Raw genomic sequence first — 72,089 nt, 5'->3', positions numbered from 1 at the left:
TTACCTTTTATTATTTTTTACTTTAGTTTATTTTGTAAATATTTTAACTCTTCTTAAACTGCACTGTTGGTTAAGGGCTTGTAAGTAAGCATTTCACGGTAAGGTCTACACTTGTTGTATTCGGCGCATGRGAGAAATAAAGTTTGATTTTATTTGAAAACTGTATAAATGTTTTGATGATGACGGGGAGAGTAAAGGAATTACTTTGGCTTGATGACTCATATTAGTCTTAAGTAACTATACCTGTGTATTGTGCCTAGCTAGCTAGCTAACGTAATGTCTAAGAGATGTCTCATATTCTACACCATGCTTCTACAGTAGGAATACAGACAGTACATAATGATTGGCCATGAATGTGTAATGCTTTTTCGTCTTTCTCTCACAGACAATACCACTTGGATACAAAGAAGTTGATGACTCTCGGAGATGTGGAATGTCCCATAACAACACTCTTCCCTTGTATGAAAGTGACTCCTAACACCTCACTGCACCACCCAAACACACCATGTGCAACTATTCCTTTTGTAGAACTGTAGTATTTATTATAAGCTTTAGTATATTTTTCTTCTACTTTATATATTTCATACATTGCCATAACTGTTCCTGCATACTGCTGTGTAAACTCACCACGGTCTCCAGAGAAAATCAACTTTGTCTTGAATACAACAATGTCTACTAACTTAACCTAACGAAGCTAATGTTTGCTTGCAAAGATACAAATCACATTGCCAGATAGCAGCAGGCTAATTACATTGATATGCTTTAAAATGTCTAGCCAGCGTATTATGAAAGCTGGCTAAATAGATTTTGGTTTAGATAAATGTAGTTTGTTAGCTAGGTAGTTAGCCAGGTAACATTAGCTACCTTACCTCAGCTTGTCCTCTTTTCTGCTGCGCTGATGTAGGCTGATCAAATGCCTTCCTCTTTGAAGTGAAGGGGAAAATAGATGGAATAGCATCACATTTCAATGTTCAATGATATGGAATCAACATCAGTTGAGACTTCAGTTCCGTTTAGAAATCCTCCGTCTGAAAGTGCTGGCTACAAACACAGACATTTTGATATTTCTCACATCAGTTGGATACACCTCCACGAGGCAGTCCTCCATGTCCTGAAATCGCTATGAGTCCTGGATATTGTGGTTTGCTTACAACCAGGAAATGTAGCTCGTCCGTATCTACCGGTGAGATGCAGAAATTCTCGTATTTGCGTGTAGTGAGGAAATTCAGAAGTTTTTAATACACATATATTATATGTTATAACATATTAGTGGACATATATATATATATAGGTAGGTAAATTGGGTGGGCTATATACCGATGGACTATGTACAGCTGCAGTGATCGGTTAGCTGCTCGGATAGCAGATGTTTAAAGTTGTTGAGGGAGATAAAAGTCTCCAACTTCAGAGATTTTTGCAATTCGTTCCAGTCGCAGGCAGCAGAGAACTGGAAGGAAAGGCGTCCAATTGAGGTTTTGTTTTAGGGATGATCAGTGAGATACACCTGCTGGAGCGCGTGCTACGGGTGGGTGTAGCCATGGACCAGTGAACTGAATAAGGCGGCACTTTACCTAGCATAGCCTTGTAGATGACTGGAGCCAGTGGGTCTGACGACGAACATGTAGCGAGGGCCAGCCGACTAGGGCATACAGGTCGCAGTGGTGGGTGGTATAAGGTGCTTTAGTAACAAAACGGATGGCACTGTGATAAACTGCATCCAGTTGCTGAGTAGAGTATTGGAAGCTATTTGTAGTATGACATCGCCGAAGTCGAGGATCGGTAGGATAGTCAGTTTTACTAGGGTAAGTTTGGCGGCGTGAGTGAAGGAGGCTTTGTTGCGAAATAGAAAGCCGACTCTAGATTTGATTTTGGATTGGAGATGTTTGATATGAGTCTGGAAGGAGAGTTTGCAGTCTAGCCAGACACCTAGGTACTTATAGATGTCCACATATTCTAGGTCGGAACCGTCCAGGGTGGTGATGCTAGTCGGGCGTGCGGGTGCAGGCAGCGACGCGTTGAAAAGCATGCATTTGGTTTTACTAGCGTTTAAGAGCAGTTGGAGGCCACGGAAGGAGTGTTGTATGGCATTGAAGCTCGTTTGGAGGTTAGATAGCACAGTGTCAAGAAGGGCCAGAAGTATACAGAATGGTGTCGTCTGCGTAGAGGTGGATCAGGGAATCGCCCAGCAAGAGCAACATCATTGATATATAAGAGAAAAGAGTCGGCCGCCGAGAATTGAACCCTGAGGTACCCATAGAGACTGCAGAGGACCGACAGCATGCCCGATTGGACACACTGAACTCTGTCTGCAAAGTATTGGTGAACCAGGCAAGGCAGTCATTAGAAAACGAGGCACTGAGTCTGCCGATAAGAATATGGTGATTGACAGAGTCGAAAGCCTTGGCCAGGTCGATGAAGACGGCTGCACAGTACTGTCTTTTATCGATGGCGGTTATGATATCGTTTAGTACCTTGAGCGTGGCTGAGGTGCACCCGTGACCGGCTCGGAAACCGGATTGCACAGCGGAGAAGGTACGTGGGGATTCGGATGGTCAGTGATCTGTTTGTTGACTTGGCATTCGAAGACCTTAGATAGGCAGGGCAGGATGATATAGGTCTGTAACAGTTTGGGTCCAGGGTGTCTCCCTTTGAAGAGGGGGATGACCGCGGCAGCTTTCCAATCCTTGGGGATCTCAGATGATACGAAGGAGAGTTGAACAGGCTGGTAATAGGTGGTGCGACAATGGCGGCGGACAGTTTCAGAAATAGGGAGTCCAGATTGTCAAGCCAACTGATTGGTATGGGTCAAGGTTTTCCAGCTCTTTCAGAACATCTGCTATCTGGATTGGGTAAAGGAGAAGCTGGGGAGGCTTGGGCGAGTAGCAGCGGGGGGGGGGGGGGGGCGGGGCTGTTGGCCAAGGTTGGAGTCGCCAGGAGGAAGGCATGGCCAGCCGTTGGAGAATGCTTGTTGAAGTTTCAAATTATCACGGATTATCGGGTGGGTGCCGTGTTACGCTAGCTCAGTCAGTGTGGTGGGTGGTATGCCGTGCGGGAGGGGTGCTCTTGTTCTCCATGGATTTTACAGTATCCCAGAAGTGTTTTAGGGAGCGTTTGCCAGTGATGAGGGGTGGTCATTTGACCGCGGACCGTAGCGGATACAGGCAATGAGGCAGTGATCGCTGAGATCTTGATTGAAAGCAGCAGGGTGTATTTGGAGGGCAAGTTGGTCAGGATAATGTCTATTAGGGTGCCCATGTTTACGGATTTAGGGTTGTAACTGGTGGGTTCCTGTATGATTTGTGTGAGATTGAGGGCATCTAGTAGATTGTAGACTGCCGGGGTGTTAAGCATATCCCAGTTTAGGTCACCTAACAGAACAAACTCTGAAGCTAGATGGGGAGCGATCAATTCACAGATGGTGCCAGGGCACAGCTGGAGCTGAGGGGGGTCGGTAGCAGGCGGCAACAGTGAGAGACTTATTTCTGGAGAGATTAATTTTTTTAATTAAGTTCGAACTGTTGGGCATAGACCTGAAAGTATGACAGAATGTTTTGCAGGCTATTTTTGCAGGCTATCTCTGCAGTAGATTGCAACTCCTCCCCCTTTGGCAGTTCTATCTGACGAAAGTGTTATGTTGGGTATGGCAATCTCAGAATTTTTGGTGGCCTTCCTAAGCAGGATTCAGACACGGCAAGGACATCAGGGTTAGCAGAGTGTGCTAAAGCGGTGAGTAAGACAACTTAGGGAGGAGGCTTCTAATGTTGACATGCATGAGGCCAAGGCTTTTTCGATCACAGAAGTAACAAATGAGGGTGCCTGGGGACATGCAGGGCCTGGGTTTACCTCCACATCACCCGAGGAACAGAGGAGTAGTAGGATGAGGGTGCGGCTAAAGGCTATCAAAACTGGTCGCCTAGAGCGTTGGGACAGGAATAAAAGGAGCAGATTTATGGGGGGGTAGAATAGATTCTGGGCATAATGTGGCAGACAGGGGTATGGTGGGGCACGGGTACAGCGGAGGCAAGCCCAGGCACTGGGTGATGATAAGAGAGGTTGTATCTCTGGACATGCTGGTCTCAATGGGTGAGGTCACCGCATGTGTGGGAAGTGGGACAAAGGAGGTATCAGAGGTACGGAGAGTGGAACTACGGGGTCCATTGCAAACCAAAACAATGATAACTAGCCTGAACAACAGTATACAAGGCATATTGATATTTGAGAGAGACATACAGTAAGGCATAAAGTGATTGCAGGTCTTGATTGGGAGAGCTAGCTAAAACAACAGGTGAGATAACAGCAGCTAGTCAGCTAACACAGCAACAGCAGGTAAAAATGGCGACGACTAGGCAGAGAGGGTCGGATTAACTACACACAGAGCCTGAGTTAAAACACAGAGCCGACAGATAAAACACAAATAAACAGAATGGAGTACCGTGAATTAATGGACAGTCCGGCAGGCATCAGCTATGTAGCCAAGTGATCATAGTGTCCAGGGGGCAGCCGTAGATGGAGCAGGGAAGCCGCCACTACGCTAGCACGCAGCGTTTAAAGTTAGTAGCCCGGGGGGTGGTCTGCTCAGACGGAGGCCGGTTGAGGGCACAGCGGATGGGGTATTCGTCTGCAGACCAGACATGGTCGTGTCGACAGAGAATCCAAGCCGGATGGCGATGGCGAAAGAGGTATTGTAGAATCTAACGAATGTTCTGGGAACTTTCACAGAATCTATTTTGGTTTGCTGGGAAAACATTGCTGATACATTGTGTTACTACATTACCTGAAAACCTAATGAGAACTTTTGGGGAATGTTGTGTGGTGGTRGTTACAGATGTTGTGCACAGCATTATGGTGAATGTTAGGAGAACATTCCAAGGATATTACATTTAAAAACAAGTAAATAAATAAAGATTTGAATGTTTTTGGAATGTTATCATTCTAATGTTAGATAAAACCCTAACTATAACTTAATGGGATTCTTAGTTGAAGTTGTGAGAATGTTTCCAATTTGCTGGGATGACTAACAATGCATATTGATGTAGTTTGTGGACAGCTTGTTGCAGCTACAGTTGTCAAAATAAATTTTTACCCATGTATGGATTCTACTCTCAGAACATCAGTTTGACCAATACACACCAGACTAACATGCGTAGCACTACCTTAATTGAAAATAAGACTGAATGAAGAGCTCAAACAACTAAAATCCTGAGAGGAATAATTGAATGTACCTAAAGTAAGGGTCAAGTTGGAAGTCAAGTTTTTTGGCCTGTAGAGAGCAGACTACAGAGAGTCATTATTTGTGGAGAGTTTAGGGCCCTGGGGATGAGGGAGTGGGCGGGAGAGGCAGAAGGTGCGCTGAAACGGAAAGCACGCCAGTCCCGCTCACCATTGATGCTCAGTGAATCTGAAAGGTCATGTCATGTTTTCTGGCAATTGACTCGATGGTTTTGGATTCTGCAGCATAAGGCCGGGACATTGTTATGTGTTTTTTTTCTACTCTGCACGTTTACTGGGAAATATGCCCCTGGGTTATTTTTCTCATTGACCTTATTACCCTGCACGGTGACGAGCCTGCCACACTACTTGCTATCTCTCAATATTTCTCTTTCACAGATGTACACATCCATGTAGCCTACAACAATTTATTTCCTTTCCCCCCCATCTAAAACCTCTATGCTCAGTCATTATTAGGAAAGAGACTGTTTTATTTATTTAACCCTAATTTTACCAGGTAAGTTGATGGAGACATTCTCATTTACATCAACAACCTGGGGAATAGTTACAAGGGAGAGGAGGGGGGATGAACTTTATCTTGAATGTATCATTTTAAGTGTATACGATATATGATATCATGGACCTACACTTAATCGTCAATTTCCATCTCAGAGGGGCATTGTTATTTGAATATCTAAATGGATCTTATCTGAAAGCATTTGTATCCTTCTGGTTATAGGGATCACAGTTTCTGCTATAATGTTATAGAGAGGTGGGTGTGCATCTGCCTGTCCCCATCCCTCTAAAAGGAGACAAACACTCAGGGTTAGGACAATATTAGCACATTTAATTAAGGCCAGGCACCTTTTCCCCCTTAATCACATCACAATCAACTTTTGCCAGATGAAGGAAGACACAAATATAATACTTTTTTGTATAAAAAAATCCCTGAAATATTGACTTGCAATATGCAAATAAAGACATTTTTGGCAATTTGTTTTGAAAATGTTATCTATAATAAAAATGTGACAACATATCAACAATTCCCTTCGTAAAAGTCTGAAGAATATATCTAAGATTACCACACAAAAGTTTGTGAATGCAGATGCTTCTGAAGTTGAGAAAAATTTGTTGGCATGTGGGAAGAGTATGAATTGAGAAATGGCAGTTAAAGACAACTACTTAAAAAAAAAATGAAAACAAAGTAACCTTTATTTAACTAGGCAAGTCAGTTAAGAACAAATTCTTATTTACAATGATGGCCTACACTGGCCACACCCTAACCCGGACGATGCTGGGCCAATTGCGTACCGCCCTTTGGGACTCCCAATCACGGCCGGTTGTGATACAGCCTAGGATCAAACCAGGATCTGTAGTGACCTCTCTAGCACTGAGATGCAGTGGCTTAGACCGCTGCGCCACTCTGGAGCAAACACTACATTTAGACTACCAAATGTCTATTTAGACCCAATAGCCATCTATTCAAAGTAAGTTACTACATATTTTCCAGTTTGTAGCATTCTCCATGAAATGAGCTTTTAAATTGTGGGGGATTCAATATAGTAAGCTTTTATTTTATATACAGTGGGGAGAACAAGTATTTCGATTTTGCAGGTTTTGCAGGTTTTCCTACTTACAAAGCATGTAGAGGTCTGTAATTTTTATCATAGGTACACTTCAACTGTGAGAGACGGAATCTAAAACAAAAATCCCGAAAATCACATTGTATGATTTTTAAGTAATTCATTTGCATTTTATTGCATGACATAAGTATTTGATCACCTACCAACCAGTAAGAATTCCGGCTCTCACAGACCTTGTTATTTTCCTTTAAGAAGCCCTCCTGTTCTCCACTCATTACCTGTATTAACTGCACCTGTTTGAACTCGTTACCTGTATAAAAGACACCTGTCCACACACTCAATCAAACAGACTCCAACCTCTCCACAATGGCCAAGACCAGAGAGCTGTGTAAGGACATCAGGGATAAAATTGTAGACCTGCACAAGGCTGGGATGGGCTACAGGACAATAGGCAAGCAGCTTGGTGAGAAGGCAACAACTGTTGGCGCAATTATTCGAAATAAGAAAAATAGAAGAAGTTCAAGATGATGGTCAATCACCCCGGTCTGGGGCTCCATGCAAGATCTCACCTCGTGGGGCATCAATGATCATGAGGAAGGTGAGGATCAGCCCAGAACTACACGGCAGGACCTGGTCAATGACCTGAAGAGAGCTGGGACCACAGCCTCAAAGAAAACCATTAGTAACACACTACGCCGTCATGGATTAAAATCCTGCAGCGCACACAAGGTCCCCCTGCTCAAGCAGGCGCATGTCCAGGCCCGTCTGAAGTTTGCCAATGACCATCTGGATGATCCAGAGGAGGAATGGGAGAAGGTCATGTGGTCTGATGATTAAAAAATAGAGCTTTTTGGTCTAAACTCCACTCGCCGTGTTTGGAGGAAGAAGAAGGATGAGTACAACCCAAGAAACACATCCCAACCGTGAAGCATGGAGGTGGAAACGTCATTCTTTGGGGATGCTTTTCTGCAAAGGGGACAGGACGACTGCACCGTATTGAGGGAGGATGGACGGCCATGTATTGCGAGATCTTAGCCAACAACCTCCTTCCCTCAGTAAGAGCATTGATGATGGGTCGTGGCTGGGTCTTCCAGCATGACAACGACCCGAAACACACAGCCAGGGCAACTAAGGAGTGGCTCCGTAAGAAGCATCTCAAGGTCCTGGAGTGGCCTAGCCAGTCTCCAGACCTGAACCCAATAGAAAATCTTTGGAGGGAGCTGAAAGTCCGTTTTGCCCAGCGACAGCCCCGAAACCTGAAGGATCTGGAGAAGGTCTGTATGYAGGAGTGGGCCAAAATCCCTGCTGCAGTGTGTGCAAACCTGGTCAAGAACTACAGGAAACGTATGATCTCTGTAATTGCAAACAAAGGATTCTGTACCAAATATTAAGTTCTGCTTTTCTGATGTATCAAATACTTATGTCATGCAATAAAATGRGAATTAATTACTTAAAAATCATACAATGTGATTTTCGGGATTTTTGTTTTAGATTCCGTCTCTCACAGTTGAAGTGTACCTATGATAAAAATTACAGACCTCTACATGCTTTGTAAGTAGGAAAATCGGCAAAATCGGCAGTGTATCAAATACTTGTTCTCCCCCACTGTATGTACTTTATGCCCATTTTAACAGTGGTTAAGTATGATAAACTAAAGAAATTACACATTTTCATCAAATTGTTGCCATGTTTGCTTTTTCAGAATACTAATAGCAATGGACCAAAATACCATGAAAACTCAAAATTGAGAAGTAGATGCAAAAATGTCATTTCAGGCTGTGGCGCCTGGCCATAAGGCTTGTATCCATCATCAAACACAGACAGCTTACATCCAGAAGGCAGGCTAGTCATACAGTACTGTATGTCCAGGGCTGCAGTCATTTAGGATTTATTCACTGATTTACAGTCAGGTCCAAAATTATTGGCACCCTTGATAAAGATTATCAAACAAGACTGTAAAAAATAGGTAATACAAATACTGAGCAATATTATATGCAAAAAATGGAAAGTGATATTATTTTATACTAACACAATTGCTTTTTTAAAGTTTTTTTCCACTCAATTCTCTGGCACCCTCCCCTTGCGAGGATAACGTCACTGAGCCTTTATGTAAAATATGGTGGTGGATCGTCGATGTTATGGGGCTATTTTGCTTCCACTGGTCCTGGGGCCCTTGACTCGACCAAGTACCAGGACATTTTAGACAAAAAATTGGTTGCCTCTGCCAGGAGGCCGCAAGTGGATCTTCCAGCAAGACCATAACCCCAAGCCCACAAAGAAATGGTTAATTGACCACAAAATCAAGAATTTGCATTGGCCATCTCAGTCCACGGACTTGAACCCCATTGAAAACCTGTGGTTTGAATTGAAGATGGCAGTCCATAAACACAGAACAAAGGACATCAAGTATCTGGAAATATTCTGTATGGAGGAATGGTCTAAGATCCCTCCTAATGTGTTCTCCGATCTCATGAAATATTTTACAGTAGGTATGAGGTTATGTTATGCATATGCATCCTTCAACGCCAATCCCACCACTGGTTTGCGTGTCATCTGACCATAGCACCTGTTCCAATCCAAGTGCCAATGCCGTTTAGCAAACTCCAGATGTTTACATTTGTTGGTTGCTCTCAATGAAGGCTTTTTTTCTGTCAGACCTTCTAAAGAGCCTATTAGCATTGAGGTGGCGTCTAATTGTAGATTTGGAGACCCAAAGATGCTACCAAGTTCTGTAATTCTCCAACTTTGGTGCTTGGATTTTTCTTTGCCTCCCTAACCATCTTCGTCACTGTGCGTGGGGACAAGATACACTTGTGTCCAATACCAGGCAAGTTTACCACTGTTRCAGTGGCTTTAAACTTCTTAATTGTTGCCTTAATAGATAGTGGTATATATTTTTTTTTTACCCTTTGCCTGATTTATGAAGGTCAACAACCATTTTTCTCTTTTGTTTGTGAATTCTTTGCCTTTTCCCATGTTTTTTTATTTAACCTTTATTTAACTAGGGAAATCAGTTAAGAACAAATTCATATTTATAATGACGGCCTACACCAGCCAAACCCAAACAATGCTGGGCCAGTTGTGCGCCGCCCTATGGGACTCCCAATCACAGCCGGTTGTGATATAGGCTGGATTCAAACCAGGGTCTGTAGTGACGCCTCTAGATGCAGTGGCTTAGACTGCTGCGCCACTCGGGAGCTGTCCATGGTGATGGATGACAAAAGTTTGACATGTTTACCTCAACAGGAAGCCATGGAAGGCCACAATACATTCCAATACATTCCTAAGATTAATCATTTAAAAAGTAAAATGTTAATGCTAAACAATCTTTAGGGGTGTCAGTAATGGGGTGTCACCTATCTTTTTTGAGAAAAATGAAATACTTGTTAAACAAGAACTCTTTCTCAGAACAATTGTATTAGTATAAAATACAACATTTCCCCCTTTTTTCATACAATATTGCTCAGTATTTGTATTATTTATTTTATACAGTCTTTTTTTGCATCTTTATTAATTAAGGGTGCCAATAAGTTTTGACCTGACTGTAGCTTTCTGCCTGGGGGGCATTCTCTGAGAGTAATTTACCGGAACAATGTTATCTTAACCGCTCCCCTTTATTCATCATCTGGGACTTAAGGTAATCCAGATCTCAATAAAAAATGTTTCCACTTCAGGAATAATGTGAACATTAGAGCAGTTTCACATGCTTGTGTATCTTTGTCTATACAGACCATCACATATGTTAACCTATTCTTCTATATACCCATCTCTGTATCTTTCTTCAGTGCATTGTTTACACAAAACAATATATGATTTCTGAAGGTGCGAGAACATACATACAGTAGTGAGAACAATTATGAAATAAGTTGTCGTCCTCAAGGCAGTAGCACACTACAGAGATGCACTCTGACCACATACACTCTTTATCAGCCCTCTCTTTCCTGCCTTTGCTGCTGTGGATTTGTGCTCTCCAGTGGATCGGTGGCTGAGCTCCAGAATCACTTAGATCATTTTACCCGGGGCAGAGAGGAGCCAGTGACCCTGCGCTCGTCGGGCAGGGCTTTATGCCTCGCTGGCTTCCCTGGTGTGACATTTCTCCTGTATTTGCCCCCTCCCAACGCCTCCCTATGTAACCGCCACTGCAGTGCAGAAAAAAGAGCATTGTCTGTACAAATATCAATCAAATGAACAGCAGCTGGGGTCAATCTGCTGTCAGAGCCTTCCCCCTTTGCTGCTCCAGCTCTCATGTAAAATGACAATAATGACAGAATGTCAGAAATGCTATCAAATGTAGTCAGTTTTTATGAGAAGGAGAGACATTTGGTTCTATACAAGGATCTTGTATCTGTCCACTTTCCATCCCTCATTACCTGACCCTAAGCCACTCTGCACCTCTCTCAACATGATGTGTGTGGCCTGGAAGGCCCTCCCCCRGTGAAGACAAATACAGCCCCTGCTATGGGTCATACAATGGTCATGACATTATTTAAAAGATCAATTGTGCCTTAAAACACTGCATCTCCACCATGGGGTATGGTTGGAACAGATGGGGCTTATGCAGAGTGGCTTTATATGTAAAGAGGTTTACAGACATTGATCTAATGAAACATTTACATTTTGTTCCTATGGGTTTGAATCAGCTTGGACTAAAACAATCCTGAAGGGTCTGGTGGATGCCATCCTGTTGACTACATACACATTTCTAAMAAGATGATGCCCTCAGTACTACTGAGTCAGAACAGCCTACAATTAAAGATACAACTAAATCTCTCTTTTTTTCTCTGGGAGGGGTAGCCAAAGCCATTGATACTGTCATTTTCATATTTGTTTGTTCACAGACAAACATTTTGTTATTATTGCTTTTTCTGCAATCATCTGAATGGAATGAATATGATAGTTGCCAGTCATTTATAGACACAGCTAAAGTGAATGTTATAAGCTAGGTAGCTAAGTAATGCTGGCAAAAACCTATTTCGTGAAGTGTTTAGTTGGGCTCCTGGGATGGTAGTGTAGTGTTGAGTGCATGTGTTGTGGACATTTGAGAGGCTGTTCCAGGGTTGAAAGGCCTGCATTTGCCTCATATTCTATAAAGCATCTGTCAGGGGAGTTGAGAGGAAAGGAGGGGGGTAGGGAGGTAAAAGCCAGGACACGCTGTGCTGGGATCAACACGTGTCTGCAAAAGCCTGGAGGTTCCACAACAATCTGTTCCACTTGGTTTACTCCTGCGCTGTGACCTCGATTTTTGACTGTTGTTGGAGCTTCCTTGCACTCCGCGTTGACACAAGCACAGCACAGACAGCTACCCGGCCACCCGCCCGCCCAGCCAGCCAGCCAGCCAGCCAGCCAGCCAGCCAGCCAGCCAGCCAGCCAGCCAGCCAGCCATGCAGGATTGGGTCTGGGTGTCTGTGTGGAGGAGGGACAGAGTGGAGGAGCAGCTCAGCTCTGAGACAATAGAGAAGAAGAGCTCCTGAGCTGCAGGAGCTGTGTCTGCATTAGTGTCCCTCTGCCCTGGGTTCCATAGTATATCAGTAGAACTTGGCACTCCTGAAAAAAGACACTTGGACCTCTGCCTCTGYATTTCAGATAGCAGCTCTGTGTAGGGGTCATTACAGACTGAAGGAATAATTGGTAATTGAGTAACAGGCTTCCCTAGCGCAGGCAGGCAGAGCAACAGAACACTGCAGCAACACTAGGGGTCAGTGGCCATCCATGTAAACATGTTGTGGGGGTGTAGAACACTGTTCCTATATGCTCCAAATTAAGAACAAAGTTACAGTATGAGGACAGTTGTTCCAATACTACGAGACACAGCTCATCTACTGAATTACAGTCCATCGCATTTCTAACTGTATTTATTAAAGATAATGATGATGATGACCATGATGATCAAATATGTTTAAAAATATATATACATATATATGATTTATTATCACAAATAGCTGTAGCATATCTATTTGTACATAGGGAACTCCCATACAATTAGTCACATCCTTCACATCCATCTTTCCTTTACCCTCACACATTTGGTACCAAAAGACTTATAGTAGTATTCTCAGAGCAGGTCTGTTGCTTTCTCTTTTACCCACTAAAGTGGTAGAGCAAAACAGTGGTGACATGGTGGTCTAGTAATTATCTAATTGTTTGAGCCATGTCTTTCTTTGATTTATGGTGTTGTATCAGTGGCTGACCTGATTTATAATGAGGTCTCCCCACTTGTGAAAATATGAACCTTAACTATGTGGCACCAGCCCAATTATTTCTTTGTGAGGCTCAGGCTCCTGTCGACATTGATGGTGTGCATCGCAAATAGCTGCCATCCAAGCTTTCACCTAATAACAATAATATGATCCATCATTTTAGATTGGCGCAATCGCACCTCCCACCCTACACTCTTTTTTATTTACTGTGGAGATCCATGTAATATAGATGCACCCTCATTTGTTAAGATTCTAATCAGACATTATCACTAATGGACCATATTTGTATGTAGATGTTGTTTGCTAGAGGGGAGGGAGATCCCTTGTATGTTCTACCTGCCCATTGTTCGCTGGTGGTGACTGCATAGTGTGTCTGAAAACCACAGGAGCAGCTGGGAAACAAAGGGACACCCCCTTTCATAAATCCTGCATGCCTCCCATTATCAAGTTCAGGCCACAAAGTCAAAGAACTGGGCCCTAAGTGGAGCAAGTTGCTTGGCACAAGGACAAAGCTGACAGAAAACATAAGGCCCCCACACTCTGTCTGGACAGCAGGAGACCAGGAGCGCTGCGTTTGAAGAATAGACTGGGCCGCAAACACATCCACTATACAGATGTGCTGCCCCCTTCAAATTAGCACTGAGCAGGGTGACTGCTGCTGGTGGCTGATGAAGATAGGCACGGCTGCCACTATTTGTGCCGTTAAGGAATTCATCAAATTAATTACTGGTGCGTCCAACCACCTATCTGATACCTCCTTTATTTTGAGGCCTGTAAATAGGGACTCAGACTAGGCCTGGCAGAAGGGCCTAATACACCCAGAGTCCCTCCATGCACATCATTCATTGAAAACTTTGCCGGCTTGACAAATTGGAATGATGAATCTATCTTCTATGAATAGCTTAGGAAAAAATGCATAATCAGTCAAAAACATAGACACAACATCTCTCTCTGGCTTTGCAGCGTATTGCGATCCATTAGGGTGAGAAGGCCTGGCTTTGGGAAAAGACTTCCCTTCGCTCTTCCAGCTCGATTGATAACTTTGGCTTCTGGATTTAATAGAGTGGTCAAGGTGGAGCTGTTCCTTTGTATAGTTCAGGAGGAATAAAACAGGTAGCATCATAAATCAAACTGTTGTTCTTTGCCATAGAATATAGATGGACTGGAGTCTATAATCTCTCTCATATCATACCAATACTCATAGTCAATGCTCATACACTCTATTTTATGCTTAACAAAATGAGTATCAAACAGGACAATTAAATAGCTTCTGTACTTCATGTGGAATTACAAAAATGATTAAAATGTTGGAACACAAGCTTCTTCTTTATTCTCAGAGGAAAGCACATGTCTTTGGTTAATATGGTTGCAGTAAATATGAAGTAGTTATATACTATTGCATGACATGAGAGGAGGGGTGTTTAAAGCTATTCTGAGAGAGAACATTATGCATCACATGATTAATTATATAGTTTCCTTAACATTTTAAAATTATGGTTTTCCCTTGAGTTTCATCTTGATGCCTTATTACAGTAGCTCCCCTTACTGAAGTTMAACTTCTCTGATCTACGGATACCGGATGCGGGTTTAAATTCGACAACATACGGTGATCGCCACAAATAGTCATATTAAACATTCCTGAAAATACAAGTGTCTCACATGCTTCAAAAGCCTAGAATCTTGCTAATCCAACTGCGTTGTCAGATTTAAAAAAGGWTTTACTGCGAAAGAATACGATGCGATTATCTGAGCACAGAGTCCCATACCAAAATACTTTTTCAACCAGCACAGGCGTAACAAAATCACAGATTGCAATGAAATAAATCGTTTACCTTTGAAGATCTTGCTCTGTTTGCAATCCCAAGGCTCATTGTTACCCAATGAATGGTCTTTTGTTCGGTTAAATCCATTTTTATAGCCTAACACGAAACATTTTGTGAACGCTTATCTCGTTGAATTTCGTGTCATTCAATTTTCGACTAAATATTCGACGTAAATACACAGACTAAACCTGACTTTATCCAGTCATGTTTGGTTTCCTTGCAATAAACTGTTTGTTTGTAACACAACCAAACTTGATGGGTCATTTCGCGGGACGTATTGACCCAAAGAAACCGATTGGAAGACAACAAGTAACGACCTCATTGTGCACCAATTATATGACCGCTGTTTCGTTGATTGACTGTATTTTAACCCAATGAAAACTGATCATCTTGAAATCTAGCTGGGTAGATAGCCAATGAGCAGAGGTAAACGGCAATATCTAATGGTTCTGCGTTGAAAGACCAACCCATATAGTAAACTCCGGCGTAAAGACGGTCTTTCACCGTTGCATTTTCATACTGGAAGGAGCGAAGCTTGTTACGCACAGCTTTATTTCGCTAACTCGCATCTTCAGCTGTTTATATATCTAACATCATGGCGAATAAGTCAGGGAAAGCTAAATCTAAGACTAGATATACGAATGTAGACAAAATTATAGAGGAAATTGATAGTGAAAGTGAAACATATGCTTTTGGAAGACGACTCAGTTAGCGACCATGACTCAAATGGAAGCATATTTTTTGAACGGAGAGGACATTGTTTTGGACTGGTAAGTTCTTCTCATGCTAATGCCGTTGTTTGAAATTAATAATATAAAATATTATTTGTGATTGTTTTTACATTTTATTTGCAATATATAAAATGTAATGAAATGTGTAAAGTACACATTGGCTATACTTCCTCCAGCGGCATGCTTCCTCAACTCAGTCTACATATTATGGATTAGAGGGAGCATGGTCGAGATGCGTGTGTCTGCCGCCAACGTGTCCATCCCCCTCCGAAGCTGGTTCATCCAGCTGGACCCCTGCTGTCTCTGGCTCCACACCTCCCGGGCCATCTAGAGGTAAACTGTTCATATTTACTCTTGAGGGCTATATAAATATATTTGATTTGATAGAGGACTGAGGGTCTTCCAAATATTGAAAGTGTGTAAATAGTTACCCATGTTATTTTGTAAATGTATATWTTTTTTTTCTTCAWATTTTTTTTTCAATCTTTTTTCTTCCATTTTTTCCCCTCCATTTTTTGGGGGGGTGTGTTAGAATACCATTTTGGTATTTTGTATATAGTTATTTGTTTCAAAATGTATACCTTCACCAATTTGGCCACTTGGGTACATTTGGGCTACTTGTGTGGGACACCTGGGTGACTTCATGATAAATGTCATGTAGCACACTCACTTTGGAAGTTATCATTCTGAAACTTTGCACAAGTACTGTTGCCCTCTTATGTTTTTCACTGAAATTGTCCCCATATTCATTTCTGAATGTTTGTTTTATCTTGTTCATTTTAAAGATGATGATACAATAATTAAAAAGAAAAAACGTATGTTTTTTTCATTGTATTATCTAAACCAGATCTATTGTGTTATATTCGCCTACATTCAATTCACATTTACACAAACTTCAGAGTGTTTTATTTCAAATGGTACCAAGAATATGCATATCCTTGCTCCTGGGCCTGAGCTAGAGGCAGTTAGATTTGGGTATGTCTTCAGGCGGAAATTGAAAAAAGGGGGGGTAGCTGTAAGAGGTTTTAATAGGCCCTATATGCTACTCCTTCTGGAGGTATACAAAATAACAAAGGGTTCTTCTGTGTGTGGTTTGATTTAGAGTGCATTTATTGATAGATACTTAGCAGTAGCAGATCACAAGGCCAAAACCACAATTTTCTTTTTTTTTGCGGATATACACATCATATATCATTTCCCCCTCCAAATGCCTATCATATTTGACTTACTAGGCCAGCAAGATTACTGTATTTTTCATCAGAAACAGTTTGCATACAGAATAAGCGAGCTGTGGGGATGCGTGACCAGAGCCTGGGGTCTTGGTAGGGCAAGTCAGCGGTTGTCTGTACAGTCTGACAGGTGACCAGGTGGTGCTGTGGTGAATTATTCAGAGTATGGATGGAGAAACTTACTGTTGTTCACTGGAGGTTTAAGGTGCTACTGGTACTGACATATGATATATCTTAGGAAGACTAACACAGAATAGTCATCTTGTCACAAAAATTATCTTCATATATATATAGATTTTATGAGTGGAGTTGGGGGTARTTTTGTGATCTGAGAAAACAGTATCTGTCATGAATAGTGTTACTACAGTATACTGTTTACACTGTTGAGTTGGTTACTAAAATAGAAACAAAACATACAACAGAAATGTGTGTATGAGTGAATGTGTGTGTGCAAGTGTGCACAAGAGCTCTTCCGTGTGCATGCAGAAAATGTGTGAAGGTTGCTGATGTGAAGGACACACCTTTCCTATGGTAAGTAGTCATTCTTAATAGGTTTTGGTTTGGGTGTGAAATATGGGTGTGCCAAGCAGGTATGTGACATTACTGTCATCCCTTGGGAAAACTGTAGACTGATATCAGTTCAGAGACAACCAAGATAGGACAAGGAGCCCAAAAAATGTCTCGGATGGATGAAAGTCCACCCAAACCATAAAACCTGCAAAACAATGAGTTTCCCTATACCCTCAAAGAACTGCTCACATGTTCATCATATTGATTGAATTATGTTATTAGGTGGATTTCTGAAGGTATTGAAATCAAAGTTATCAAAGTTACATATTTTGTCTTTAAAAAAATATCTTATCGTTATATGTTATTATAAACCGTGTGGTTCGAGCCCTGAATGCTGATTGGCTGAAAGCCGTGGTGCTGTATATCAGACCATATACCACGGGTATGTCAAAACATTTATTTTTACTGTTCTAATTACGTTGGTAACCAGTTTATAATATCAATAAGGCACCTCAGGGGTTTGTGGTATATGGCCGTGGTATATTGGCCATATACCACACCTCCTTGGGTCCTTATTGCTTAAGTATAACTAGATTATAATTATTATATCAAATGTAATGATTCCAATGGCTATCGTAGGTTTTCATCTCATGTTTTGACTGTTATCTTCAAAGCTCAGAAATTACCAGACCTCTCTTATGTATGCATTTTAAAATGTACTTTACTTATGTCCTGGCTTAGAACACATGGAGTATCAAAATGTATCTACTAAACTTGTTCGTATACTTAATTTTTCAATACATTGCTCAAAGCACTTTCATACCACTGAAAAATGTTTTCCATAAACCACGAAAACTTCTGCTAACTAGGACATAAGTAAAGTACATTTTAACTGGGGTTCCTAGACAGGTTAACGGAACCCCTCGCCAACAGCCAATGAAATTGCAGGGCGCCAAATACAAATCAACAGAAATCTCATAAATCAAATTTCTCAAACATACAAGTATTAGGCACCATTTTAAAGATACAATTCTCGTTAATCCAGCCACAGTGTCTGATTTCAAAAATGCTTTACAGCAAAAGCTCCACAAACAATTATGTTAGGTCACCACCAAGTTACAGAAAAACCCAGCCATTTTTTCAGCCAAAGAGAGGAGTCACAAAAAGCACAAATAAAGATAAAATTAATCACTAACCTTTGATGATCTTCATCAGATGACACTCATAGGACTTCATGTTACACAATACATGTATGTTTTGTTCGATAAGGTGCATATTTATATCCAAAAATCTAATTTTACATTGGCGTGTTATGTTCAGTAGTTCCAAAACATGCGGTGATTTTGCAGAGAGCCACATCAATTCACAGAAATACTCATTATAAATGAAAATTCAAGTGTTATGCATGGAACTTTAGATAAACTTCTCCTTAATGCAACCGCTGTGTCAGATTTCAAAAAAACTTTACGGAAAAAGCATACCATGCAATAATCTGAGTACGGAGCTCAGAGCCCAAACCAGCCAAAATAAATATCCGCCATGTTGGAGTCAATATAAGTCAGAAATAGCATTATAAATATTCACTTACCTTTGATGATCATCATCAGAATACACTCCCAGGAATCCCAGTTCCACAATAAATGTTTTATTTGTTCCATAAAGTACATAATTTATGTCCAAATTCCTCCTTTTGTTAGGGCGTTTAGTAAACAAATCGAAACTCACGAGGCGCGGGCAAGTCCAGCGGAAATGTCGGACGAAAATTCCAAAAAGTTATATTACTGGTCTTAGAAACAAATCAAACTATGTATAGAATCAATCTTTAGGATGTTTTTATCATAAATGTTCAATAATGTCCCAACCGGAGAATTCATTTGTCTGTAGAAAAGCAATGGAACGAGAGGTAACTTTCTCATGACCACGCATCACGAGACCGAGGCTGCTGGCAGACCTTTGACTCATTCCCCTCTCATTCCGCCACCCTTCACAGTAGAAGCCTGAKACAATGTTCTAAAGACTGTTGCCATCTAGTGGAAACCTTAGGAAGTGCAAGATTACCCATATCCCACTGTATATTCAATAGGGGCTGAGTTGAAAKCCTACAAACCTCAGATTTCCCACTTCCTGGTTGGATTTTTTCTCAGATTTTTTCCCCTGCCATATGAGTTCTGTTATACTCACAGACATCATTCAAACAGTTTTAGAAACTTCAGAGTGTTTTCTATCCAATACTACTAATAATATGCATATATTAGCATCTGGGACTGAGTAGGAGGCAGTTTACTCTGGGCACGCTTTTCATCCAAACGTGAAAATGCTGCCCCCTATCCATAAGAAGTTTATTTTAAGGCTTGAACTAACCATGACTCCTTGAATGATTATTAATTTGCCCAAACTGTTTTTCTACTGGCCTTGAATAAGGTTAGCTGTCATGCACCAATTGACACATTTTGCAAATGTACACATATAAATGGTATGTTAATATAGGGGCACCACACAACAAACTAGCACTAGTAGACTTGTAGAAAATAGAGATTTCAGAAAAATCCAAATAGTTTTAGAATACTGCTTTGTTATATTAACACTGTAGACAGTAGCAATACGATTAATCTACAGTGCATTCGTAAAGTACTCAAACCCCTTGACTTTTTTCACATTTTGTTACGTTACTGTCTTATTCTAAAATGTATTACATTCATTTTTCCCTCAGTAATCTACATACAATACCCCATAATGACAAAGTGAAAACAGGTTTAAATACATTTTTGAAAGGTATAAAAAAAAWAAAACTGAAATACCTTATTTACATACGTAAGTATTCAGATCCTTTGCTATGGGACTTGAAATTGAACTTGTTGAACATCTTTTAAATGTTTCTTCAACTTGATTGGAGTCCACCTGTGGTAAATTCAATTGACTGGACATGATTTGGAAAGGCACAAACCTGTCTATATAAGGTCCCACAGTTAATAGTGCATGTCAAAGCAAAAAACAAGCCATGAGGTGGAAGGAATTGTCTGTAGAGCTCCGAGACAGGATTGTGTCAAGGCACAGATCTGGGGAAGGATACCAAAACATTTATGCAGCATTGAAGGTCATCAAGAACACAGTGGCCTTCATCATTCTTAAATGGAAGAAGTTTGGAACCACCAAGACTCTTCCTAGAGCTGGCCACCTGGTCAAACTGAGCAGTCGGGGGAAAAGGGCCTTGGTCAGGGAGGTGACCAAGAACCTGATAGTCACTCTGACAGAGCTCCAGAGTTCATCTTTGGAGATGGAAGAAACTTCCAGAAGGACAACCATCTCTGCAGCACTCCAGCAATCAGGCCTTCATGGTAGAGTGGCCAGACGGAAGCCACTCCTCAGTAAAAGGCACATGACAGCCCGCTTAGAGTTTGCCAAAAGGCACCTAAAGGACTCTCAGACCATGAGAAACAAGATTATCTGGTCTGATGAAACCAAGATTGAAGTCTTTGGACTGAATGCCAAGCGTCACGTCTGGAGGAAACCTGGTAGTATCCCTACGGTAACCTTCCCAAGTTCTCTCACGTCACCCCGCTCCTCCGCTCTCTCCACTGGCTTCCAGTTGAAGCTCGCATCCGTTACAAGACCATGGTGCTTGCCTACGGAGCTGTGAGGGGAACGGCACCTCCGTACCTTCAGGCTCTGATCAGGCTCTACACCCAAACAAGGGCACTGCGTTCATCCACCTCTGGCCTGCCTCGCCTCCCTACCTCTGAGGAAGTACAGTTCCCGCTCAGCCAGTTTAAAACTGTTGCTGCTCTGGCACCCCAATGGTGGAACAAACTCCCTCACGACGCCAGGTCAGCGGAGTCAATCACCACCTTCCGGAGACACCTGGAAACCCCACCTCTTTAAGGAATACCTAGGATAGGATAAAGTAATCCTTCTAACCCCCCTCCCCTTAAAAGAGTTAGATGCACTATTGTAAAGTGGTTGTTCCACTGGATAATTCATAAGGTGAATGCACCAATTTGTAAGTCGCTCTGGATAAGAGCGTCTGCTAAATGACTTAAATGTAAATGTGAAGCATGGTGGTGGCAGCATCCTGCTGTGGGGATATTTTTCAGCAGCAGAGACTGGGAGAAAAGTCAGGATCGAGGGAAAGATGAACGGGACAAAGTACAGAGAGATCCTAGATGAAAACCTGCTCCAAAGTGCTCAGGACCTCAGACTGGGGTGAAGGTTCACCTTCCAACAGGACAAAGACGCAGAAGTGGCTTCGAGACATGTTTCTGAATGTCCTTGAGTGGCCCAGCCAGAGCCCGGACTTGAACCCGATCGAACATCTCTGGAGACACCTGAAAATAGCTGAGCAGCGACGCTCTCCATCCAACCTGACAGAGCTTGAGAGGATCTGCAGAGAAGAATATGAGAAGCTCCCCAAATACAGGTGTGCCAAGCTTGTAGCATCATACCGAATAAGACTCGAGGCTGTAATTTCTGCCAAAGGGGTAGCTTGATGAGGATATTTTTTTTTTAATACATTTTAGAATAAGTCTGTAACGTATCAAAATTTGGAAAAAGTCAAGGGGTCTGAATACTTTGTGAATGCACTGTAATGGCCCATTGGAATCGGCACAGAATGAAAAGAAATCACAAGCTCAATTTCCACCTCTAATGATCAAAGTACAATTTTTATTTGGCCAATATTCTGATTGAAATGAAGAAAGTGGACAAAATATCTCAGTTAGTTACATGTCATTTTACTATCTCAGAGAGCCAGCAAAATCATTATTCATGAGTTTCTGCCCTGAGCTTATCGCTTGCATTAACTCCAAAATATTTATTCTTCATAATATCAATCCCAGGAGCGCTCCAGGAGATAGAAAAAATATAAATCAGAGGGAAATCTTGTTAGTGGGGATGAAGTCGGGTTTTAGAGGAGTGGAAAGTCAGGCATGGTGTCGGGGGAAAAAATATGCAGTGGTTTCCCTGATATATTTTTAGAAATCAATTTGTTTTACATAGCTGGCACATATGAGGAAATATCAGATGCCCTCTGTTCACATGAGGCACATGTTAAAAAAAAGAAAGAAGCATTTTCATATTTATTTTACTTAAGGACATTAGACATGCTGAATTAAATGAATGTAGCCTTTCTACTTGCCCTACTGTATAATTGATTAAGACAATCAAATAACCGTTATATGGTAGTGTAAGTTCTTAATATGCAGCAAAATGCTACTATTCACCATAGGAAAAAGTGTAGATTCAGAGTATTGTTTTAACAGCCTTGGCTGATGTAATGGAGTGGTTCTTTGATTGAAATCCTTGTCATGGAGCGTGACATGAGTGTTTCCTCTCCAGTCTCCTATTATCAGCTGAGCCTGTGGTGCGCAACCTAATCCCTCTTCATCAACGCAGTGTGGGCAGCAGTCGCAAAGATGTGACCGTCAATTAATCACTCCCTACCCCCCAGACCAATCCCGGCCCCTGCACAGATGTGAGGCCTCATTGCTTTTAAACACTGCTTTTAAAGATCTGGTACAGATGTGAGACTGGCGCAGACTGGCTGGGGCAAAAGGCTTCCTGTGGCCAGTGAGGTTGTCCCCAGTATGAATGGCAGCCAGCCCTGAGGAGAGGTCACAGTGAGAGTGAGCACTAACAGATTAACCGCTGAGCTGAGCTTTAACTACTTCAGGTCATGCCTCAGACCATCCTGGAGGAGTAAGTATACATCCAGCACCACTGGTTGTGGTAGTATATCACTAGTAGTAGTCTGTTACCAGTTTGTACTACAGTCAACTTTGCCACTGCCACAGGTCTTCTTGGTGGTAGTAATTTTGTGCATTGACCATTTTTTTCAAAACCCTATTTGAAAGTAAAGGTTCTTTCATGATAGCTCATGCAGACTACATTGCATGCCTGAAGAGTCAGYGGAGCTGGCAAGTTAATTTGCTCAGTTTCAATGTCTGGGTTTGTCTGCTCACCAGCTAAGCTTCTTTCTGAGAAACCCATTGTCTCATTAGACTTATTCTGAATATGAGATGAAGCAATTCCCTTGAATCGCTAAAACACAAGACAGATATAACATGAGTTCACTCACCTTACGTTTCATTAAAAAGCAGGTAACCGTCATTTCAAAGTGCATTTTTCAGTCGACCCCTGTGCTTTCAACTCTCTCAGAGTGCACTATACTTTTTAACACCTAGCTATATAATATTCCATGTAAATTTAAGCATCTGAAGTCCAGTAGCTTAGAGCACTGCAGAACAGAGGGCTGCAGAGTTCATAAATGAGTAAGAATCTCCAAATGAGTTTGCTGACCCCTTAAACTCCATGAAATTAATATAAGCAGACATCCTGCATGCTGAGGGCCACTGCAAAGCTGGAGAGGATCACTTAAGCTCTCAGAGTTTCCTACAACTTTTATAAGCTGACTTTCAAGACACATTGTAGCTGCTTATTGATGGTGACAGGGAGCAATATGGAAGCAAATAAACCTTTACTGCCTTCACTTAACCCCTCGTACAAGAACATGGGGAATACTGGCATTGCGCCATGTAACATCACCCTTGGTGCCTGCGCAGGAAACAGAACCCCAAGGACCCCCGTCCTTGATTTAAGTAACCTAGTCATCTGTGACTGCCCTGTGAAAAGAGGTTATTGAATTATGGTGTGTGTGGATTCTCTCTTTCTTTCTTTCAATAAACTGAAGTGTTTGGTAGTTGCTGTATTTAATTTACCTCATCTTTAGTCTATGTGATCTTGTGTTAAATGCTAATAAGCTTTTTTGGGACACACTTAAGTGTGGGCTTTATTAATTACAAAGATGTGAATAACAAGTCCTGRATGACTTTATATGAATTCTCTGGTTGCATTTCTCTGCATAGCTATGCAGCATAACTCTGGCATCATATTTAGTCTGGAAGCAGTGTTTTCTCTGATGGGAAGTTACTGTAAATCCTATGGGACCTCTTCATCCCTCACCTTCAGCAGTGCACAACTACTGAGCCAAGTTGAATCTCTTGTAGAGTTGCTTCTCTCCTTTGTCCTGCTCTAGACAGCGACTCTGTGAAGAATGTCTGGATATGATTTGAACGTTTCTGAACTATAGTTTACCTTATCTAACTAAAGAAGGTTTATTCACGTGGCCTGTATGTCAGTTATTCCATTTGGTTGAGATTACAACACCTTTCTTACCTTTTTACCTGAAAATGCATAAACAGTTCTCTGAGTTCTCATAATTATTTCCGCTAGCCTAGGAGGGTGGATATTAAGTGTGACGATATGCCAAGACAAGTGCACTTCTCCACTTTTCCACCCATATGAATCTTAATGCTAGTTATAAAAGGTGAAATATGATAAATCTGTGGTGTCCCAGAGTGTGGATATTTAGGCAGTTGGTACCATATTAACATGAACAGGCCTCAGGAAATAAAGAGAGGGAAATTACTGTTTGAATATGATCAATTATAGAGAGACGCCAGGGGTGTATGCTTGGGGTTAGCCATTACAGTTAGACAGCTGGCTCAGGTTAAGCAGCCTGTTTTTTTACGGGAAACGGGGCAGTTTGATAAAGGAAGACACACAAAGGTATTTAATGAGGATGAAAATGGCTTCTCCCACAAGGATGAACTTCCACTAATGAGTTTCCCCCTCAATCCTGAGAGGGGATTTACAGGAATAATCCTAACAAGTTTTGGCTTTACGGGGGATAGGATTAAGTCACATATTTCAGTTTTAGCTTGCAGTGAGAAAGTGGCAGTGTGGAAATATCCCAAATAGCTCCAAGTGTTTTCTGGTAGTAGCTCAGACCATGCAGACAGTTAATGCAGCCACAGATGTCCGAGGAACAGAAATATTCACAAAGAAAGAGGGGTCTTTCCACAAAATGAACCAAACAAATTGATTAAATCTGAACACCTGAAACAAGACATTTTAATATGAAGTTGAGAACAAGGTTCATACTTTATACTGCATAAAGGAACTATCAATATAATGTACTGTATCATCAAATCATACATTGTTGACAAATATCTTAAGTAAATCATAAGTGCTCTATACAATAAAATAATCTGTTTTGAAAGAATATGGTCCTCAAGTATTTACTCAAAATCTGCAGTTAAGGGTCACACTTTAGTTTAGAAACGGTGAAAATATGTCCTTGGTCTACAGACCAGTAGATGGCAGACTTGTCTTGTTCAATCCATATGCAACACAACAACAAAGTATGTGCTGGCTACTCCTATCACTGTGCTTCTCTAAACCAAGGTCTTCCGACACACATCAGATGGCAAATATGTTTTTGTTCTGGGTTTGTTAGTTAAGTGCACTAATATCATGCCACTGGCTCCCTTAGGTACTCTATTATGTTAACTCTGGCATTTTACTATTGTGCTTTCAATTGTAAACTGGAGCTACATAAAGCTAATTGAGTGTCTTTTGATGCACCATTACATTTATGTGCTGTGCATAACCCTGTAGTCCTTTGACTCTTAAACTGTAATGTGTTACCATGAAGAGCCAAGCAGATCAACAACATCTATAGAAGAAGCATCAATGAGTACATATTCATGCAGTACATAGTCATACATGCAGCACATAGTCATACATGCAGTGCTTTCTGTGGAGGGTGTTGACTAACGGTGAAGGATAGTATATGGTACATTGACCACATAATGACTGACACAGTCTGTTGTCTTCATTCAGAATTCTGAGCAAGGGTGTGGTTTAACTGATTTCTGCTGTCAGGGAGGGTGACAGTGGATAAGAATCCGACGGTCTGGTTTGTGAAGGTAACCACTGCTTTATTAGATCCCCATTGGACCATAAACTAAGCTGTCACATCCTGATGGGCTCTCCATGAATACAAAGTGCCAGTGGTGCCAGGCTTACAATGTTTAGCCTCCAGCACAGATATGAGGGAAATATTACAGACAGTTTTTAGAGTGATGTTCAAACCTCACATACTGTAACACTCCAAAATGCTCGTACCATGTTCACAGCATGCTTGAAGCGTTAGATTAAACTAAATAAAGCAGTCTCACAAATGTGTTCACGCATCACTACGCAATGTACAATATACTGTATGAGAAATCAGCAAATTCTTTTCATGGACTTTGTAAAATTATCATTTCCATTTACACAATTTTTTGATTGGTTAGGTATTCTCTGTTGCTTGTCATTTTTTCTTGACCTTTTTTATATTCCTACAGTATGACGCATTTCAGAAGGTAACAGCTGGCCAGGCAATGGCCACATCCTAAATAATGCAAAGCCCTGATAAATATTGCACATTCACTGTTACTCAAAAAAGAAATAAGCCAACACAAGATACCTCCTTTGACTATAAAAAACATGCCATTTCAAGTTTAGACTTTTGACCTCCACACATAAGGCAAAATAAACATGTTTCCATTTTGTATTTTAATGGAATGAACATTTGTCCACCTCAAGTAACATCTTTAGATCACAGATGTGTAAGACAATCAACAATGGAAGTGGCAGGACTCCTAATGGGGAACCACCCTGACAGACAAGGTATTTAAGTCCTGAGACATAAATAGGAGAGAAGAAGTCTCATTTGGAAAGTTGGGAGTGTATTGTTATTTGGCGAGTTGGTAGAGGATCTAACGTTGATTATTATTGTTCCTAAACTTGACCTTAGTAACCCCACCAACTTCTTAAATACTCTCTGAGTAGTTGATTACTACAACTAAACTGAACATAAATATAAATGCAACATCCAACAATTTAAAAGATGTTACTGAGTTAGAGTTCATGGAAGAGAAATGAACGTTCAATTCTCTGGCAACAGCTCTGGTGGACATTCCTGCAGTCAGCATGCCAATTGTACGCTCACTCAAAACTTGAGACATCTGTGACATTGTGTTGTATGACAAAACTGCACATTTCAAAGTGGCCTTTTATTGTCCCCAGCACAAGACGCACCTGTGTAATGATCATGCTGTTTAATCAGCTTATTGATATGCCACAATTGTCAGGTGGATTGATTATTTTGGCAAAGGATAAATGCTCACTTAAAGGGATGTGAACAACTGTGTGCACAATATTTGAGAGAATTAAGCTTTTTGTTCATATGGAACATTTCAGGGATATTTTTTATTTCAGCCAAGAAACATGGGACCAACACTTTACATGGTGTGTTTATATTTTTGTTCAGTGTATATGTAGCGTAGCTTCCCACTGACAGGTGAGATGGATATCTGTGGTGTGTTTCCCCACGTTGTTCAGTGATTTACATGGCTGTTTACAAGGCTGATCTGTGTCTGTCCTGTTTACTCTGTGCTGCTGGGAGGCAGCTGACCACTAACGTCACAAATACATCATCTGGAACCGCATCAAAAATGTCGGGTCGTGACAACCTCTTATTCATAACTAGAACTGTGCTTGAAGTACTAAGGGCATTTTCAACCTTGTTTGTATTTCACAATACTCTTGCGCATTCACTGGTTAGCTTGTGGATGATAATGTTTAACGGTTTAAACTAATGACAATGCAGATTAAGTTTAAGTTAAACATCAAACGTTGTGTTTTTGATAGAGGAAGAAGTAAAAGTGAACAATATAAGCATTGTCAAATGATTTTATTCAAACATTTTGTAAAATTACAAAAGTTTAACAGAAACCCACTGGGTTCAGATTGACTGATGTATGGAATAGCAACATGCCATTCTGATACAATGTAAAACATACAGTAGTATGGTAATATGTCTTTGTATTCATCCTGCAAAAGTATACATTTCAATAGATAAACTGGTAAATAGCAACATGATAACTAACATACATACATACATACGTCTGTACCTGATAAACATTCACAACACTGCATGATCCAAGGTTTTCCCTAGGCACTCACAATTCTCACAAAACTCAACATCAGTTACATTTCAGATAAGGCAATATATTCTGAGAAGGAACAACTCCAAGGTCAAAATATCCACGAACTATTAAAGCATAATACAGTTTCTGCTCAGACATTTTCAACTTTTTAGTTACAATGTATCAAAAAGAATGCCAATGTTATATTATACACCCTGAACATGTATTGTTAGTTAATGTATCAAAAAGAATGCCCATGTTATATTATACACCCTGAACATGTATTGTTAGTTAATGTATCAAAAAGAATGCACATGTTATATTATACACCCTGATCAGGAAAGGATTCACTACATACAGGAATAAATCTATTGTAGATTTCAACAACAAAACCTGTTTCAGTAGCTCTCAAAGTGCTTTACATTATATACAGCAGATAACACACCTTATCTTGTATTATGTTACAACAATGTGCTGTGCAGTAATTCCCTTTCTAATAACAGTCATGTAAAGAGTAGGCTCCATTTCTCAACACAGCCTAGTATATAATCATTCAAAAAATACTGTTAATCTGCTTTTGAATCCAAAGTTTAATTAGTTCAAGACTTGATCACTCTATATTACACTCTTTCCACCACAATATAAATATTGTGCAACATTGCAATTTGAAGGCATCACTTTGGTTCTTTAACAGATGATGTAGAGGCTTAACATTTAGCCTAGCTATGGACTGGGTGGGAATCAACCTGTTATGGATGAAGACCGTTGTTAGAAAGCAGAAAAGTAACATTTAGCCTAAAGCACTACTCAGAATAAGTAAAATGTTTAGTTAACAATGTGAGACACCAAATGTGAGAACTCACCTCAGAGTACAGTGGTGGAGGCTGGAACCTGAACTCCTGGATGTAAGCAAAGGCTGGTCCACCAAGCTGTCTCTCCAACTCCTCGGACTGAGTGTAAGAGGGGCTGTGCAGTTCAAACTCTTCCTCAGACACCACATCCGCATAGTTAGGGGGGGCTGGGGATTAACCAGAAGGTAAACAACGTCAGAATCAACTTTGTATCTACTCAAAACTGTGTTGGTGAAAGCTTCAACACAAATACATGATGTTAGACCATGACAATGAATGGGAGTTCATATATGTTCATATGTGTGTGTGTTTGTGTGAGAGCAATTTTGTAAGGCCTCTCCTTACCTTCAGGCACTTCAGGAAGCGCCAGTGCGAGCCAGCTCATGTCCATGCTGAAGTGACTGCTCAAGCTGGAGCTTCTGCTGTCAAGGCCATTGTATGGTATACTGCCAATCACAATGGGAAGCTCCACCTTGAGTTTCTTAGCACCTGGTATCTGTGCCATGACCTCCACATAGGAAAGGAAATAAGCAGGCATACATTATACCATCTGAATGCTGTCTTAGTTGAACACACCTTATTTACCTATTACTTACTGTAGCATACACACATCAAGGGAAAAACCATGCAGATGATATAACAACACAACGACATTATTTACCACACTTTAACAATTTAATAGATTAGAGTAACAAAGTATCCATAGAAAAGGGCACTCACTGCCAGGGAGTATTCCACTCTGATGACTGAGGAGTTGAGAATTGAGGCAGAGACAAGTGGAATCTTCAGTGTTTTTCCATTCCAGGTATCTGTGCAGCCTGATGGAATGTGGTTACCCCTCACACTGGCAACCAACTTTGTATGACTTTTTGTTTTGCCATTTGCCATGAAGGTCTGTATTTGGTAGATAGCTGCTTTAGGTACGATGAGTCGAGAAGAACAGTTCTCAATCACAGCATAGATGGGGATTGACTCTCCTAGAACGAAGAAATGAATCTTGAGGGAAAAAATGAATRTTGAGGACATTGCACTATAATTTAACTGTTGTTATTAGAGACATAACACATCTTCATTCATTCTAACATGAATGATGAAAAACAAACTTTAGAAACATTTTTTACCATTACAGTAGCCCCTTCTGTTGATATTGACATTCAGAGAGATGGGGCCTGAGGTAAAAATCCAACAGCCAATCATCTTGTTGTTGTTTGTAGACACAGAGGACTGCAAAATAATAACAAATGAGTCAAGGGAGATTTCCAAGAATGCTACTTTCACTTAACATTTTGCTAAATGTTTTGTGGTTACTGTCTGATACACCAACAACATTTAAAAGCAGTTCCCACAGTCACAGACTTGAAAATCTAAAAGTGTCATCTATGTTTTAATAGACAACAAGATGGTTGAGAGCAAATGTGTTTTATGTATGAAAACCAAACTGCCCATCCTTTCAATCCAACTCACAAAATGGTTAAAAACATACAGTAGGACAAAACATACAAAACACACAAAAACTGACGTGGCATTGCAATCTATTTTGAAGATTTATCACTCACCAGTAACCATGGGGAATTGACATCAACATGGCTGATAACAGAGAATTCTCTGTTGACAGTTAGATCTTGATTCAAGGGCCTCTGTAATACAGCTGTCACCTCATAGCAAACACTCCCATACTTCCCCTTGAAAGAGGTAACAAGGCGCCTGGAAGATATTATGGAACGTCACTCATTATTCATTTGACAAAAAAGCCAAATTAATTCAGGCATGCTGAAAAGTATACAATGGAAAGTCTCCATTAGCTGTTGCAGTTAGTACAGTAGCCAGACATCATCATGAGGCAAATCAAGCTTTGATTGCATAATTTCCTATTCCGTCTGAAAAGTTTTCACTCACGTTTGAGTGAGCTCCACATGAAAGGGGAACTCATAATGCCCTTCATCAAGACTGATGAATTCCTCACCATCTGAAACAAAAGACAATTCAGTCAATAAATATAGTAATCAACATTTTACAACAATTTTATTATAATCACTGACTGGAAAGCATAGGGCCTGCTAAAGGTCTAGCGATTCCATAACTTCCTAAAGGTAGTGTACATTACAGCCCTGATAAAATTCTTTGTTACATCAAAATCCAGCCTGGTCTCATAGACTAGATATAACATAGTAATGTAAGGAGGGTGGATGGATGGATGGATGGATGGGTAGCTGTATAACGCGAACGTCTAGCAACTCAAAGGTTGCGTGTTCGAATCTCATCATGGACAACTTTAGCAGCTTAGCAACTTTTCAACTACTTACTATTTTTTGTTCTTTGCAACTACTTAGCATGTTAGCTTGTATATGCCTTATTAACAAACTAGTATGCCATCTGTAAATACAAAAACAATTGTAAAATTACGAGCCTAGTTGGTTTAGCCACGGAAAAAGACAGGAACCTTTCCGCTAGCATAATTGGCTGAGATAATGGACAGTGTGGACATGCCGACAGATGAGTTCGGATTGGTCTGKCATGTAGCGTGTTTCTGTCTATAACATGAGCTGGTCAGTATGTGTAGATAATCCTTGCTACCGCTGCTTTTTTTAAAGATATAACGTTAGCCATAGAGATCCGCAAAAGTGTTGCTACTGCTCTCAACAACATTGCTGCCCAGAATTTAGCAGGCGCTATAAACAAAGTTCAGTGGGAAAAAGTTGATGGACTTCTTTTCTGCACAAGGTCAGTGTGAACCAGAGTTACTCAACACAACAAGCTGTAGCAAGCTACAAACCTAATGGAAAAGAGACGCTGCCGTGAAGCATTCATCCATGTATACGGGTAAGAGTCTTGCTACATTTTCAGATATTATACGTTTCTAATTTTGTCAGAAAGTTGTTTTCATTGCAAGTTAAAGCTTACTGTTCGCTAGTTAGCAAACATTTGTTTGCTGGCTCGCTAGATACAATTAATATTATTACACAGATCATACACATAAATGTATCTCAGAAATCCATTCACATTGCTAGTTATAGCCTAATGTTAGCTAGCTAGCTAACATTGCACCTAGTTGGTTAGCATTTAGCTACCTGCAGATTCATACTCCAGCATTTCATGCATAGTGGCTAGCTATGACAATCCGTTTGTACTGTAGCTATGGGTTGGGATTACGGTAAAATGTTTAGCTAGCTAGCTACATGTCTAAACAAAATACCACTTTGCAAGAGAATGATTACATGAACCATCAAGTTAGCCAGGTGTGTCTGGCAGTAATTATGGCCATCTATTGTATTTCATGGACATGTCCAGACAATAGTGACCCATCCACTTAGCTAGATGCGTATGTGTGTGGGGAGGGGGTTATAGCATTTATTTCACATGACCCATACATTTAGATAAGTGTCTGGGTAAGAGTAATCTAATAATTATAATTATATAATTATAATTATAATATTTATACAGTATTTTTATCTGGACACTTTCAAGTCAGATTAGGATATAGGTCAAGGACTAGATAAAGTGTATTTTTACTTGGAGTTTTTCTTTATTGTAAAGAGATGGGTGGGGCTAAGCCTTAAGAGGTTGTGAATGATGCTGAATAGGTGTAGACAAAGAAGAGCTCTCCAGTAGGTGTACCAAAAACATGTCAGGGCCATTTTCTCAACAAAAAAGAAAAAAAAAGAAACTGGGGTTACAAGTTCATCAACTTTCAAAGCAGAATTACGTTCTCATTGTTGCTRAACTGCAGTGTATAATATACKATTTTGTAGCTCTGAGTCTCTACTTTTATCCAATGTAAAATAAAACACAATTTTAAAGACTAGCGAACGTCTAGCAACCCAAAGGTTGCGTGTTCGAATTTCATCAGGCAAATTTAGCAACTTTTTAACAACTTACTACTTTTTAGCTACTTACAACTACTTAGCATGCTAGCTAACCCTTCCCCTAACCTCAATCCTTTTAGCTAACCCTTCCCATTTAACCTAACCCTAACCCCCAGCCTAGCTAACGTTAGCCAGCTAGCTAACGTTAGCCACCTAACTAACGTTAGCCACCTAACTAACGTTAGCCGCAGCAAATTGGAATTCATGACATATTATACGTTTAGCAAATTCTTAACATATCATACAAAATTGATTATGGACATCCACAAATTAATACATACCATACGAAACACAACATATCACACACACTAAATGGAGTGGCTGAAATTTACGTAAGGAATAATACAAAATGCTCTGAGACCAGGTTGCAAAATCAGATCAGTACCTGGTGTTTCTTTGAGAGTTTGAGATATGCAGAAGTATTCCACCTGCTCACACTGAGATGATGTGTTTGCTATAGCAGCACTGCTCGGTGATGATGCTTGTCGAGTCCCTTCACCCCAACAGACCTGGGCACATCCTCTGGTCGATATTTTGACAGCTTTGATTTGTACCGACACACCTGTAGACACCTCGACCACAATGTGTCCAGATAGAACTTCACCAGCACTGTATTCACGCTTGTCTTCATTGTTGAACATGATACAGAATACCTTCACTTTGTCAGCCATCGTTGGATGTTACTTATGTAAAAGGAGACAGGTGGTTTTATACATAAGCCTATAATGATGATGATCAGAAGCTCTAACTTTCTCACTAGAATAGATTGCCTATCGATTAGACTAGAAATATGAACATCTTAATTTACCTGTTGTCCTGGGATTCGATATGGGAACGTCAAGCTCGAATTTGGCAATGGACCAGCTAGTAACACATTTCATGAGAAACATTCAATAGAATAGGTCAAACACAATTGACATGATCATTGTTTTACATTACAGTAATTGGGCCAATTTCCCACGCTGTCCAGAGAAAGCGGGGTTACAGAGCGAAGGATTTAGCTACACCCAGAGAGCTCAGGGGCGTATTCATTACCCGAWTTCTGTTGCAAAACATTCTTAAACGGAAGCAAACAGAATGAAACGGGGAGGGACCTGCCTGAATTTCTCCAATAGAAACTCTCGTTTTGGACTAATGATTACACCCAAGTATACGCAATAATTGGGTTTGACTTTGGAACGTGTAGGCTCTACCATTGGACAGAACTTTCACTGTGATGACGGACTGTACACAGCCAAAAAAGTGCGATATTTACCAACACGCATGATACATTACATTGGTCCAATGGGGGACAAGCCAGTCCGCGTGAACAGTTGAGTCATGAGGAGTTTCGATTCTGTCTTTAGCGCCAAGGTGGGCGTAGTTTACAACGGGTGACAAGTGATTGCATTGGTTTTGGAACCGGGCTTCATCCTGAGTCACAAAAAAAGTGAGGTAGGTTATGCACGTGGCGTAATGTTTAGGATACTCTGTTTTCACATATGCAAAAGTGATTGCTTTTGATAAAAACGGAAAACTAGTTTGAACATTCGAAGATATATTTTATGGAATAGAGATGTTGTATGTTTCTGAATGACGCATCACGCTGCCTTGTTGACAACATGACTGCAATGCAGAATACTGTCCGATTTTAGCAGGCTGCGCCTCCCTCACCGGCTTCGCGCGTGTGTTGCATTGTGGGTATACCAATTGTCCGACTTGCGACTACATCAGAGACAGTACAGTATGATGGGCAGAAACTGCTCCAGTGGAAGCTGGTGGGAGGAGCTATAGGAGGAAGAGCTCATTATAATGGCTGGAATTGGAATTGATGGAGTTCAGTGAAAAACATGGTTTCCATATGTTTGATGCATTCCATTTATTTAATTCCAGCCATTACAATGAGCCTGACTTCTTATAGCTCCTCCTACCAGCCGCCAGTGTGCTTCTCCAATAGAAATACCCATTCACACGTGTAGGCGGTGTCATGGCAACGTTGGCAGCTAAATTCATGGGCAGAAACGTCATCTGGTCTGATGGTCTGAATTGTGCATGTGCAAGTCCTCAAATCAAAGACACTCCTTCGATATAAAGTTGTCTTTGACAAAAATTTGTAATTTTGTCACTTTCATGTTGTTGGAGTAATAACTACTGAAGACATTGGCTTGATTTTAGGTTGTGCCTTTAGATTTAATAAAAATGTACAACTAAGGAAACATTTTTCACTTCTCTCATAGACTTTTCAAACCCCTAGTCTTCTTGGTCTGTTTCACAAGTGTTCCTGGAAGTCTCGTGATTTTGCACCTCTGTGTTTAGAAACTCTGTGACTATATGTCAACTGCATGACCTTTACAACAACCATGTGATCAAAGGCCATGAACTTTTGACTGTAGTCAACTGGAAATTTCTGCAGTTCCTCCTCACCAACTGCAACTTGAAGTCGGAACCAAGGCATTGTGGGAGACAACCAGTTTCTTTGTAAGCAAAAGGCACTACATTCTCAAAAATGCTTAATGTCGCCAACTAACATTGGTTATTATCAATGCATGTTTATTGTTTTGGATGGATGACTATTTAGAGCTTAAATTCATCTTTATCCTTACAATCTAATTACATAGACCTACATGTGATCCATATTTCTAAAATAAATATGTGACATATCCTACTTGTGACAGTATAGATAATGTATTTATCTAGATGTTGTTGTAATGCTGTGTCCAATGTTATAGCCTAAAATTTGTCTGGTCTGTAATATTGTTGTCACCAAACAAATTCACATTTGTTGATTGTCTATCAAGTGTGAATAAAATGTAATACATATTGTAGGCTACACATGGGTTATTGTAGGGGAGTTCTACACTGGCAATGTAAAAGGCATAATCTGAGCATGTACCCCAGACTCGTGGTAAATATCAAGTGCATTTGACTGCTTGGCATATTGCTTGGCATGTTGTTTACTCAGTAATTTATGTGAACTGATGTACATGTATAATCTAATCCTTTTCTGTACAGTGAGTGTTTTGCCCTTCCTGTGATTGAATCAAATTCTGTTCTTTACATGCTTACTGACAAAAGCAACATAAAGGTTGAGCATTAAATAAATACAATCCAGGCTGTAGTGATGCTGACATGCAATAAATTACCATACAGTAAGAATCTTTGTGGACTCTATTTAATCACTTCTGTTACAATTCCATTTTGCACGATCAAAAATAATAGTGGCATGATGTAATGGGAAACAACAGAGAATATCCCATATGCTGCAAAAACACCTATGTTCTCATTCTAGTAGTCCATGAACTCACTACCTGGTTATATTTTGAGAAAAACATCACAAAAATACAAAACAAGTCTTGTGAATGCTAGAAAGAGCTTGGGCCGGTATCCAATTTCCTTATCAGGATATTAATTCCTTGGACCATTTTGATCATGTTCAGCTTTGTGTAGGAGAATTGGAATCTCGATAGCATCCACTTAATCTGCAACAACAATGGTGAAATCCATGTGTGCCATTGTCGCGTTTCCTAGAAACAGCAGTTGTACGACTTGCTGTCGGCGCATATGTACCTCCCCCAACTTTGCTTGTCGACTTCCGTCTACTTTTGGCTTACCATTCAAACTCGCCCGTTAACTTGGCCAAAGCCTATGGGGAAATAAAAGTTTTTGGGGGATAAACACTGAAAATAAGGTCTGTTGTAAACACAGGCTTAGGAGATCTTAAACATTTTGTTCTATAAGATAATCTTCATCAGCTAATGTCACTTTTTGTGGATTTTGAAGCATTTATGTAATCAAAACAAGCACATAAAGCTGACTGATTATTTCATAGAACAAAATGTATAAGATCTCCTAAGTACTTGCTTTTCGCAGCAGGGTAGTTATCACTTATGCAGCAGGTTAGGATAACTTATGCAGCAGGTTAGGATAATTAACCTAGCAGGTTAGGAGACTGAGGTTAAGGTTAGGAAAAGTGTTAGGGTTAGCGAAAATGTTCGCCTAACCTGCTACGAAAATGACTGTTTCGAAGTGGTGTGAAAAGTGTCCCCTTGTTTTCGGTGTTTATCCCAAAATCACAATCTTTCCCCATTCATTTCCCCCATAGGAATGGCTGAAAAGAGGTGGACATTTCTGTTTTTTATGAATATAAGCTGGTGAGCTCTATGTTATGTTGTATTATCCATGTGGACAGTCAGTGCTACTCTCACTCCCAATAATAAATGTTTCCATAGATAAAAGATGATGGAGAGGAGGAAGAAACAAGAAATCCTTAAGTGATTCATTTTATATTCTGTTATGGTGTAAAATTATTGCATGTACGTTCTAAATATATGTGTAGTATAGCCTACTGCCAATTAAGCTTGTGCAATACTTTTTTGTTACTATAAAAGTAAATAAGGCCTAAATCTGCAAATCCATATAGGTTCATCTACAATAAAGATATATAATGTAATTATATTACTACAGTACTAGCCTGTATTACATTAATAGATTATGGAGTTTGTAGATGATACATTGAAGCATGATTTATGTTTTTGTTACTATAAAAGTATTGCCTAAAGTAAACTCAGAATCAGGCTATTATTCTAAGAAGCCTTAAAAGGAAAAAGGAAAATGTACTAGTGAGCCTAGGTCCTCTCCTACAGGAGTAGTATTACAGAATAGTAGCAATATGTCATTCTATCACTACCATGCTATGTGCCATTCTGTCTCTAGGCTAGTACAATCTCTTTTCACTGTTCTTGTATGGCCAATGCATTTAATCTTATAAGGCTAAAATGCGTAGTTGAAAGGTAGCGATGCTTGGATAGAAACCTACTACAAGGCAGAGAAGAAAAGGGATTTAAAATAGTGTCATATAGTGCATGGTATGATGAGATTATTCGGCATGAATGAAAAGGAAGGTCAAAACCAGGTTATTGAATGCAATAATCTCAGTTACATGCGCCATCAGTATGGAACATGTACAAGTTAGCAGATTACGTCCTTGTGTGTGTGTGTGTGTGTGTAATGTGGCACACAGACTGCTGGATGCTACAAACTCCCCTGTGGGCTAATAGATTCGAGATGACATGCTCTCCGGTACTGTGCTGAATGTTCACTGAACTTTCTGGCACAAAGGCTGCCTCTAAAGTGGGTTCAACCAAAGGTTAATATAAACAAACAGCAGAAAATGGAGAGCCAAGGATTATTTAATGTAGGGATGACTGACAAATCCTTCATTGCCATTAGCCCCTYGCCTCCACCTATGCCCCTTCCAAAAAATATAGGGACTTTACAATGTTTTGTTCATGATGTGCTTTATTAAATGTTAGCTGTTGAGGGCCAAACATTCTCCATGCTTCATTGTACAGTTCTAGTTGTATTGTAATGTAGAGAAACTCCTATCTGTCTTTTGTGTATGGTTGGATGTTTGTACACATTCATTGCAGACTAGATTGTTGATGAGAGGTATAGTAAGCTGCCAGTGAACTCCCTATACATTTGAGATGATAACAACATGCCAATTATCAGTGTCTTATTTTTGTCAGTATTTATTTTTGTTTCTTAAAAAAAAGAAACAATATGGTCAAAGATATTAACTGTACGTTTTTCTCACTAAAATACTGTAGATGTACTGCGGTTTATATTGTGTTTTACTGAAATGATATGCACTGCCCTCTAGTGGTAGTTGAGTTGTATAACTATTGCAGGGTTGCAATTAAGGTGATATTAGCTGAAAGGGATATCTGAAGGTTACATGACTGAAGGTTAGCAAGTAGGCTTATGAGTAGAACTCTGAATTACAATGTTCTCTCAAATGAATTTAATATTAATAAAATGCTTTGATGTGTTTACCTGCTTTTTAAACTGGTATATATTGTCAATTGTCATATTGTAAATGTAATAAATATTAAAGCCTAACAAGGAAAGAGTAAACCAAGGATGTGAGTTGTCCCTGCTGGGGTGCTGAAATGTCACTGCCAGAACCGATGTGCAAATTTGGTGATGTTGGCTGTGCATTGTTAACAGTGATTGTCATCTAATTAAACCGTGGCTCGTCACAAGATATGCATTTTATGCTGAGATAAGCATTGGGAGTCTACTGAAGCATTCCCAAGATCAATAAAGATGTTCCCATCTGGATTACAAATTGTCTAATGGTCACATAGGGCAGTGGAATTAATTAGGAAGTCGTTCTAATATCCCCCACTTAAACTTTCTTACTGGGGGGCGGAGGGAGGGGAGTGGGCACTGAGACGGTTTGTTATCAGCTCCCAGTTTACTTTCATGGTAATACTGCTATGGAAGCCTTGTGTGCGACAGAAAATTGAAAGTAAAATCTCAAACATGTTAAAAGCTGTCAATATTTCTTTAGCTGGTGCAGGTATTCAAGCTTAGAAGTTCCATCTAGAGAATGACACTGTCATGGATTTCAAAAGAGGACATTTTTCATTCAAAAGAGAGATCAAATAACAGTGACCACAAAACCACAAGAGTTAAATTGTCATTACACACCTATCTTCCTGACATGTTTTTTCTCCTCTCTGCTTTGAAATAAATTTATTTCAGGTTGTTTCTATGACCCCTCTTTTCACCAAAGCCTTTTCAAAACATGACCATTAACCTGCAGTGAATAAGACCTTTTATCTCCCTGTAGAGAGAGGCCCAAGCCACGGCAGGTTGATGTTTCTTCCGGTTGTATTATTGTGAGGTATATTTCAATCAGCGGGCCATATACATGTCAATATAATTATGCTTTTCTAAGTAAACAAACCAAACCAAACAAACATGGTTTACTCTACTGTATCAAAAGTTGAGCGTGCCACTGCCAAGCAGTCTGCACAAGACCTCACCAGGCTAAAGGTACAGTAGAATACACACAGCTTTAAACATTCATTATGCAACATATCTAAACTGTGCAACAGAAATAAAATATGTATTGCTAAAACCCTTCCACAGAAAGTTTTAGAGAAGGAACACTGCATTTGTTCATAAAAACAATATAATTGTTGATGTGCAAAAAACGTTTTGCATCAAGGACAAACCATGAACAACACAATTTAGATTGACAACCGAATCCGAAAATGAGTGAGACAGTGCCCCCTTGACCCCACCCTAGTATCCTGGATTCCCGAGTACCCCAAGCCCCCTGAGCCAAGCACTGAGGAGCCCATGCAGCTGGGACGCACACGTCTGAGCCCACTGGAACGCGACAGGCACATGCGTGAAGGCTGCTGCCTCCACATGTGGAGGTCTCGGCCATTTCTGTTCTACATGCCCGGAACTGACGGGAAACGCCGGGGCTCGCCAGGACAAGGGGAGACCGTGATGAGCTGGGCAGTGACCCCGAGGCTACCCAGTTACCGCCTGTGACCACCCGCGATCCTCCACTGGGACAACTGTCAGCACCAAATTTCAAACCTTTGTGGACTCCAGGACCGCGGATAATTTCATCGATCAGGACCTCGCCAGAGAATTACAAATGCCCCATCCCTCTGCAGATTCAAGACCTCGATGGAAGCTCCATCGGCTCCGGCCAGGTGGAATATCAGACCAAGCCCATTCAAGTGTGAACCACTCAGAAACTTAGCTTTTTTCTGATAACTGCTCCCGAGAACACCTTTATCCTAGGGTGCACCTGGTGAGCGCAACATAACCCCACTATTCTCCTAGTCCATGGGACACCTACTAGACTGGGGAAAGAACTTCCAGACTAAATGCCTAAGATCCCCACCAAGAGCCTCACCGCGTCCCCCTGCACCCATTGAAGCTCAAGAATTCTTCGCTCTCCATCCACAAATACTTCGATCTCCGGGGAGCCTTCAGTAAGAAGCAAGCCACCACCCGGCCACTTCATTGCCCATATGACTGCGCCATAGAGCCCCTGCCCGACTCCACCCCTCCCCGGGGCCATCTTTACTCCCTCTCGGCCCCTGAAGCAGCAGCCATYGACGACTACATCTGGGAGTCGCTGGATGCAGGATTAATTTCTTCTTCAACCTCCCCAGCCGGCACAGGCTTCTTCTTCGTGGGAAAGAAGGATGGGGGTCTGCGTCCTTGCATCGACTACAGAAGGCTGAATAGGATTACGGTCAAGAACCGTTACCCCCTACCTCTGATGTCCTCTGCCTTGGAGCTGGCCCAAGGCGCCTGACTCGTCACCAAACTGCACCTCTGCAATGCTTACAATCTGGTGAGAATCAGGGAGAGAGATGAATGGAAAACTGTCTTTAACTTCGTATGGCTGCAGGGGCAGTATTGAGTAGCTTGGATGAAAGGTGCACAGAGGTGCCCAGAGTAAACGGCCTGCTCCTATGTCATAGTTGCTAATATATGCATATTATTATTAATAATGGATAGAAAACACGCTGAAGTTTCTAAAACTGTTTGAATTATGTCTGTGAGTATAACAGTACTCATAAGGCAGGCAAAAACCTGAGAAGTTCCACTTCCTGTTTGGAATTTATCTGGGGGTGCCAGATTTTCAACCAAGCTCTCATTGAAAATACAGAGAGATATGGATGGGTTTTCACTTCCTACGGCTTCCACTAGATGTCAACAGTCAATNGGGGGCACTGAGATGGTTTGTTATCAGCTCCCAGTTTACTTTCATGATTGTGCTAGAAGATGTAAATGTGCGATAGAACATGTAAATGTGAAAAGTCATACGCGTTAAAAGCTGAAAATGTATTTTAGCTGCTGCGGTTATTTAAGATGACAAATTATATATAAAGAATGATACTTTCATGGATTTCAAAAGATACCTTTTTCATTGAAAAGATTTAAAGAGAGATCAAAATAACAGTTAGATTGTCATTACACGGCTATATTCCTGACATGTTTTCTCCTCTGCTTTGAAATTAATTTCTGTCAGGTTGCTTCCATGGCCCCTCTTTTCACCAAAGCCTTTTAATAACAGGACCATTAACCTGCAGTGAATAGGACCTTTTATGTCCCCATACAGGGAGAGGCACACGCCATGTCAGGTTGATGTTCCTGCCGGTTGTGTTATTGTGAGGTATATTTCAATCAGCAGCCCATATACACCTCAAAATAATACTGTTTTGCTAAGTAAACAGACAAAACCAAACATGTGGTTTACTCAACGGTATCAAAAGTTGAGCATGCCAGGCATGCAGGCAGACAGTCCGTCTACACAAGACCTCACCAGGCTGAGTGCTCCCTTATCTGTTTAATCCATTCTGTTTTATATACTTTCTATTAGACATAACCTGATATGCCATGTATTTTCAAACGGTACAGTAGAATACACACAGCTTTAAACATGAATTATAAGCAATATCTCTAAATTGTGCAGTGTAGCTACATCTGTGACAGTTCAAGACAGAAATAAAATATGTATTGCTAAAATCCTTCCACATGAAAACTTTACAGAAGAAAGGGTGCATTTGTTCTTGAAACAATATTTTGTATACTGGAATCATGAATAACCAAAAACATGTATCTAACAATGTGAGAAAGTGTTCTTACAGTGCAAAGTGCCGGATGCATTGACACTGCTACCAAGCTAGAATTTGAAATGGAACATATTTTTGGAGACGACAATAGTAACTGTGAAAAACCAAGAGCTGCGTTGTTGATCAGTGATCATAGGACTCAGGCAAGAAGGTCCAGCAGGCACAGCTCACAGCTACTAACCCTCACACATAACATTCTCTCTTACACTCAGGTCATGAGTGACTCATATCTCTTCAGCGTCAATGCCATATCTATGTTGGCTGGAGGTTGGATCGGTTTTCTCACCATGTTCCAATCCCACACTTACACTGAACAAAAATATAAAATCAACATGTAAAGTGTTGATCCCAGAAATGTTCCATGTGTTAATCCCAGAAATGTTCCACACACAAAAAGATTATTTGACTAACATTTTTTGCAGAAATTTGTTTACTTCCCTGTTAGTGAGCATTTCTCCTTTGCCAAGATAATCCATCCACCTGACAGGTGTGGCATATCAATAAGCTGATTAAACAGCATGATCATTACACAGGTGCGTCTTGTGCTGGGGACAATACATGTCCACTCTAAAATGTGCAGTTTTGTCACACAACTAAATGCCACAGATGTCTCAAGTTTTGAGGGAGCGTGAAATAATCATGCTGACTGCAGGAATGTCCACCAGAGCTGTTGCCAGATAATTAAATGTTAATTTCTCTACCGTAAGCCGCCTCCAATGTCATTTTAGAGAATTTGGCCATATGTTCAACCGGCCTCAAAACCGCAGACCGCGTGTAACCACGCCAGCCCAGGTCCTCCACATCTGGCTTCTTCACCTGCGTGATCGTCTGAAACCAGCCACCTGGAGAGCTSGTGAAACTGAGGTTTTCTGTCTGTAATAAAGCCCTTCTGTGGGGGYAAAAATTATTGTGATTGGCTGGGCCTGGCTCCCCAGTGGGTGGGCCTATGTCCTCCCAGGCACACCCATGGCTGCGCCCCTGCCCAGTCATGTGAAATCCATAGATTAGGGCCTAATGAATTTATTTCAAATGACTGATTTACTGTAACTCAGTAAAATTGTTGAAATTGTTGCATATTGTATTCATATTTTTGTTTAGTATAACTTTTTAATATGTCTGTCACTCAGTTTCTGAGTTCATGTGAGACGGGTAAAGTTAAAGAGGGGGCCAACTCCCAGGTCAAGGCCTGGGTCGGGCTTTGCATGTGCCTGCAGCATCATTCCTCACCTCTAGGATCCACCCAGTCAGGAAAAGGTGCTTTTACCATGTCTTTGTTTGCATGGACTATATGGTATCAGAGGAGATGGCTGCGCTATACTATACCAATCTTATTGCATTTTGTCTGTTCCCTCTTCTTTTAAAAATCATATAGGCTGATTGTGGTTTGATGCATGGTTATCTTATTAGATGTGTCTTCTGTCCATAAAACAGAGAAGGTATTGTCCCTGGACAGTAAGAGATGATCTGTTTTCCATCTTATTTGACAGACATATTCCGTTATTTTACATTAGCGTTACGATGGCTGTGTTATTACAGCTGTTAGGAAATCCTGACAAAAGGGATGAATTCCTACCTCTCTTCACACGTAATTGCTTTTTTAACTGTCTCCTGACAGTATCCATGGAAACATAAAAATGCCATACAGAGGTACTCTTGTTATTGCCCTTCTGAAACCTCCATAAAAATGCTAAAGCAAAAGGAAATATCACTCTCAAGGGCTAATAAGTGTTGATGTGTCAGTAATTTTTTTGCGTCAAGGACAAACCATGGACAACCCAATTATTGTTTGAACAAATAGTCACAAGAATCCTAGTGGAATCCTTTTTTTCTTCCCTGTAACAGCCAAGGTAGAGAGTACAGTACATCCAGTTAATCTATCACAGCAGGCCTCACTCCAGTAACCTGTCACATTAATGTGAGTCCATCTTTACAAGACTGAGGGGCATGCCTCTGTCATGGAATAATACGTCTTCATTCATGGAGGCCACATAATGCAGTATGTAGCGTGGGGTTATTGCCTTGYAACTAAACATTGATTAAAAAAAGTATGATGCAGATCACAGTACCACAACGAGTAATGATTTAGTCTAAACGTAAGTATGCCTACWGTACACACCCACATACTGTAAACACGCATGCACACTCACACACACTGCATTGACAAAGGGTGAGCAGTACAATTTGAGCARACTGTAGCAGCTGAGTATGTCCTTTCCCCAGTCATGTGACTGTGGACCCTGAGGTCCCTCTCCAGAGCCCTTCCTGCCTCAGTGGGGTGAGTATGCAGGGTGGGGGTTGAGGATAAGCTAAGGGGCTAGGCTCAGGCCAACTAACTGGGAGTCAAATCAGAGGCGCTCAGTTGGCACCTCATGCCTGACTGGCCCTTGACCCTGGGGGTGAGACCTCTGTCTGGGTCACGTACAGTCCTGTAACCCACTTACAACATGATGGGAGACTGTTCCTTTATGATCTGGCGTCAAATTCACCTCCAAATAGTTTCACTGTAGAGTCACTGCAGAGATTCAAAGCTGAATTTTTCAAGGTGATTTTAATAAGGCTTGATAATGTGTTTTCTGTAGTGCATTATACAGTTTACCTATTGGGAAACACTCTGGCTTTGAACACAATTGTTGCATTAGCTATTGCTCCATTTCCCATGACAAACTCATTTTGTTTACTACTGTAGTTTAAGAAGTGTTTTGGACTGGACAGCTTGCCCTACATTGGCAAATGTGTTCCTGACTCAAGTAGTCTGCCGTTAGAGACGCTATTTTTGTTCCTGTGTTTTCTTGGTTGAAACAGGAAAGTTTTCATTCCATCTCTTCCTGTCAGCATGCTTGGTACATCATGTTGCTCTTTGAGAACCTTAAAAAACGTTTTTGCTTGATGCCTTTTTACAGTTCAATTTTTACATTGTGCTCAGGTCTTGATGCAAAACTAATTTTGCTCTCGCCCAAAACTTTAATTATTTGTGTAATGCTATTTGATCCACACACTCATCAGAGTTGACATCTGATGTCTGGGGGGTGTGCTGGGTTGCGCTGCAGACATGATGTGGCGGTAGAGGGAGACTGAGAGCACAACACCTGCTTCCCTCCTAGTGACCCCCCTCCTGTGTGCTGAGAGGCGCCACAGTGCCTGGTCACTGCTCCCTGAGCCAACTCCCTATCCCCCTCTCACCCCCCTCTCGCCTCTCTGCCCTCATGCTGGCCTCCATGCTCCCTCTGTCATTCTAGCCTAGAATACTGGCGCACACAACCCCAAACAGCACCCAGAACTAACTCCACCTCTTTCAGGCCCCACTGAACCTTGTTCTGTTCATTCCCACATTTCTTGAGGATATATTTATATCGGGATATAATTTTTATAGCATCGGCAGTTAATCTAACAGTGATGTGACCAGATATATGAATGGATATAGCACAGACATATAATAGTCCCATTTGTAGTTTTATAAAGAAATGAATTGAATCTTACCTTAAATTAAAAGAGATACAAAAAAACTGCACTGCTAGAGTTGTTAATGTGTGCCGTGGGTGAGTCCATCTGCAGAAACCACAGATGGATGTATTTTTGAGCCAAGAAAGACTGTGGCGCTGTAGTTAACGTAGATGAGAAAAGACACAGTAGAACTGTGGTTTCCCCAGTGTGATGGGGTCTATTAGCTCATGGTCATGCTACACAGTATGTCATTTGAGTCTGTTACACTGGCAAACTGCCTAGTTACCCCTGTGCCTTGTTGTGCAGCCGGACCAATTACTTTTGATCTTAAGGGGACATGACATTTGTAGGTTTTGCACTCTGAAATGACTGCACATGTTAAAAGATGCATCATGCCTTTTCCCTCACAAATAATTTATTACGCTGGCCCTCAAAGGTTTACTCTATGAACTTAAAATAATAAGGTTTTAAAAATAGTTGTACTATTGTCAAATGCCACATTTAAGTGTGAGACATCTGTTTTACAATACATATGCAATACTTYTGTAATATGTAATACAATATTTAAAAATATATATATTTTAGAAATATTTTACAGATATAATAAGTGTTATGCACTGAGCATGGACTACATCTAAGTATAATAAAATAAATCTAAATGTCAAATCATGTTGAAATATCAGTTATTTTGATCAGAAACAACAATGCTAATTTGCATAACCAAGCCTGCTACAATAGCCTGCCTGCTACACCGTTCGTTGCATGTGATTTTGTAATTATGCCATTACCAAATACTTCCCATGCACTCTTTGGGCTGCTGCTGGTAGAATGAAATAGAAAATATCACAGGGCAATGCAAATGGCTATTTTGATCTGTCACCAGCCTGCATATTTRCCTCTTGTTTTCCTCGGCTAACTGGTAATGGGTACTATGATGTATTACATGTCATGTTTGCATTATAAGATATGCTGAAAGCCTCAGGTTTAGACCCATTTTATGCTTATTCAGCCATTTGAGTTGACGCCTTTCATATCCAAATTAACACTAGATTGATGAGGATGCAGTCACTAACAGTAAGACTATGCTTCTCTAGATCTGCTGATAAAATATGTTGTTACCTTCTTTTTCTGAAGACAATATGACACAGGAGAGCTAAATATATGGTGATGTATCATCTTACATTTCTACTTGTATATATTAGATACATTATACATTTTACACATAATAGAGAAAGCAGCAACAAAGAAAAAAAATACATTAATGTAGATCCAACGCTGCTCCATTGTATGTTCTGAGATGAACCAACATTATTGACAAACCCAGCCAACACTGTACCTAATCAATTAAGGCCTCTATGAGGCCCTATCAACCAGACCTAATATGCATGACATAATAGAGCCTGTGGACATGTGGAGCGGTGTGCATTTTAAAAGGTCTCGAGATATTGATCAATGGCCAACTTTAAGTCTGGATTGATAAAGAGCATCTTAGACCAGTGTTTTCTCTTCAGTTTACAGTAATAGTATATGCACATGCATAAGTACTCATATGAGCTCCATAGTAATTTCTCAGACAACACTGACTGCTTGAGGAAGCAAGTGCCCCCTGGTGGAGGTCTAATGGACCAGAAAAATACATTTTGATCCTTCAAATTGGCTGTACTACCATAACCAGCCAAAGGCTTTTTATGCCAGTTTTAGCATTAATTGGTTTAGCTAAAAAATCTAACAGAGTAACTTCTTTGAGCTAAAAGCATCTGATATTGATTTTGTAATAATGCAAACAATTAGACAAAAATGAAAGGAGAATATGGTTTGCAAACATTTCCTTCTTGTGTGCAAGGATATCTCAGTACAGATGCCAAACTGCGAAAAGGTATTCAAAAGTGCATGTCACACTTTTGAGTCATAGCATATAGAGACAGTGCTGTCAGGTTGATAGTTCATGAACAGTGCATGAGGATTCAGCGTCCCATTTTTCACATACTAAGAATACCTTTGGAGTGAGTGCGTTATTTGGAAACCTAAAAACAAGTGAAAAGCTTTCTGTAGGACAGGAATAGTTGTACCTTGCAATCTGCATTCAGGGGTCATTATATCACGAGSACAGTTCCCCTAAACTGAGGATGATGAAATCAAAAGCGTAGATGAGTAAGTCATTGCCCCTCACACACAAACAAGCAAATGAGAGGTACATAAACAAATAAACAAGGTCTTTGAGTGGGTGTCCAGCCAGATGGTTTTAATCCTGTGTGTTTCAATGTGGAGGTCACCGAATGAAAGAGAGACAGAGCAAGCATTTAATCCCATCAGCAGAACTGCATTCCCATAATGAGAAATTAATAACATGAGCATGCTTTCAGATTAAACGGAGCAGTTAGGACCATTATATCGCTTTCATCGCTGGCATTAGGGCAGCGGATCAGGATTTTTTCCCTTCCTAATCCAGCAAAGTAGGTCAATGTCTATTGAGTATTAGTGCTGTGGCTGTGATCCTGTTGTTTTAGCTCCAGGACAGGGAATTAACCCTTGGGACAGATGAACAGGATAGGGCAGAGGTTGTTGGAAGGGTAAGTTGGGGGTGGGACCTAGGGCACCCCTGGTTTGGGGTGTAAATTTAGGATGAAACTCTTCAAATCCTAACAATTCCTGACACACAGCCCCAATGCTTTAATGAGCATAGCCACAGTTCCCACCAGCGTAAACCAAATATCTACAGTACAATGACTTGTCACTATGCTCTCCCATTGACCCTTATACACACTCAGATCAGCAATACAGTAAGCACCACACTGATATGACCAACAGTCTCACTGATGGCCCTCCTTTTTCATGACATCATTGTTGAGTAGAGTAACACCAAAGACAGTACAGAATGAAGAAGGCAGAAACTTATTCTCCAATATAAATCCTGATAACGCTTGTAGGCGATGTCATGGCGACGTTGGCTAGCTAAGCTCATGAGCAAAACCACGTCATTGGGTCTGACAGTCATTTCGCACCAAACTGCGCATGTGCAGACCGTTACATCAAAGACACTCATTTGATATAAAGTTGTTTTTGACTAAAATGAAAACGTATCAGCTTGTCACTTTCACGAGGTTTAACTACTTAAGACATTGGCTTGGATCTAGGTTGTTCCTTTAGATTTCGAGAAAATGAACAACTAAGGAAGATTTTTATCACTTCTCTCATTGACTTRTCAAACCCCGGCCTGGTCTGCTTGGTCAACTTCATAAGCACTCCCTCTGGGTTCAGAAACTCTGTGGTAACACTTTAGGGAATATGCAAGGGTGGGAACTTTCACAGGAAGTAAATGTGTAAGGGAATGTCCCACTGACTATATACAGTATATGTACAGTTTGTGACGGGAAAGAACATTCCATACAATGTATGTCCTTTGGCTCATGTAGCAGATTATTCACTTGGTAAATAGCCTTTTTGTGAATAAACCAATAGAATAAAATGCTTTCTGGTATTACCAGAACTCAGTACATTTAGAATAGAAGATTTGAACAAGGTCTAGTTCTGTTCTCAGGTCAGTGATCCCATCACCAGCTGCCCATGAAGGAATAATCAGCCGCCGAGCATAAGGACCATTTAAGATCAATGTCCTTAATAACCACACCCCGGATCTCACGCCGAATGAGACGATGAGGGGGAGTCACAGGTCACGCCAGATTAGTGCAGCTTGTTTTGCTTGGCTGACTGAAGCCCCCACGTCTCACACCAGTGTCACGCTGCCGCCCCCTTCTCCTGTGAAATCTACTGTATTTTGGCATTCAAAGAAATGAGTGACAGGAGGAAGAAACACGCAGCTATTCTTACATTGGTATTTTCATTGCATATAATAGGACAGTTTTGCCAATTATTTAAAGGGGGAAAAATGAACACACATAGAACACATTTTAGATATGAGAATGTGTTGTCAATGTAGGAATGGTGAAGTTTGATCTAAGACTCCCTGCCATGAGAGAATTCAGTGGGTTAAGAACCATTGACCATTCACATCTCACTGCTGACCATGGATGACAGCTTTTTGGAGGAGCATGGGTGGAAGCAGTGGGGCTTAGATGACTCTGCTACATCTGCTTCTACCTTTCTTAGAACCCAAAGCTAGTGGCGATGGCTCCAAAGCAATCTATGATGCCATTAAAAGTGACAGCAGCTACTCTGTTTGGCCTTGTGCACACTGTCTGTTCATCCCCCTGTAACCTCTTAAAGGTGCAGGTCACTGTTTCCTCTCCATTCATTTAGAGACATACCATAGAGATAGATAGAGGACTCTAGTGCCCAAACGCCCGTTTTAGCATGGACTTTCACCATTTTGAAGTAGTCAACTGGGTGGGACATACTATGGGTTAAGGAAGGATCACATAATTCCATCCAGGTCACCAGGAGGGATCAGCCAATTAATTATACTAGTGAGCAAGCTTTCCATAACTGCAGATGGCAGTAAATTGCCAATCTTGGCTTTTATACTTGTTCAAAGAACACACTCCAGGTGGTAGTATGCACCCTTTCAGTTTGTTTGCCAATTCATAGAAGAAATACAAAAATAAAATATAGTACTTCAAAATGGAGATGCATCAATGGTGCTGCCCGTGCTCTCATAGACGCCATAATGGGACCTGGTCAGAGCGGAAGTCCCATATACTACATAGTTGGCCTAGTTCATTCAAATCTGGTGTTCAAGCGCAATAAAGGGTAAAATGCCATGAACTACCGCCTGCAGTAACTGTAGTGAAAGTTGGCTGGGTTGAATCCCTGGTGAGTTGGGATGTGCAGAACATTGTGACCCTAAATATATCAGTTTGGCACATTTAGCCAACTGTCTGTTTACACGCCACATTAGAGAAACTGGAGAGAAAGAGAGTGAGAGAGTGAGAGTGAGAGTGAGAGAGAGAGAGAGAGAGAGAGAGAGAGAGAGAGAGAGAGAGAGAGAGAGAGAGAGAGAGAGAGAGAGAGAGAGAGAGAGAGAGACTAGAGCGAGTGAGAGAGAGAGAGACTAGAGGCAGTGAGAGAGGAGAGAGAGAGACTAGAGCGAGTGAGAGAGGAGAGAGAGAGACTAGAGCGAGTGAGAGAGGAGAAGAGAGAGATAGAGCGAAGTGAGAGAGGAGAGAGAGAGGGGAGAGAGACTAGAGGGAGAGAGTGGGAGAGAAATATGAAAGAGAGTGGGAGAGAAATATGAAAGAGAGTGGGAGAGAAATATGAAAGAGAGTGGGAGAGAGAGACTAGAGAGAGAAAGAYAGAAAGAGAGTCATATCTCTTTTTTCTCTTATCAAAAGACAATGCTACTTCAGCACTTATTCAGCACATCCTCTGTAGCAGTTGGCATTACTGATACACAATACAACCCTCATGACAAACAAATCACCTACAATGTGTTTACTACTGATTGTTAAGGAGATGTATTTAGAAACACTTCTTGCTGTGTTGATTACTCAAACTACCACAGCATTTGAATATTAAGCTTAATAATAATGTTACTTCCTTACACAGGGTTATGATCAAAGCAGGCATATGATATGTCAATGGTTTTTCAGATCCAACTGGGTACAGCTGAATGGTTATGGTAATGCTAAAAGCTACCATGATTCATGCATTAAAGGGGCAGACTGGCATGTGTTAACTGCAGGAAAGGATTTGGTGCTTATATTGATCCATACACAGATGACTTGTATCAGGCAGCAGTTTTGAATGTTGAAGCATTGTAAAGGTTGTATACTAATAGATTGTATTAATTGCTTAGACCTAAATGACAGAATACTAAAAGGGTGGATGATGACCATTTGAGGTATGAAACCATATGGACCAGAGCAATGTGAGATCAAAACATTTTCTAAAATACCATTTGTAGACCAATGATACTGTAAAATAGTCCCATCTTGGTACTGCATATTTCTGTGCTGGTGTCAAACACATATTGGAAAAAAGTAATGTCTTAGTTCTCCCAACTCTTCAATAACCTCTGTTTTTCTTCAGCATCAGACATGGTAATAATTAATTGGCTCCATGATACTATTATTATCCGTCATCAGAAATGTAGTTACTGCAACATGATTACATTGCCGCAGTGTTTTCCAACAAGTCACCGACTCATGGGAGTGGTGATATAATGTAGACTTGTGTATACAAAAGATTAGTTGTGTTTGCAACTTGAACAGTTGAAAGCATATACAGTGTGTGTCTCCTATCGTCTAGCTTTGCAATATAGAGATGTCAGGATTTTGTTGACAGTTGAGTGGATGATTGGCACCCCAATTGGTTTTCAGGGATGTACAGAAAGAGAGACTCTGGAAACAGTATAACGCCACTGGGTGATCCTAAACGTTAAGCTTTTAAATCCCCTCATAAAGTTGGCTTTCTTAGACTTATAATCTCACAAGAGTTAAAACTTTCAGGAGCATACTGCATAGGRGCGACAGGCACTTCAGTTTTGTTTTATATTTGGTTTTTCAGTATGTAACTCTCTTTTACAGTATATTCCAAAATATTCCACAACCACTAGAGAACAAACCTCTGGATATGTGCTGGTCCAAATACACAAACCCTGATAGGACAAAAAGATTTTGGAGATTGTCAACAATGTATTACATTTAAAACTCAGCCAGGTTAAATAAACAGTGACCTAAAGTTCAATGTTTGTTATCCGTTTTATTATCTTGTATTTCTATGGAATTTCCCCCAATCTCATTTTATAGTCGAAAAACCATCTAGATTCTGCCGAACGTGAAGAAATACTAGCCAAGCCCCTTAGGATGAGCATGTTTGAAGGACGTTTCCTCAGAAACAATTGAGTAAGGCTGGCTCATGGGAATTGTTGTAAGTTAATTACTCTACTGGTTAAATTTTAGGCTACTCAGGTCGATGACCTCAGCCTCAGATAATCTGACCGGGCCTTCTTTACAGAGTGCAGTGGGTGACAGACAACACCACAACAGATACCATACACACTAATCAGGTACGAACATCACTTATTTGCAAACCTGTTGATGGTTATGAGAGTATTTATCAAGTTAGATTCTATTAGCAAAGGACATTTCTGTCACATTGACTGATACATCTCCACTGTAACAGAGAGGAGTCATTCAGAAATTACAGAGAGTGGAATGCAGTTGAGCACACTGTCATGGCATGCTGAATCATCTGTTAAATTGGGACAGGAGTACTGTAGATACTAATCCGAGGAGTTGGTGGGCACCATGACACTACACATCTCCACTCCTCAACCTGTAGAGGGCAGTGAAGACACACGGCACAGCCTGAACCATACAGTCCTCTGCTCTGCTCCCTGCCGCATGCCCTGTGCTAATGTTACAGCAATGCTGTTAATGCTTACAGAAATTATAAAAWGCTAAGATATTAATGCCTTCAAAACATTTAGCTTCAAAGCCAGGAGTGTTGTCTGCAACAATTTATTTATTTTTGGAGGTCAAAATAGTATGTCAGGTAATTAAATGAATCACTTTTCATTTAGAATTTTCTGTAATAACAGTAATACTTATTTCAATAACTAATTATTTTGAATTATTTGAAATATTTTCTCCTAAAATGTACTTTCACACTTTTACACTCCATCCTCTGTTGATGGTGATTAAAGCTGCATTACATTAAGCTGACAGAAACTGTTTGTATTATTGCTTTTATGGAGTGTCTTTTTTTTACATTTAAAGTCCACATATTTCACAAAGACTAAAGTAAGATAAGACTGAGTTAAAATAAAGAAGGGGGAAAGAGAAACTGACAGTATTTAAAGAATTCTCGCAGCTCAATTTAAATTCTCAAAGCTCAAGCCCAACCAAATCTTTCAATGCCAATGCTACTCTCTGTCTCTCCATCCGTCTCTCGCCCTCTCTCTATTCCTCTATTACTGTCTCACACACACGCAAGCACACACCCAGCTTTATTTTTGTGAAATTTCAGGACTTTTTGAGGAGTCCATTTTTTTGACCATTAAATCCTATTTTCCCTAACCCCTACTGCTAACCCTTAACCTTAACTCTAACCTTAACCACAAAAACCCTATCCCTTAACCTAAGCCTAACCTTAACCCTAACCCTAACCATAACCACAAAACCCTAAACCTAACCCTTAAGCTTAAAATAGTATTTTAACAAATTCAGGACATGAAAAAAGTCCTGACTTTTCAAAAAAGTTATTGTTTTCCTATCTTGTCAGGACATTCATGTGAATTGTTAGAACATTGGGGTCCTGATAAGGTAGGAAAACAAGTACACACACACATACACACACAGACACACACACACACTCTAGACACCTTGTGTGTACAGAACTCTTTGTGTAGACTACATTGAGGATATCAGCTCACTGTATACGTACACACATAGACGCTGTGTCACTGTGACGCACTGCTCGCTGCTTGGTCACTTGTGTCAGATGATCGTTGCACGTCACTCAGGGACAGAAGGTCCAGGGATCAAATCCTCCTTGGTACTTCAGACACACTGAGCCCAGATTCCCATCCAGCATAATGTGCAGGATTAGCGGCATATTAACAGGACATGGGCCTAATTGTTTCCTGGCTGTTTGTACATGCTGTAGACGAAGTGAGCAAGTCTACTGGGCTGGCTGGAAGCATATACTGTATATAGTGCTAAAACCATTAGCACCATACCATGTCTCTATCACAAACTAGTCATACAGATACATGTTGAGCAAACGCTTGCCTTCCTGTGATTCATCTTTACAGCATGTTGAACGCTCATGTACATGTGTCACCTCTAGGTACACAAATCAGTGCTGCTGTGTTTTCTGATTGCAATGGTATCTTTTATATCCAGGGAGACCATCCACTGCCATTGTCTATAGGTTGTTCTGTGTAATGACACCCAATTTCATCACACTTGTGGTCAGGTTCTTCATTCATCTTACACAATACTGGGCTATTATTGTGAAGTGGAAACGTCTAGGAGCAACAACGGCTCAGCCGCAAAGTGGTAGGCCACACAAGCTCACAGAACGGGACCGCCGGAGTGCTGAAGTGCGAAGTAGCTAGTAAAAATCGCCTGTCCTCGGTTGCAACACTCACTACCGGGTTTCAAACTGCCTCTGGAAGCAACGTCAGCACAATATTTGTTCGTCGGGAGCTCCATGAAATGGGTTTCCATGGCCGAGCAGTCACACACAAGCCTAAGATCACCATGCGCAATGCCAAGCGTTTGCTGGAGCGGTGTAAAGCTCGCCGCCATTGGACTCTGGAGCAGTGGAAAAACGTTCTCTGGAGTGATGAATCATGCTTCACCATCTGGCAGTCCAACGGACAAATCTGGGATTGGCGGATGCCAGGAGAACGCTACCTGCCTCAATGCATAGTGCCAACTGTAAAGTTTGGTGGAGGAGGAATAATGGTCTGGGGCTGTTTTTTATGGTTCGGGCTAGGCCCCTTAGTTCCAGTGAAGGGAAATCTTGACACTACAGCAGACAATGACATTCTAGATTATTATTATTTATTTCAACCCCATCGAACACCTTTGGGATGAATTGTAACGCCGACTGCGAGCCAGGTCTTATCACCCAACATCAGTGCCTCACTAATGCTCTTGTGGATGAATGGAAGCAACTCCCCACAGCAATGTTCCAACATCTAGTGGAAAGCCTTCCTAGAAGAGTGGAGGCTGTTATAGCAACAAAGGGAGGACCAACTCCATATTAATGCCCATGATTTTGGAATGAGATGTTCGACAAGCAATTGTCCACATACCTTTGGTCATGTAGTGTATATTAACCTGACAGTCAGCACTTTGGAGAGAGGGTTGTTGTGTCACATAATGAGCTGTTAAGAGTAGAAGATAGGAGACAGGCTTAGGTCATCATGGCAATCCTCCAAACACCTTTTAAACAGGGTTTGGTAATTGATCAACAACAGCGCCTGTTATTTATATTTTATGTTCATGGCAAAAAGGCATTCTGCATAATTACTCTACTGTCTTTTAGTATCTACAAAATGTGCACATTCAGTACTATTGTAAAGCACACCAGTATATCATATTAAGTCATAAATAACGTGCCAATGGAATTAATTAGTTGTATAAGCAGCCCCCCCCCACACAGTGTTTTACATTTAACTATGTCAGCAATTATTTATGCACACCTTAAACATGCATTTTTCAGGTGGGCACTTTTTTTCTGAGCGATTATCTAGAAATCACTTGTAGATTTGAAGTAGGAGGCAGATTTTAGGCTTATCGTGGCATACCTTTTTTTATTAAATTTTTTATCTCAGTTTGCTATGTTTGGCCAAGGTAGAGCCACTGGTCCCAATATTTCTCACATATCTTGTATAATGCAGGTCTTATACTAAGCGATATTGACTAGTAATATGTACTGTTTCAATAAAATCATGACTATTGAGAGCATAGTTAAATCAACATAGATGACTTAAGCCATTTTTTTTCCTTTACAATATTCTTAATACGTGTTATGTCATCCTTGTGACCAAGCACAGAGCCCCCAAGTGTTGACTGTGTAGTACTGGGCACATCTATAATTACACAATTCAAAAGTGTCATTGTAACACTGGGAATCCATACCATCACCATTTGCAATCCTCCATCAATATTTACTGTTACTTCAAAATGAGGGAAACAATTTTACCTCAGTATTTTTTTTATTCTGTACATATTGGGCCCACTGTACTGCCTGCTGAAAGACAGAGGTGGTAATACCAGATAGAAACAATAGTGTGACAAATGATTGTGCATTTTCCTTTAGTATTATCATTTAAAACTACTCAAAGTAAAATGGGAAGTACTGTGAGTTGGAACAAAGTCACGACTGTAAACACCTTACAAAAAGAAGTAGCTTCTGTCTTGGCTTCTGTCTTACAGCAGTGCACCAGACCCAGGTCAAATACATACATACCAGTTTGTAATACTTTCAAATACTTGAGGTGCACTTGATTTTAGCATTCCTGGCAATGAAACGAATGGAATGGTCCCAAAAGTGCAATCCCATAGATATACTATACAAAATAGTCAGCAATCTATTTTGCAACTCTGTATCTAGAATTGCCTAGTTTTCCCGGCCCTCCATACATCAGCATCTCCTCTGACTAGATTTTGCACATGTGCTAACAAGCTCAGGGTTTGTAGGGTTATGGAGGCATACACTGGCATCTGAATCAAATGCATTTTTAAAAAACATACAAAATGTTTGTATGTCTTACATTTTCTGTCTTTTGTCTGGTTTTTCCCATCTCTTTTTTAATAAATAAGAGATGGAGTCTTTGATGGCTGCTCAACAAAGAAAGAGCTGTCTTCAGCTGTAACCTCTCCTCACCAGAGTCTGGAACATGACACATGTCAGCCTATGATAAATGGTGCAGTCTCAGTAATTTCACCAGGAATGCCCTTGAGATGCCCAAGACCCTGATCGCAAATGTTATTGTTGAATTAAACCATAAAAAGAAATCCTTTCCCCCCTTGACATGATAGAAAKCACACCAAAAAAGAAAAAGATAATAACGTATTTTTTTCTTCCTTTCTCAGCATTAGGTTTATTGCTGGAGTGTGTAACAGGAAGAGTGATAGTGTGTGTGTGTCTGTTTCTGTGTTTAACACAATTATGTATTTCATTAGAATTAGTGGTTTAACGGTAGCAGCTTTCCTTTTGATTACTGGTAAATGGAACATTTTTAAAGGTGCACTATGCGGAAATCGCTCTGCCATTTCCTGGTTTCTAAAATTCTAATAGTTCACCAATTTCAGTTTATGTGACAAAACAAGCAAGTATAGTGTTGAGAATTATTGTACCATCCAAACCGCTGTGAAATATATTTTCCATAACCAAAATATTGTACTTTCAGCTGTTAGAAGCTGGTGTACAAAACCGAAAGTAAAAGACCTCAAAAATGAAACTTAAAGAACGGGAAGCATAGAAAAAACACACAGAGCAGATCTACRGCTTCTTAGACTTGCTTTTAATGAGAATGACAGATCTATAACTCACATTCTATGTGAATGTGGTCAGGTTGCCCAAAGACTTTGCAGCTTTAAAACTTTGCAGCTGAAGTACCCTTCCTCATGGTACTTCAGTCTAGTTCAGTTTGGTGCATTTTGTTATAACACTGTTTAACCATAACAGACCTCTGTGATTAGATGCTAACCTGGTGTAGTGAGTTATAACACTGTTTAACCAAAACAATTGCATTTGATATGCCCACTCATATGTTTCTTATATTCTTTCTCATATTTCATCATCAACTAATGTTTTACTGTATTTTTTTAAGAGAATCTATTGAACTGTGAATGTTGATTCAAGTGCCTTTGTGTTCAAGAGGAATTGCCAATTGAAATGTTGTTAGTGATAAACCATGGGCTATCCCTCATGGCGGCAGCCCAGTCATAATGATAACAGATTTAAAAAAAAAAAATTTTTTTATCACCAGTGGTTTACTTAATGGAACATACCTCACATTCCCATTTGTGGTGATTTGCCAGGTAATTATTCCAAAAACTACAGCTAAACTATCCTCTGTGCTATCCCTTCAGTCCTTTGACAAATAGAACTGTGGAATATTTTTAATTGGGAGGGAAGACACTGCAGATGTATTAGGGCTGGGATGGAAAACGGATGAGGCCGTCAAGCGGCGCGGCAGGGAGCAGCGGAGCTCAGTCCCCCATCGCCCAGCCCTATCCATAATGCCACGAGTGTGCCACATGCCTCCGCTGTCATCCACACAGTGCCACAGAGGCCCCCAGGGGACAGAAGAAGACCTCCCTGTCCAACACTAGGGTTCAACCTCTCATTGGCACAGCTTGGCTTTTCCCCATTTAGAGAACCTTTACAGCCACAAGGACTTGTCATACTGAGCTTACAAAAAACATCCTCCACTCATACTGCGGACTTCCACTACYAGCAATAGAGACCAATCTAGAGACCAATGATACACCAACCTAAGACCACACATCCACTGGACAGAGAACAACATGCTAATTTAGTAGACACAGAATGTTTCTACCAAGCTCTGTATTGGTCATTTCTCATAAGCAGGAGACAGTGCTCCAGATTCGAAGTTGGTCAAAGAGGTCCTCTTTTGAAATATAGCCCCAATTTGGTTATGACTGTTCAGCTGGCTGCCTTCAATTTTATACCTGCAAAGTTTCAATCTAGGCCTTCTCTACCTCCTTTAACATTCAGTGCCCCCATCCACCCTCCCCCACATTCTTCTCCTTTTCTTTTCGGGATTACTCGTAGAGACTGCTCTTGTGCTGTTATTTTCAACCCTGGTGGACTGGGGGTTTGGTATGTATTCTGGAAATACTTTGAAGAAAAGCAAAAAGGCAGCAATTTTCTGCTTGAATATCCCTCTGACTAAATCCATTGATCATCCTTGGGGTTCCTGAGAGAGAGGGAGTGAGATGGAGAGGCGTGTTTTATCCTCTAATAACTCCTACCCTCACCCCTTCCTGCCTCTCCGTTGTTGTGTTGTTGTTGGTCACACCTCTGCTCTGTTCCTTGGAGAGCCGGTGAGATTGAAGTTATTTTATGCTTCAGCTCCCCGGGCCCCAATTTGAAAACTCTGCGTGTCAGTTTTCTCACGATGCTGTCATATGGCAAGGAGCATATAAGGCTCTGGCAAAGAGCATTGTGTATTTTTTCTCTAGTTTCTGTGGCGGAGGCATCTGGTGGAGGATTCTTAGTGTGTGACATCTAGATCAAGTTAAGAAAGCTAACTTCAAGTTTGGATGTGGGATTGCATGCAGCCATTAATAGTATGGAGTTCAGATTACTTCCATGTACCATTCAGTCAAATGTGCTTCCTTTGCTATTCTGTCTTTTTGTGCAATCATTTGTCAGCAATCATCACATTTTGTTAAGCAGTAGTTAGTTTATTGAAGTGTTTCCTGTGCGCTCTAAATGACTACCTTGTTTTTTCTCAGGTTTTGACTAGCGATTAAACTTTGTGCACATTGAAACATGAAGAATCATCTGCATGTTGATTGGGGAAGATTTATAGGGGCCTCTGTGTGCTGGTTTGTAGCTGCTGTCGCAAATGATGGAGATTACAGTATGAGTTAAATGTTCTTTACCACTGAGTTATGAAAACAACTGAGTCTGAAAATCTATATTTTTGAGGTAAACTGTCTCTCCTTGACAAGGGGTGAAAGGTAGGTGGGGTTGGGGTAGCGTGCATGATTGTAGTGTGGTGGTAGCATTCTGATGTCAGGGTCATAACAGTCAGTCCTGTCCTGCACGGTTGGCACAGGCACCTCTCAGACACCTGCCAGCATGCTCTGCCTCCTGCAGACTCAATATACTGCAGCTAATTGGGAGGTGATGACAGAAAAGCCAGGCTCCATTTGCAGTAGTTTGGAGACAACCCATTCACTTTTGCCTCTGTGGCTCAGGTGAGCCCTCATGGTGGGTCATAGCTTTTTCACTCACCTCTGTGCACACAGTTGGTTCCCGATGTCACCACAATCTGATGGAACATTGAAACAAGCCGCAGAGAAAACAAACCTTGAATACACCCTGCATTCTTTGAAAGGACATGCTGGTGGTGCACATCTATTTTTCCTCCGCTGATGGTAGATTAGATCGAAGGCATTTCTCAATAACATTCCACCAACACAACTAAGCGATGGCCAGGCAATTCTCTTGACATGGAATTGAGATGTTCGGCACCTGACCCTTGATCAGACCAAATACTGTTAATGGATAGTTTCTGGGTGTAAGGATCATTGTCAGCAGGCTGCACAATTTCAGTTGTGGTAGACAATACAGAAAACCTCTCAAATACAAGTTCAATGAATTGAAAATAACAATTTGGTTATTTCAATTTCAGTTAGGATGCAATGCATTTTCATTTTTTGTGTGCTTCTCCCCACCATGGACCCAATCTCTAGTTCTAAATATTTTGAACATTAAATTCAGACACATTTACTTATGCAAAAGCTTGGAAGCATCTTTGCCACAATAATAACTTTATTTTCCTCTGCTTGATTGCTGGAGCCTAAGCCTTGACACTTGTGATGCACTCTGCCAAGAACATTAAGTATCCGAAAGTGATAAAGCTTCAATTTGCTAGACCATTASACTAATTACTGCAATAATTAAGTAACTACTTGATTAGAACTAATGGGTACCTAATTATCCAGGAAGAAAGGATCAGGTGGTAATTAATAGAGTCAAGCTGATGTCTTATGACTTACCGTCCCCGATTACCAGACATTAGGGATTGAAACGGGTAAAAACAAACAATGCCATTTGAGTATTTATCTAGACCCCTGTAGCTGAGGCAAACAATCTGCTACTACCAACAGGGTGTGTAGATAATGACAAATGCAAAGACAATCAATATTCCAATTCTTCATGCTTGTCAGCAGGATAGTACTCTTTATACTGTGATTGTCAGTGGTCACTAGCTCCAGTGTTTGAAAAGCTAAACAACAGTGAATAGACATGGTATTGGTCTCACAGTGTGTTAAGCATTGGTGATATTCGCGTAACAGTATGACATTTTGCCCTTAATGAATAATCAACGTGTTTATCAAAAAAAGATATAAATAGATCCAGGGCTCCCGAGTGGCCCAGTGGTCTAAGACACTGCATCTCAGTACAAGAGGTGTCAACACAGTACCTGGTTTGAATCCAGGCTGCATCACATCCAGCCATGGTTGGGAGTTCCATAGGGCAGCGCACAATTGGCCCAGCTTGTCCGGGGTAGGCCGTCATTGTAAATAAGAYTTTGTTCTTAGCTGACTTGCCTAGTTAAATAAAGGTTAAAAAATATATATGTATACTGTATATCAGGGATCATCAACTAGATTCAGCCACYGGCTGTTTTTCTTCTGGAGCGGATGGTGGGGGGGCCGGTACATTACAAATAATTTATAGACTGCAAATTGACCACAGAAGCCCAAACAGATATGTTTGACTAAAACGTAACAATTTCAAACCTTGCGTACATTTGTATATGATCACGTGTCTCTCTATTATGTGTGGGAATATCTGGATTGATTTCTTAAATTAAAATCACTTTGAGCTGAGTTGGGGAACCCTGCTGTATATCAACACAACTTTATTCCCTGTGAGGTGATGGAAYTATTGGTGTTTCACAACATAGTACTTCTAAGAGAAGGGGTTTGGTCACCTAAGGTACTCAGTCTATGGCCACAAAGCACAAGTTTTACTTTAAAATATTTTAGCTTAATGGAAGATTCTTGCCATCTACATGATGTTCTTAATTATTGTTGTTGGCTAAGTGGAAACTTCAATAACGAGACTCTTACAAGTATTACATTTAAGAAAATAAATAATTTAATCTGAGTTTTAATCACATTTCACAATGAACATGTTCAGCACTTCAAACATAGAGAAAGATGAATTGAGACAAATCTAAAATGTATAGAATTATACAATTTGCATAAAGTGTATTATCTAAGCATACAAGGCTTTTAGTAAGGGTGTTGAAAAGGTCATTKAAAATTAAGTATATTGAATACAAAACCAGAGCATTATCCCTCAATACATAAATCTGCCTGTATTAATATATAATTGTTATAAGATGGGCAGCAGTCAAAGCCGCACTATATATATATAATATGCATGAATATAAGTTCCACCAAATGTGAAATGTGAAGCTTTTTTGATGTATAGGTTCTTTTTTATGAATGTTTGAATAATATGTGCCTGGAGGCTGGGATATACGTCTTTATGAGTAGTCCTCGGCTCGTACATTCCCATTACGTATTTCAAATGAAATAATTACTGTTATTCGGATTGAGTACGCAATTGTTGAGAATTGTGAATTTGTTAAGACTGATGGGTAGTAAATTGGAGGGGAAGGAGTCAATTCGTAAAGCCCTGACTTCTGGCCATTATGTAGAGGAAACCCAATGTGTGATGTGAATTATGAATACAGTAAACAAACAGGCACAAGGCAGATTATGATCTACAGACCCCAAATGTCTTTAGAGTATGAGCTGCATGAGAAATCACTATAATGCATGGTGGAAATATAATGCATCAGAGTAGTTCATTGTTTTGAAACTGTAGAGCAAACCCTACTATATGTTTGGAGTCTGGTCCTACAGTACTTCAATGACATCAGCTCTTAGTCATTATAATTACACTGTATTAACCCTGCATCAAGTCACAATGTACGTCTTACACACCTTAAGGTTAACAAGTCCAATACAGCAAATGAAAGATAAACATCTTGTGAATCCAGTCAACATGTCCGATTTTTTAAATGTTTTACAGCGAAAACAGCACGTATATTTATGTTAGCTCACCACCAAATACAAAAAAGGACAGACATTTTTCACAGCACAGGTAGCATGCACAAAGCCAACCTAACTAACCAAGAACCAACCAAACTAACCAAGAAACAACTTCATCAGATGACAGTCCTATAACATGTTACACAATAAATCTATGTTTTGTTCGAAAAATTTGCATATTTGAGCTATAAATCAGTTTTACATTGCAGTTACCATCACAGCTACCGTCAGAAATAGCACCGAAGCAGCCAGAGTAATTATAGAGACCAACGTGGAATACCTAAATACTCATCATAAAACATTTCTGAAAAATGCATCGTGTACAGCAAATGAAAGACAAGCATCTTTTGAATCCAGCCAATATTTCAGATTTTTTAAGTGTTTACACGAAAACACAATATAGCATATATTAGCTTACTACAATAGCCTACCACACTACCGCATTCATTCATCAAGGCACGTTAGCGATAGCAATAGGCACTTAGCGATAGCGAATAAACCAGCAAAATATATTATATTTCACAACCTTCATCAGATGACAGTCTATAACATCAGGTTATACATACACTTATGTTTTGTTCGAAAATGTGCATATTTAGAGCTGAAATCAGTGGTTATACATTTGCTAACGTAGCATCTTTTTCCCAGAACGTCCGGATTTTTCTGACTCTCACATATTCTGACCAAATAACTATTTATAAACATGACTAAAAAAATACATGTTGTATAGAAATGATAACACTAGTTCTTAATGCAATCGCAGTGTTAGAATTCTAAAAATAACTTCATATGACATAAGGCTTACGTTATGGCGAGACAGTGCCCAAAACCTGGGCGCAAAACTAATAGTACACAGTTCGACAGATATATGAAATAGCATCATAAAATGGGRCCTACTTTTGGTGAGCTTCCATCAGAATGTTGTACAAGAGGTCCTTTGTCAAGAATAATCYTTGTTTGGATTTAGAACGTCCTTTTTCCCTCTTGAATTAGCAAGCACACTAGCCAAGAGGCGCGAAGCTCTCCATCGTCAACAAACACAGACAACGCAACACGCCTAACGTCCCGAAAAAAATTCWATAATAAAATAATAAAACTATATTGAAAAAACATACTTTACGATGATATTGTCACATGTATCAAATAAAATCAAAGCCGGAGATAGTAGTCGCCTATAACGACAGCTTTTCAGAAGGCAATTCCAGGTCCATCCTCGCGCTTTCCAGAAAACAGGAAATGGGTGACACGTCATTCCAAGAGCATTTATTCCACCTCAGACCAAGATAAACACATCATTTCTTCTCTCACTGCCTCTTGACATCTAGGGGAAGGTGTATGATGTGCATGTATACTAATACGTATCATGCCCATTTATAGGCAGGCCCTAGAACAGAGCATCGTTTTCAGACTTTCCACTTCCTGGTCAGGAAGTTTGTGCCAAATGAGTTCTGTTTTACTCACAGATATAATTCAAACGGTTTTAGAAACTAGAGTGTTTTCTATCCAATAGTAATAATAATATGCATATTGTACGAGCAAGAATTGAGTACGAGGCCGTTTAAATTGGGCACGATTTTCCCCCAAAGTGAAAACAGCGCCCTCTGTCCTCAACAGGTTAAGCAGGGACTGTAATACTCCATCATTTCTCAAACTATTAGGGAGGAGAGGAGTAAACCCCAACTATGAAGCTACTGTATAACATAGGGCAAAAACTATACAAAGATTGTTCTTAGCCAGCTGGGGACATCATACGCTGCAGTCAATGGTACACACAAGCATATTGTCATGTTGCAAGAGGGTGTACTTAAACAACCCCGTCACTGCAGCTGTAGCTGAACCATCCAGGGAGAGTGCTACCACAACAGATAAGAGGCCAGTATGGTGGAGAGGGTGTGGGGTCTCCAGCCGTCTATTCCTCTGAGAGCCCCATTGAGGGGTTTCTAACAAGATGAAAATTAAGGGCATAGTTACAATACAGTATGTATGTTGTCTCCTGCACCATGGTCCCTGAGAGCAGATGCCTTTGATGTTGAGACCGGGTAAAAATAGGGCTCTCTCTATGGTTTTCTACCTGGGTTGGTCGACTCAAAGCCAGGGCTCGTGTGATGCAACAGTAGTGTCAATTAGTCAAGTGTTTACTGGTCTCTCTCCAGGAAAGATCAGAGTCTACTACTCTAGAGAAGTTTGGAGAGTGGTTATTTGTAGCACTGTGGCCTACTGTTGTAACTTCAAGGTTTGTCCTGTCTGTTGGTGTTTTAGAGGGACTTCAGAGCTTGAAGGTAAGCACCCGAGGTGCTGTATGTTTTCTGTTTTTGTTAGGGCACACTGGTGACTCATTCTATCTCAGATAAGTGACAAATAGGACAATGCAATTGCCATGGAAGTACCACAAGTACTCTCGACTAGAGACATTTGGTAGTCCCCTGCTCTGCCAGACGTGGTACCAATAAGGTAATGGTTGTATGTAGGGATATAAGAAATTATATGTACCACAATTAGGTATATTAAATTTCTCACTGCTTACCTTTTGTAATAAAATAAGGCATCTGCTATCTCTCTCACTCTTTCCTTGCTGCTCACAAAGCTCTAAGGCTACAGTGAATTGATGTACAGTGCAATCATCTGCTAGGAGCTGATGTGATGTAAATGAAACTAATTAGGGAAATGACAAACATAATTAATAAAACAGGTTTAAGTTGTGAAAACACTGTCAGCGGAATGAATGAAGATGCTGCCACTCTTCTCTCTGCTGCCGCTCTGCCTTCGCTTTTTGTGGCCGTTCAATTATTAGGTCATGGATTGTTTCTGAGCAGCAGCTTCTCTCTCTCTCTCTCTCTCTCTCTCTCTCTCTCTCTCTCTCTCTCTCTCTCTCTCTCTCTCTCTCTCTCTTTCTCTACTCTCGCACAACACACAACACCACACACACACACACACACACACACACACCCACACACACACACACACACACACACACACACACACACACGTTTTCAACTCTGCATAGAGACCTGAGGAAAAGGAGGGGGAGGCACCATCCTGTGGAAGGGAAATAAATTTGCCTGTCCATCCACCGCCTGGAAGAAATTAATTGCAGACTCCTCATCCTGTCTGGGTACAACAGGGGCATTAACATAAGCAATTTGCGTTCAACTTCTTCTGCTGGCTGCTTAATAGCGCATCGGACCTGGCCGATAAGGCTCGAGGTCCCTGATGCATTAGCATTTTCATAATATCAAAATATTATAGCGCCGTGATTTGCCAAAGCCCTTTCATTATTGATAAGAACAAAAGGTTTTATATATTACAAAAGGGGAGCATGACCTATAATTACGGCAAGCAAATTAGGGTGTGCAGTAAAGTCAGTTACATTTTGAAGGAAAATAATGATGCTGGAGACGTTTCTCCTTCCCTCAGGATTGGGAAAATAATAGATTCCCCCACACCGACATGCAGGGTAGAGGAGTGCCTTCACAGGATCATGAAGAGCAGTGCCTACACATGAAAAGGAGCAAGTGGCTTTGGCCTTTAGCGCAACAATGCATACAGAACACAAACTTGCTGTAGTTTGGTCCAATGTATTCCACCCAAGTCACCCTCCTCACCCACTTCGAACACTCCACCCTGCCCGCCACACCCATACCTCACACACATAGACCATTGGTTGAGGATCTATCACCAAAGTATGTGGTCTACGTGATTTGTATTCTGACAACATAGCCTTCCAGATGTGTCATATTCTCAGGTGGACATTCACACCAGGTGCCACAGATGCCAAGCGAGGCTCCGGGGCGATGGAAATTGAGATAATTAGGTTAGGTCTCTGAAGACTTCTCCATCATCAACCACTGATTGTTGCTGCTCTATGTTTGTCCCAGACACCTTAAAGGTTTCCCTAAAGTGTTCTCTGTGAAAGTGTTTCACACAATCTGTTGCATGATGGCGCTAACCTTTTACTGTGACTGACTCTGTTTGAAGATCTTTTTCTTTGTTAAAGAGTAAAGGTCAGAAAAACATCAACCCTTTTTACGGGCTCACTCCTTCATCTTAAGATTCACTATATATACAAAAGTATGTGAACTGTAAGTGCTGTTATTGTGAAGTGAAAACATCTAGGAGCAACAACGGCTCAGCCGTGAAATGGTAGGACACACAATCTCACAGAACGGGACTGCCGAGTGCTGAAGTGTGTAGAGCATAAACATCGACTGTCATCGGTTGTAACACTCACTACTGATTTCGAAACTGCCTCTGAAAGCAACGTCAGCACAAGAACTGTTCGTCGGGAGCTTCATGAAATGGGTTTCCATGGCCGAGCAGCAGCACCCAAGCCGAAGACCACCATGCGCAATGCCAAGCATTTGCTGGAGTGCATTTGCTGGAGTGATGAATCACGCTTCACCATCTGGCAATACGACGGACGAATCTCGGTTTGGCGGATGCCAGGAGAACGCTACCGGCCCCAATGCATAGTGCCAACTGTAAAGTTTGGTGGAGGAGGAATAATGGTTCGGGCAGTTTTTCATGGTTCGGGCTAGGCCCCTTAGTTCCAGTGAAGGGAAATCTTAACACTACAGCAGACAATGACATTCTAGACGATTCTYTGCTTCCAACTTTGTGGCAACAGTTTGGGGAAGGCCCTTTCCTGTTTCAGCATGACAATGCTGTCGTGCACAAAGCGAGGTCCATACAGAAACAGTTTGTCGCGATCAATGTGGAAGAACTTTCCTGACCCACACAGAGACCCAACTTCAACCCCATCGAACACCTTTAGGATAAATTGGAATGCCGACTGCGAGCCAGGCCTAATCCCCCAACATCAGTGCCCGACCTCACTAATGCTATTGCGGCTGAATGGAAGCAACTTGCCGCAGCAATGTTCCAACATCTAGTGGGAAGCCTTCCCAGAAGAGTGGAGGCTGTTATAGCAGCAAAGGGGGGACCAACTCCATATTAATGCCCATGATTTTGCAATGAGATGTTAAACAAACAGGTATCCACATTATTTTGTTCATATAGTGTATCCAGTTGAAGTCGGAAGTTTACATACACTTAGGTTGGAGTAATTAAAACTCGTTTTTCAACCACTCCACAAATTTCTTGTCAACAAACTATAGTTTTGGCAAGTCGGTTAGGACATCTACTTTGTGCATGACACAAGTAATTTTACCAACAATTGTTTACAGACAGATTATTTCACTTATAATTCACTGTATCACAATTACAGTGGGTCAGAAGTTTACATACACTAAGTTGACTGTGCCTTTAAACAGCTTGGAAAATTCCAGAAAATGATGTCATGGTTATAGAAGCTTCTGATAGGCTAATTGACACCTTCAAACTCTTTGCTTGACATCATGGGAAAATCAAAAGTTATCAGCCAAGACCTTTTTGTAGAGTCTGGTTCATCCTTGGGATCAATTTCCAAATGCCTGAAGGTACCACGTTCATCTGTACAAACAATAGTAKGCAAGTATAAACACCATGGGACCACGCAGCTGTCATACCGCTCAGGAAGGAGACACGTTCTGTCTCCTAAAGATGAACGTACTTTGGTGCAAAAAGTGCAAATAAATCCCAGAGCAACAGAAAAGGACCTTGTGAAGATGCTGGAGGAAACAGGTACAAAAGTATCTATATCCACAGTAAAACGAGTCCTATATCGACATAACCTGAAATGCCGCTCAGCAAGAAAGAAGCCACTGCTCCAAAACCCCCATAAAAAAAGCCAGACTACGGTTTGCAACTGCACATGGGGACAAGATTGTACTTTTTGGAGAAATGTCCTCTGATCTGAGGAAACAACAATATAACTGTTTGGCCATAATGACCATCGTTATGTTTGGAGGATAAAGGGGGATGCTTGCAAGCCGAAGAACACCATCCCAACCGTGAAGCATGGGGGTGGCAGCATCATGTTGTGGGGGTGCTTTGCTGCAGGAGGGACTGGTGCACTTCACAAAATAGATGGCATCATGAGGCAGGAAAATTATGTGGATATATTGAAGCAACATCTCAAGACATCAGTCAGGAAGTTAAAGCTTGGTCTCAAATGGGTCTTCCAAATGGCCAATGACCCCAAGCATACTTCCAAAGTTGTGGCAAAATGGCTTAAGGACAACAAAGTCAAGGTATTGGAGTGGCCATCACAAAGCCCTGACCTCAAACCTATTGAAAATTTGTGGGCAGAATTTAAAAAGTGTGTGCGAGCAAGGAGACCTACAAACCTAACTGAGTTACACCAGCTCTGTGAGGAGGAATGGGCCAAAATTCACCCAACTTATTGTGGGAAGCTTGTGGAAGGCTACCCGAAACGTTTGACCCAAGTTAAACAATTTAAAAGCAATGCTACCAAATACTAATTGAGTGTATGTAAACTTCTGACCCACTGTGAATTTGTTGAAAGAAATACAAGCTGAAATAAATCATTCTCTCTACTATTATTCTGACATTTCAGAAAATGGTGATCCTAACTGACCTAAGACAGGGAATTTTTACTAGGATTAAATGTCAGGAATTGTGAAAAACTGAGTTTAAATGTATTTGGCTAAGGTGTATGTAAACTTCCGACTTCAACTGTATATTTTGACTGTAGACTAAAGAGTCTCAAAGTGTCTTTATTATGTCTGACAAGCTAGATGGACAGAGGATGTTGGGGGATGATGATTAAGTTTGTCCATTGAATGACACAAAGTATGCTGAAATGTGCAGATTATCACCTGTCTAGTTCAATCATTTTACTTTTATCCACAAAAGAGAGGTATAACAAGGGGTTAAAATGTACAGGGATGCAATTTTGTTACTCATTCTGGGAGGAACTAAGTATTCAATATCAAAATAYGAAAAGTACCATAGTCAAACGAAACACACAGTAACACAGTAACACTAGCAGTTTGTCTGTATTGGCAGAACTATAACTTATGTGAATCTAGAGTACTGAAGACTAGGCCACTGAATCCCGCTGAGTTTTGTTGTTGATTACAGAGGATGTGAATTTAATTTCTTCCCTTAATGATTCTGTCCCGAAACTTGTGTGTTAGTGAGGCCAGAGTTTCCTCCTTTACTGTAAGCCTAGTAATAAAAACCTTAAAGCAGCAATCAGCAGTAGAAGCAATAACAAAGCAGCGCTCTCCCCACCCTGGTTTCAGTCAAATCTAAGAGATGGGTCTGGAGAAAGGTAACCACTCTCAAATTCATAGATAGAGCTATGGATGCAGGGACTGACCATCCACAATTATAGTTTTAACCATGTTTTGAGGCTATATAGTGTTTGTTTTCATTAACTTTGTTTACAAACATTGGAGTAAAACAAGCTTATATTGTGGATTCTGATGGTGTAACGACTCTCCTCTTCGTCTGATGATGAAGAACAGGAATCATCGGACCAACACGAAGCATGGTAAGTATTCATAGTAAATTTAATTAAATAAACTGAACACTGAATGACAAAAAACAACAAAGAGAGTGAACGACATGAAACAGTCCTGTAAGGTGAAAAAACACAAAACAGGAAACAACTACCCACAAACACAGGTGGGAACAGGCTACCTAAGTATGGTTCTCAATCAGAGACAACGATTGACAGCTGCCTCTGATTGGAAACCATACCAGGCCAAACACATAAAAAAGGACAATATAGAACAAAACATAGAATGCCCACCCCAACTCACGCCCTGACCAAACCAAAATAGAGACATAAAAAGGATCTCTAAGGTCAGGGCGTGACAGATGGGTACAACAGTTGAACTAAGCTCACTAGGCATGTATTATTATATTCTTCAAGAATCAATGGGTACATATCATTAATTAAGGCCAAAAATGGATGTACTGTAGCAACTAGCTCTTCTTGCTTCCAAAGAATATGATTCTGTGAAGGCCTAGGATATCTCTGAATCACTATAGCCTGAACAGTAATAAGGAATGAATAAGGAATAAGGAAGTGGAAGGATGCTCTATTGTAACACCACTTGCCCTTGCACTGTAGGATTACAGTCTGATTGTTTCAGAGTTGGGCCCTGGTAATCGTTGTTTCACAGTGTCCCATAGTGCACCACCCTGCTTATCATTCATTAACCTCCAACTGTGGTGTCATTCTGGCCTCCCAACATTCATTCCCTCGCCAGTTGATGACATACAATACATTCTCATGCAGGAAGGATGCTCATCTATGCTAATTTATCGTAAGTCCACTGCCCAGTGAAAGGTGACATCATTTTTTACATTTGGTGGCTCTTCATCTAATTTCCCAGTGCTGATAATAATTAATTAGCCTGCTTATTATATATTTTTCTTTAGTCTTCGAGAGCCTCCCCATCTGGAGGGAAGACAGTCCTCTCTGTGTCTGATTAATGGCGGGGAGAGACAGTTGCCAGTGCTGCTATGTCACTGAAGCCTTGCTGTCTGTTTCAGGTCAGAACCATGCACCCGGCAGTATGGAGCTGGCCCAGTACAAATCACTCTCCGCACAGCATTGTGAGAACGACTCCCATATAACAAACAGAAAATAAACTGAAATGTTTTTTAGCAATGATACTCCTGTTAATTAATTCAAAAAAGCTCTATCAATCAATGAATGGGAAGTTATTCCACCTTAACCTGTCATTGAGGTGAACAGTCCAATAAGCTCACAGAATCACTGTATTATTAGTTGACGTGACACATCCTGAACTTGGAAAAGCAGCAGTGTGTGAAATAGGCTGCTGATTTGCATGTCAAGTTACTCACTCACCTCATGAAGGGAAGCCACCATTTCAAAAACAACTAAGTCAATGTGGTAAAGATTTAGTTTAAATGTATATCACTTTAGCTCCCAATATTTATTAGTAAAGCAGCTTGATTGAACAGTATTTATTTCCCCTAGCAGTTGCTTGAAGCTACTTCAACTGACCGATCAATTACAATGTGTGCATACTCTGCTGGAATGTTGCCCTTGAAATAGAAAGTCATCTTCTTATCCTTAACCTATAAAACAAACACAGTGACGTTAGCCCTCTAGCTGCCCAGACAGAGGAAGAGGAGGCCAAGGATCTCTCATGCCACTGGAACCTTGACTCATTTGTCACCACTGTGTCGAAGGAAAGATGACATTTACAGCCCTGTGAAGTGACTGCCTCCAGCTCGCCGGCCACCCTCAAGTAATAAATGTTTACCTTAAAGAAAGAG

At 40.7% G+C, this 72,089-nt stretch overlaps 1 protein-coding gene and 1 long non-coding RNA gene across 2 annotated transcripts; one reads left to right on the top strand and one right to left on the bottom strand.

The window, feature by feature from the left end:
* Positions 1–27,876: 27,876 nt before the first annotated feature.
* Positions 27,877–33,798, bottom strand: LOC111962402 (arrestin domain-containing protein 4). Its single transcript, XM_023985467.2, has 9 exons — positions 33,612–33,798; positions 33,189–33,486; positions 30,837–30,906; positions 30,497–30,644; positions 30,062–30,164; positions 29,661–29,917; positions 29,286–29,448; positions 28,953–29,107; positions 27,877–28,835 (listed from the first exon to the last, which is right to left on the bottom strand). Exons 2-9 carry the CDS (start codon positions 33,472–33,474, stop codon positions 28,809–28,811), a joined length of 1,209 nt encoding a protein of 402 aa, XP_023841235.1. The 5' UTR covers positions 33,475–33,486; positions 33,612–33,798; the 3' UTR covers positions 27,877–28,808.
* A 9-nt stretch (positions 33,799–33,807) lies between these two features.
* On the top strand, positions 33,808–35,900 carry LOC139027578 (uncharacterized). The gene is made up of 2 exons (XR_011479703.1): positions 33,808–34,237; positions 35,020–35,900. It is a non-coding gene; the product is annotated as an uncharacterized lncRNA (long non-coding RNA).
* The last annotated feature ends 36,189 nt before the right edge of the window (positions 35,901–72,089 follow it).

The sequence above is a fragment of the Salvelinus sp. IW2-2015 genome, linkage group LG4q.1:29 (genome assembly GCF_002910315.2).
Source record: "Salvelinus sp. IW2-2015 linkage group LG4q.1:29, ASM291031v2, whole genome shotgun sequence".
Lineage (NCBI taxonomy): Eukaryota > Metazoa > Chordata > Actinopteri > Salmoniformes > Salmonidae > Salvelinus > Salvelinus sp. IW2-2015.
The sequence above is the reverse complement of the archived record's forward strand: the minus strand, read 5'-3'. Positions and strand labels throughout refer to the sequence as shown.

Bases quoted from the DNA above. Each gene is read 5' to 3' on its own strand.
- LOC111962402 (XM_023985467.2), bottom strand. From the start codon at position 33,474: ATGGCTGACAAAGTGAAGGTATTCTGTATCATGTTCAACAATGAAGAC. The intron at 30,165-30,496 runs GTGAGTGATAAA...ATTATTTTGCAG, and splicing joins TCAATTCCCCATGGTTACTG to TCCTCTGTGTCTACAAACAA. The intron at 28,836-28,952 runs GTGAGTTCTCAC...CATCCATAACAG, and splicing joins CTCCACCACTGTACTCTGAG to GTTGATTCCCACCCAGTCCA.